Source organism: Rhizophagus irregularis, chromosome 17 (assembly GCF_026210795.1).
Source record: "Rhizophagus irregularis chromosome 17, complete sequence".
Taxonomy (NCBI): domain Eukaryota; kingdom Fungi; phylum Glomeromycota; class Glomeromycetes; order Glomerales; family Glomeraceae; genus Rhizophagus; species Rhizophagus irregularis.
The window spans coordinates 1,615,716-1,687,804 of NC_089445.1; the positions used below are offsets into that span (position 1 = coordinate 1,615,716).

Genomic DNA, 72,089 nt, shown 5'->3' on the forward strand with positions numbered 1-72,089 from the left:
TAAATTTAGCTTGGCCGAATTATATTCAATTCTTTTAACTAAACGAAGCATATTATCGACATTTATTATTTAATCGATTAGAATATCGAGATCATGCGGAAAATTCCAGATGTCGAGGAATTCGACCCAGCCCTACACAATCGGAAGATATCTATTTTTACAATCATAATTTTCGCTTTTTTAATTTGTTTAACGTCACTATCTATTAAAAATCATAGAATGAAATAAGTCCATGTCATTATTACTTTTAGTTAAAGCAACGGATTTTTTTTCATATAAGTTTTTGCTCAAAATACATATCTTTCTAATACTTTATTAGGTTTATCTTATCACAATCTTTCGTACAGATGAAAAATGATGGTATGAAGAGAAAGAAAAGTAAGCTTAAACAAACTCCTTAAATTGGAGTTTAAAAACATGTCACGTGTGTTATTGTACTAAATCACAAAATTAAAATAAATTTCAATCAAAGTTGACATTCTTATTTTATACTTTATTGTACTTACCACATACAATAACTTGTTTATGAATATATACTGTAATAGGACCCAGAAATATATATATAGGGGTCAGGTGGCGAAAAATTTTTTTACTATGAGCTGTACGCAGAGACTTTTTATATGAGTAGTACGCATAATTGACACCTGATATTGAAAATCCTGCAAAAATACGCAAATAAAATTTCAGACATTAAGTTATTAATTATTTTATCATGGCTTCTATATTATAAATACTAATGTGAAAAATAGAATTTACCATTTTTTTAATAATATTTTTCTAAAATTTCACTTTTTAACCCTTAGAAATTTCTTACAATTCGGTTAATTAAATAAGTACGTACAGTAAATATATTATATATATAAGATTAGCCAAATTTAGGTCAAAAATACGCAAACTAATTTTTTACATATAAAAAATTTGATAAAAAATACGCAATCTTGATGACCTAACTATAGATGAAAAATTCTAAAATTGTACGCAAATCAAAACTTTACTCCGTCTAATTCCACTATGATGGCGACGCATCTGTGTACCCTACCCCTGTATATATATTTCTGGGTCCTACTGTAATACTTTTAAATTAATTTGTAAATTTTTTAAGCTTGCTTTATTTAAATATTAATAAATTTATTTCCTTTATATAATTTATATAATATTCAACTAAATTAATATTTTATAACTAATATTATTAAAAAAGAAAAAATATAAATATTGGACTCTAATAAGTTTTGAAAAATACCGACATTTAAATATCAAAATCAATTTCATGTTTAATATAACCTATATTCGTAATTTAAAGAAATTAGGTTATTTAGAACATAGTTTTTAAAGATATAATATTTTACTTACTTTCTTCAATGTTACATTGTTCAGAATTTACCAATTCAAATTCTTGCGTATTATAATCTAAATAAATGAAAACGAAAATAATTAAATTAAACATAAATTATATTTATTGAAAATACACAAAATATTTTACAATTATTTTCATTTTTGATTAATTTAATCTTTTTAACAATTTTGTCTGGAAATATTTTATTATTTAATTAGTAAATATTGAATGATTTTATATATAAAAATTTTGACTTTTATCATACCTTCATTAAATCTGTTTTCAAATTGATTGTCGTCAAACTTTCTTTTATCTTAAAGAATAAACTTATTAATATTACTTAAAATTTTTTAGCTAATAACTTAAACCATTAAAAGATATATCGTTTTTTTGATGACGATGAAATAGATCTAAATAGTAATGAAGTACTTCATTACTATTTTTTTTTTAATTAAAGTGAAATATTTAATACTATATTTACCAACTCCTGCAGTTATAGACTCGCTAATTTCTGATGATTTCTTAATTTCACAATTATTACTTCTCATTCTAACAATTCTTTTATATATATCAGTAGCATTTGGTCTTTTATTAGGATCTGAATTCCAGCATTCTTTCATTAATTCAATATATCCTTCGGGCGCATTTGTAACAATTGGTGGTCTTAAACCATCATATATTTCTATTATAAGTTCTGCATCATGACTTCTATTCCAAAAAGGTCTTCTACCTGTCATAAATTCCCACATAATCATTCCAAAACTATATATGTCTGATTATTTGGTATATTTTTGTCCTTTAAAAATCTCTGGGGCCATATAAGGAATTATGCCATAATTCTCTTTGTTATTATCATCATCTATAAATTCAATTGCAGATTTATTTAATCCCAAATCACCTAAATATACATTACGCTTATCACGAAAAAAGATATTTCCACTATGAAAATCTCTATGTAAAATATTTACACTATGTATATTAACAAGTCCATTTATTATATCTTTTAACATATACAACTTATAAGACCAACGAATATTATAGAAATCATTAGTTAAGTAGTTTATCAAATCACCTGATTTATAATATGGCATAATAATCATGATATCTTTGGTAACGGGTTCTTGAGTAATTCCAAAATAATTACTAACATAATTGAATAGTTCATATGAATTTTTATAATTTTTCTTTTTTTTCCAATTTAAAGAAAATTCATGAAATATCTTGAGCTAAATAATAAAAAGTTTATTAATTACTTAACTCAAAGTTAAGTTAATAAATAATTGTAATACCTCATTTAACTCCTTAGTTGTGATTTCTTTAGAATTATTAAGCTTTTTAAGAACAACTTCATAATTTTTTTTATAAGTAGGTTTGCAAAAACTTTGTTTTTTCTTACACCAATTATTTATTACTGGACCATCAATCCAAATAGCCTTATAAATTTCACTAAAGCCTCCCTCAGCAATAAATTTTACATCTTTAAATTGGTCATAGGGCACGAACACCATTTTTCCAGCTAATTTACTACTACTAGTTAGTGTATGCATAATAAAATCATCAATAACTTTGTTTCCACTTGGTATATATACTGATTTCGCTTTATAACAAACGCAGCAAATATGATGATTTTCTTCTAAAAGTTCTCTTCTTTGATTACATTCGCTGCATAATATTTTCGTTTTACGTTTACGATTGTGTTTAATTGTGGTTTGTGTTGGCATGCCTAAAGATGTGTTGTCTGATAATAAAAAATCAATTTTGTGTTTATGATTTATTAATTGATCCATCGTTAATTTTTTTTTAAAAAAAAAAAATTTAGCTCTTTTTGCTTGAGACAAAAAAGCCTAAATATATATGTTTTCTTTTAAGCAAGTTTTTAATCCGAACTCAGAAAGAAAATTAGAAGTTTATATTATAAGAATCGTGCTAAGAAATTCTAAATGATCAATCTAGAACTGTAACATGGAAAAGATTTTCGAATAGACTTTTAACAAAAACTCCAACAAAGAATTCTATAGAAGCGCCACATGCTGTGAAACAAGCACAACGTGAAAAAATGATTGGTATAATAAGAAAATATACAGTAAGTTACGCAAATTTCATAGAGAAACGACAGAAACGTGTGAAATAATTATACTGCGATTTGAACACGTAAATTGAACTAACCTGCTATTGTTACACCGATCAAAATTTGAGATTTTTTTCGTAGTTGAAAATAATGTAAATGATTTCGAAACCAAAATACTTATGTTCAGATTGCCTCCCGTATAAAAATAATTTGAATGTGTCTGTTGTAGAACTTGTGCCCGTCATAAATACGTTTACCACCACAAGCTACAATATAACAGTTCCCAAGTTCGTAAAAATAATTAATAAACTAAAAAAAATTAATTTTAAAAATTCTAAATCCTATATTTTTGTTGAAGAACCAATTACAATAATAATTTCCTATTTCAAAATCACCAAGATAAAACCAATAAATTATTCGTCACCATTATGTAGATCACTTCACGGGTAACACGCCACTATCCAAAATAAAATATTTACCGTCATTCTGGACGCAGTACATTTAAAAACACATACACTTAAATTAAATATAATACTGCGCCCCAAAATTAATAATTTCACTGGGAAATTTCGTCCTCTACACTGTGGCACACTGTGAATAACTTGATCGGATGTCAGAGTCATGAGAAGCCCAATCTGTTGTCACATACTCACATTTTTTTCTTTTGCTAATTAACCGAAAAAAAGTTCAATCATATTTCATTTTCATGCAGCAGAAACTATTGGTTAAGGTATGACAGGCTTTTTTTTAAACTATTGATACTAGTATTTGATAGTAAAAGTAATATACGTGTCATTAGACTTTTTAAACTTATTATCGTGATCTTTTGTAGCTAAATTTCCTTAAAAGTTATATAGAAAGTCGAAATTATCAAATTTTTAAATCAGAAATTTTATTTTAGCGACAAAAAATTTTAATCGTTTATACATGTATATAATATGATGTATTATGACTTATGAAACCCGTTAAATAATTCATTCTTTTATGTTATATATTATATAATTATAGACGATAAAATAATGTAATTTTGTAATTTAGTAATTATTTCATTTAAATATCATTCAAAGTTTATAAACTTATTTTTATCTAAAATTCGATTAAAAAAAAAAGACTCTATCATTTATCATGTATAGTTTCCACAAAATAGAAATATTATTAACTATAATTTACGATCACTTGCCAATTTTTATACTAATTTAGCGAGTATAACCTTTCACAATTGAGTCTACAGAGGATGCAGAGCATAATTTACTGGCTAATACTATATAATTATGCTAATTTTATGCAATACTACAAAACTCTATAGTATAGTAACAAAATATAGTATTTTAATTATTTTATGATTTGCGCAGAGTTTACTTCATCCATAATTGAATTTAAGTCATCCGAAATTTGACCACTAACATTACAGTATTAATGTGCTGATATGTGTTACATGAAAAAATTTAAAAAAATTTTCAAGTATTTCAAGAATATTTTAATATTTGTTATACTGTATAGTACGATGTAATATTTATCTGAGTATTCAAAAATTTGTATACTCAGCAAAAAATACAGGGTTTTGCAGTTCATAATTTTGCGGAATCAAACCAAAATCACGCTATACTGAACTCAGCTAGGCAAGTAGACTCAATTGTAAAAGGAATTACCGTAATTTAGCTCCACAATTTGTCTCACCAATAATTAACTATGAGAAGGTTATCTCGTAAACTAGTTAGCTGACGATATAAGAAGATTAACTATTAATTATCACTAAGAATTACACTGGCTCTTTCATCTGTCTATAAATAAATATATTAATTAATTAATTAATTCAAAGATTATTTTACATTATCTTAATCATTCAAAACTGGAGTACAGCAGCCGCGGAGCCGCCCGTTGCTCTGCGCCTTCGCAACGTTGTGACGACTCTATAATTTGTTGGATTAGCGCGGTTGCTCCTGGCATAATTGGCGTTTAATTTTACTTTCTTCTTCTGGAACACATAGAAAAAACCAAAAATGAGGCCTAACGACTGGTAGCTATTGCCTACTGGTCACAATTGGATTTGTAACGAGACGATGAATCTGAAGTAGTAGTATCCTATAAGTAACTTAAGTTGACTTACTGAATTTTTTGCATATATATACAATTAACACAGGCGTTTTATATCAGTTATCTCTGTTATCCTGCAGAAATTGATAACGAGATAAAAATTGCATGAACTGACCTGTCAAACTAGTAATATTATTGTCTAATGCAAAACTTCGTTTCCAATAATAAATATTTATTTATTTACAGCTGTTTTCATAAGTTAGTTACGGGACACTCGGCATTTTTGTTGTAAGACTCTGTAAAGGATAAAATAAAATGAAAACCATACCGCTGTACTCGGGAATCTAACGATTTGATTTTTACCTTATTCTGGATTTACCGAGTATTGCCGAACGTCCCAAGTGTCTCTTGGAATGTGATATTGTGTAATAGACCAATATCAATAATTTTATTGGGCACCGAAGTGAGCGTGTCATGCATGATCACATGATCAATAATCTTGTATTTTTTACTCTGACTATAGCAAACTCCATGGGAAAAAATCTTTTGTATGACATAATTTTTAAAAATTCCATCCGATCTTTCCCTGTTCCTTCTCTTCCTCTTTCTTATCATTTCCAGCGAAGTAACCTATTTTCTCTTTTTTTTATTTCTACTTCGTAGTTTCTTATCCATTCCTTTTGGTGTTTCAAGGATATTTTTTCAAAAAGTTTTTTTTAAAAATTATTTTACATTTTATTTAACTTTATTTTATATATTTTGCTGGTTAAGATACTTCTCTCACACACTTTTGGTGCGGTATAATGGTTGGGGTATAGGCCCTTGCTCTAAGTAGCTCTAAGTAAACTCGTCTTTAGTATGATTTACAGGCGGAAGTAAAAAGAGGTAAGAGACCTGTTCCTTACTGATAACACACTCGTCTCAGGATACCGAATCATTATAATTTAATGGCTAAATTATAATGAGGGTGCCACAAAATCTTCTCTTACATGGCAGGACCATGATAAGGATCCTCATACGCATACTTTATTGGAGGTTAGAGTTAAGTGGGGTGGTTAGTATCTGATTGGCGGCCCCTAATAAGGATTCCTTAATTCCTATTCGTTTTCTTGATGACAACTATTTATAAATTACCTTTTTACTAATTATTCGTTACAGTGACCCGTGTTACTCATACATCGGTGCTTATTGATTTTATAGGTATTTTTCTGATAATCAGTAGATCCCGAGTCTATAATTATTTTATTGTATTTAATTTTATCTACTGCTTCTGAAAGCGCACACTACGTAAAAAATAAATAATAATTTTTGAACTTGTTAAAGAATATTTATATTCTGATACGTTAATTTACAAACACAATATGGTGTAACTTGAGATACGCCACTAACAAATGTCTGAACTCCTAATCGTCTAAATTGTTAAGAATATATACTCGTTTTAATTATTTTTACTAAGAATATAATGATTACTATATACTGTATTTAAACTTAATACCGTCCCGTACAATCAATGTAATAATTTACAAAAACATTTAACTCGAACTCAGTAATAGTAATGTGTTTAATGTAACTTCGATAATAAAATTTTAACTGAATAATAAGTGATTATTTAAGGAAATGTGTGATTGGTAATACGACAATGATTTATCTTTTATGTATTGCTTATTAAGGATCTCTAGTTTTACAATAAAACATGATCACCATAGGAACATCTGTTCAGTTCTATCATTTTTTTCCAGATGCTTCAAAGGAAAACGCAAGGCCAAAAAAAGAGTACAAGCTTAAATTGCATTTTGAGTTATTTTGTAGCTTGTTTATTTTTTTCTTTAGATTTTAATTATTTTCTTTTTCTTCGCTTTATTTGAAAGGGTGAAAAGCAATTTTCTGAAGGTTAAAATGGATTGTTTAAACTTGTCGCGAACATATAACGATATATAATAAACACTGCCTCACATTAATTTAAATCTCTGATTAGTTCGGTTTAATACACAAAGACTTTGCAGATAAAAATAAAAGTAGTTCGATCTAAATGTAATTTATTTTAAACTAACTTATCAATAATTTTCGATAAAAAGTAAAATATAAACAATATAAACTTTATGAACACATAAAGGTTTCTATTCCCGATAATTTATTTTGCGTTAAGCCTTATTAAACATAATTTCGTGGTCATGCGGGAAACGGAAAATAAAAAATTTATTCGTATTAAATTGTAATTTTGTTCAGTCGCATCTCCAAAAAATTTTCATATTTTTTAGTCAATTTATTTACTTTTATTACGTACATTATGATCTTTAACTTTATTTAATAATTTAATACCAAATATACAATAAGTACTTATTGAGCTAAGAAAGCTTTGAAAAAGTACTTACGTTATTAAGTTTATTCATTATTTGGTCGACAATCTCTTTAAGTAATTTTTGTTCACGTTCACGTTCATCTTTTTTTGCTTCTCGGTTATTCTCAAGCCATGCCATTGATCTTAGTGCTGCGTCATGAAGTTCATTCTTTATATTATCAATATTCTAAATTCAAGTCCATTTTAAAATGAGATTAACTTTGATCAAGTAAACAGAACTTTAACAACAAACTGAGAAACTTACTTGAGCTACGTTAAGCAGGTTGTATGCATAGGATTTCAGGCATCTTTCTGCACGTTCTGCATGATATATTTTGGCTTCGTTAACTGTAATTATTAAAATAATTAAACTTAGTTATATTATTGTATGATTATTAAATGTAAATATTTAAATTTAATTCGAACCCATGCGCATGATTTTTCCCTTCGATAATCGTCCTTTGTCATTAGTGACGGTAATCTTATTTGGTCTTCCTGTTGTTTTATCAACAGCAGAAACCTATAATTGAATGGAAAGTTAAAATACAATTAATTTAATAAAATTATAATTCATACATAAATACAAACGTTCAAGATGCCGTTTGCATCAATATCAAAGGTAAACTTTTATTTGCGGAACACCTCTTGGAGCAGGAGAAATTTCAGATAATTCGAGTTCTCCGAGTAAGTTGTAATCTCTTGTTCGAGTACGTTCACCTTCATATATTTTAATTAATATGCTAGACTGATTATCAAAATTTGTAGATATAATTTCAGATTTCTTAGTAGGTATTTTAGTATTGCACTTAATAATTGGTGTCATGATGATATCACCAGTAATATCGATACTCAGAGATAAAGGTGCGACATCAAGTAAAAGTAGATCTTGAGTCTTTTCAGAAGTATCACCAGATAAAATAGCAGCTTGTACGGCAGCGCCATAGGCTGCGGCTTCAGAAGGATTGTTGGATTTGTCTGTTTTTTTACCATCAAAGAATTCAGATACCATTTTTTGAATCTTAGGAATATACGTTGAACAACCAACTAAGACAATTTTATGGACTTGACTTTTGTCAATTTTACTATCCCGAAGTATTTTCTTAACAGGTTCCATAGTAGAATTAAATAGATCTTGATTTAATTCTTCAAATCTGGTTCGCGTCAAAGAGGTACAGAAGTTAATACCTTCATAGAGAGAATCAATTTTAATGGAAGCCTGTGTTGATGTTGAAAGTGTACGTTTCGCATGTTCACATGCTGCTCTTAAACGACAGACAGCACGTGCATTCGATGAAATATCTTTGTTAAATTTTCTTTTGAATTCTTGTACAAAATGATTTACAAGACGATTATCAAAATCTTCACCACCAAGGTATGTGCCACCAGCAACGACTTTTACTTCAATAATCTTCTCTTTAATCATGGTTAAAAAAGAGACGTTACAAGTACTACCACCCAAATCAAAAACAAGAATATTTAATTCTCCAGTAGTTTTCTCATTCGATCCATAGTATTCAAAAGGAATGCCACTAATTGCTACAATCATTGGAATAAAGAAAGCATCAAATATACTACTTCGTTCATAAAATAGAGAATTATAAAAAGGTACATTCAAACTGTAAGTAATAGCCACTGCAGTTGGTCCAGTAATGATGCGAAGTACATCCAAACTGGCAATCAAACCAGCATCTTTTATAGCTTGTCGTTGAGAGTTATTAAAATAAGTTGGTACCGTAATTACAGCATTTCTAACTTGTGTGCCAAGAAATGCTTCTGCGGTCTCTTTCATTTTTACTAATATCATGGATAAAATTTCTTCGGGTGTGAAATCTTTTCTTTTTCCTTTGTATTCTACATTGATAACTGGTTTGCCATTCTTGTTTATAACTTTGAACGGCCAATGCTAAACATTTAATATTTGTATAGTAAAGATTATTGTCTTATAAACACTAATTTTCAATAAATAATTTTATTAAATTTTTTTTTTTATTGAGAACATACCTTCATATCAGATTGAACGTCCTGATCATTGAAATTACGACCAATGAGACGATGAACACTAAATACAGTATTATGTGGATTCATAACAGCTTGATTTTTGGCCGCTTCTCCAATAAGAATTGTATCAGTAAAAGCTACATATGATGGTGTTGTACGATTACCCTGGTCATTGGCAATAATTTCAACTTTATCATTTTGCCAAACACCAACACAGGAATATGACGTTCCTAAATCAATACCGACTGCACTCATGTATTTTTTTTTCTTTCGTTTCTATTGTATAGTAAAACAAGTAGATGAATTATTCCTAGTAAATTGGGTAAAAAAATTTCAGAGAAATAGAATATGGCTAGTTGTTAGTTAAAAAAATTCCCATCCAATTACCGGTTTAAATGTAAATCAAAAATTTTCACGTGTTACAAATATTTTTAATAAATTCACAATAACTGATAAGAATTGCTTTCTGATGGGCGTTTCAATTAGTAATACTTTGTTTATCCTTCTTGTCTTTTTCCCGCTAAACTAGTGGATTGCTTTTAACCGATGTTTTTTTGTTCCAGTTTCACAGTTAAAAAAATCCGATATACTGATCTTTTATATTATTTCACGATATAACGTATACCGATACAATCTTTCCGTCCCCTTTATAGTAACGTATATGAAAATCCGATATCTTAATATAGTTCGGGCTTTTCTTGCAAAAATAAATCACACAATTTCTTGTACTGAATTTTGTTTAGCATAATGTAGGTCGAAATTAGATGATTGACCAGCATTACAATCTACTATACCGATAATTTGAAATACCGATAGTCCGATATTTTTCCCCAAAACACCGGTATATATATAGAGGTTTGGCTGTACCTTCATAAAGAGAATCGATTTCAATGGAAGCTTTTATTGATGTTGAAAGTGTATGCACGACGGACAGCACGTGCATTGGAAAAAACCATCTTTATTAATTTGCTTTTGATTTTCTTGTACAAAATAATTTACAAGAAATCTTCATCACCAAAGTAGTGAGTGTAGCAATGGCTTTTACTTCAAAAAATTCCACTTCAATGGTTAAGAGAGATACATCAAAAGCTCCATCACCCAAATCAAAGACAAGAACATTTCGTTCTCCCCGCAATCAAACCAGCATCTTTTATAACTTGGCGTTGAGACGGAATCATTAAAATAAGCTGGTACCGTACTAGTTAGTAGTTACAGCATTTTTAACTTGTGTACCAAGGAATGATTCTGCGGTCTCTTTCATTTTTACCAATATCATGGATAAAATTTCTTCGGGTATGAAATCTTTTCTTTTTCCTTTGTATTCTACATTCATTAATATTAACTGGTTTGTCATCCTTGCTTATTACTTTGAACGGCTAATGCCAATATAAATTTCTTATTGTATCAATCAACAATTTTTTTAAAAAATTCTTTTTTTTTATTTAGAACATATCTTCATATAAGATTGAACGTCTTGATCATCGAAATTACGACCAATGAGATGAGGATTCATAGTAGCTTGATTTTTTGCCGCTTCAATCTCTGTACAGTACACGTTTCAAAACTTATATATAATATAATAGCTACTAGTACATATCATATCAATTTTTTGTACGACATAAAAATATAATATATTAAGATACGACATGTAATTGTTGAATTATTAATATATACTCGTTGTTCAAAGTTAAAATAATCAAAGAGTCACAGATAAAAGTTTATTAAGTAGTAAGGCTCGAAACATAAAAAACTTCTTTGTAATATTCGATTTTGTATTGTTGCGGTTTATCGTCATAAGGTACTCAAATGAGTTTATCACACTCTTAATCCTTGCGTCAGCAATTTTGGATGTAATGTAAACTCAAAAAAGGGTCGAATAATGAAGATTTTGCTTGCATAAATTGTAAGCTTATCAGATATTCTCAAAAAAAAAGATCTTGTTTCAATAAGGTAATCATTGTTGCCGCAAATACCTGACATCTTTTCTGTTAATAATAACAAATAATGCTTTTCAGATCATTAAGTACGTTCATACTAGACTTATTTAAAAGTTCCCATCAAAACCCTGTCTTTTTGTTTTAGAAAAAAAAATAAATTTTTTTCTTGTAAAATTTGTAGATAATTATTATTATTATTTTTTTTTAAAAAAAAAATCCTTTATTACGCTCTTCATTTGTGCCTTGCCCTCTTAGCTCAATTTCTTTTCTACTGAACAATAATCATTACGAAAAATCAAAACGTTGAAAGAAAATAATTTGAAAAGAGAAAGAATAGCCTCTGAAATAAACCAACTCTCATATAGATAAAACATATAAAAAAAATCACGATTTTAGTTATATACTAGTAAAATGGTTAGTACCTATGTAGTCTGTAATTAGTTTTTGTATATCACTTTTTTATATAATAAAAAGAATTTTCAGTAAAATATATAAATTAATGGAAAAGATTATTGGTATTTCTTACTAACATGCACATATTTATATATTAATGCAAAATATTTCAATATATTAATGTTTAAAGTGCAATACAATGAATTAAAACATAATTTTAGTAAGAAATTTTTAAATATTAATAAACGTGTTTATTAAATATATACATTTAATTTTAATATCTAATTAAAAAGTAAAATAAAAGATATTGTACTTTAATAGAAATAATAATAGTAATAGTCACATTATATATTTTGCAAATTTTTTGATTTACCACATTTTGAAATCTTAATTACTTACGGCCCTACCACAAGGGACTTCCGAAGAAGCGCACTATGCTCCTCCCATGTAAATTACGCATAGCACCATGCCGTACCACAACCAACTGGTCCTATCGTAAGACTGCAGCAGAAACTGGTACCTACGAGCTTACTAAAAGTAAGCGCCTATGCTCCAACCCTCGCATAGTACTATACCGCTCCAAAAAATTTCCAACCAGCCCTACTGTGAGACTGCAGCAAAGCTGGTGCTCACAGGCTTACAAAGTAAGCACGCTATGCTCCCACCCATGCATAGCATCATGCTGCTCCAACTTAAAGTACCCAATAAACTTACCTTTGACCCTACTTACCCACGCATAGAACTATACTGCTCCTAATTAAGAAAATTATGAGTTCTGAAAACAGAAAGTTGCATTCATTTTGTTATTCAAGCCTGGGACGAGGTTAATGCTAAAATGATTCATTCATAATCACACAAAAATTTTTCCCGATGTAACTGTTTATTTGAGAAATATTTCACGCCTAAAAAAAGACTGAAAAAAAGAGAGAGAAGTCCTAAAAAAAAGACTGAAAAAAAAAGAAAAAAAAAAAAAAAAAAAAAAAAAAAAAAAAAAAAAAAAAAAAAAAAAGAGAGAGAAGCCCTAAAAAGTCTTAAAAAGAGAGACCAAAAAAAAGGAGAAAACCTAAAAAAAAAGACCAAAAAAAAGAGAAAAGTTCTACCGAAAAAGAGAAATAGTTTTAAATTTTTTCCGATGTAACTGTTGATTTGAGAAATATTTCAGAGGATATTTGTCAATATGAAAACATGGTGCTTAGTGATCTTACAAATGCACTTCAAGCCCTTAATCTCCACTGAAAAAAAAGAATACCTAGAAAAAAAAGAAGATGGTGTCCTAAAAAAAGAGAAGACCGAAAGAAAGAGAAGACCTAAAAAAAGACTGAAAAAAAATAGAGAGAAGTCCTAAAAAGAAAGACCAAAAAAAGGAGAAACCTTAAAAAAAAAAGACCAAAAAAAAGAGAGAAGTTCTTGAAAAAGTGTAGAAATAATAAAAAGGAAGCAGGGTCTTTTATATATTTTTTTGTTATCTAAATACCAAAAATTCAAATCGGAATGACTCATGACTTATTTGGAATGACTCATGTATTTTTAGATTTTCTGATTAAAAAAATCAAAAATCAATATAAGCTCAGTAGTACGTGTAAATCACATGACTACTTTGCCCAATGTACGTAATACGAAATAAAATACATTCAGTTACTTTTTTTTTAAAAAAAAAAGACTTATGAAATACACAAAGTTGCCTTTACAAATAGAATATCCGTGACGGTTTGAAAAGAGATAATTTTATATTTTTTATACTGTATTTATATTATATCACAATTTTAATTAGTTAATTAGAACGCGTACAAATTGAATATCATATTACGTAATGGTCGAATTACTCTAAATGATACAAAATTTAATGTCGAAGTTCAAATTTTAGAAGTGGATAACGTTAAAGCGAACCTGCATGGAATCATATTATTGATGATCATGGTTAAAAATAATATTTCAATTGAAATAAATATAGAAAAATCATTAATCAACATAATAATAGGATATTTAGAAGAAGATAGTGATAGGAAAATGTTGAATAATAGATATTATGTTGAATTAAATTTTATGTGCCAGTTGATACGTGACAAAACTATACAAATAGAATGGAGTGAGTTTATGAATGATAAACCTGTTGATGATGATAATACAACATGTAACCAAGACACAATATCATTTTCGCTTGTAGATTTAGCTTATAATATTTATACGCTAAGGTGGAAAAAGAATATATTATATGGTGATTATAGGAATTATGTTAAGAAAATTAATCATATTAAATATAAGGCGAATATTCTGACATGTCACTATCTTGAGGATATATTTTATCGTAATGAACTACAAGAAATTAATTGGAAGAATACGTTTAATTTCGTTCAAAAAGGAATGTCATCAAGCAAGAGATTCACGAGTGGAGATGATAACGCTTTAAAATCAAAAATCTATTAAAAATTTTACCGACTTATACAATTTTATTTGAGAGAAATTGTGGACATATATTAACAGACATTTGTATGAGATGCGAATCAGTGGCAGAAGATTGGGAACATATATGGTCATGTGATGATAATGAAAAGTCGGAATATGAAATTCTAATAGATACATTAGTTGCTACTGAAGAAAAGTTCAAGGATTTAGACGAAGAAAGACATAAAATCGTCAGGACTTTAGCGAAAGAAATAGTTGATTTTATGATTACTCCATCCAATATATTAATTATAGGAAGTCAGTTACGAATTAGAGAATTAACTAGAGGAATTTTTAATAATGAGCTATACAAACTTGTAATTAAAAACCAGAACGACAAATGTTGGAAGAAATTTGGGAAAGTTGCTATTTAAATATACGTTCGGGTATATGGATACAAAGGTGTGAAAAGATTAATGAAATAGAAAAAGGAAAAGGCGTCACCAAAGGTGATAAAAAACGTAAACGAACACTATGAAGTTGAGGGGGACATATTAGATGGGGATCACGGAAAAAATATGAATAATTCAAAAAAACATCAATATAATATAAAAAGAATAAAAAAAGAAATTATAATGGAAAATATAGTTAGTAATAGTTGTTATTAATAGACCATATAGAGAAACGTGGGATTACGCCCATAGACAGATTTATATAATTTATAATGTTTAGTTTTATTAATTTTTACATAGTATATAATTTTAGTTTAGAGTTAGAATAGTCATTAGTCAGTGTTAAGCTTTGTTAATACATCCATAATTGATATGGAGTTAGTAGGTAGTATTTATACTATGATTTGCTTCTAACTTATAAATTGTATTACGCAATAAATAAATAAAGAATGCATATTGCTAACAAAAAAAAAAGTTAATTAGAACGCGTATTTCCAGAGAGGATATAAAATATGTACGAGGTATTCCTTAATTCTATAATGTAATCAGTACAACCACTTAAAATCATACAATTTATTGCGTAATCGTCAATAGTATATTTTACTATGATGGTGTCGTACAATTACCCTGGTCATTGGCAATAATTTCAACTCTATCATTTTGCCAAACGCCAACACAGGAATATGACGTTCCTAAATCAATATATACCGACTGTTTTTTCACTCATTTATTTATTTATTTTTTTTCTTTCGTTTCTATTGTATCATAGTAAACAAATGAATGAATATTCTTAGGAAAAAACTGGGTAAAAAAATTACAGAGAAATAGAATATGGAATTTATTAAATTAAATTAATTAAATTATTTGTAACATGTGAAAGTTTTTTGATTTACTGCACATCTCATTCCCAAACCAATAATTGAATGGATTTTTTGTATCAATTTAATAAAAACGTTTTAAAATGATTAAATGAAAACAAATGTTTTAATAAAATTTTTACGACATGAAATTTGATGAAGATGACTTAGTATTATTCGCAAGCTAAAAATAACAAGTCATACCTTTCTTAAATTCCTTAAAATGAAGTAACTGAAGTTGTGGAATGTCGGGTGGACTTACAACAAGCTTCTTTCAATATTTTAGTTTTTTTTAAAAAAAAAAATATTATATCGTAATCACGTCATAAGGTAAATTTCTAAGAAACCGAAACACTAACACTTTTGTCATGTAATCTTTAATCATAATAAATAATACGCCAATTGTAAGTACAAGATTTATTTTTATTTCTTCGTTAATTTCTTTTTTATTCCCTATCGCTACTATAACGACAAAATAGTTTATTTAGTACAAGATTTAAATGCAGGAATTACAATTTAACTCTTAACACAAATTATTAAAATCTTATGTATCATGAATTTGAAGATAATATAGATATTGAGTATTATGTTATTTTATTTAAATTTCACTTTTTTTCTTTGATATCGAAAATTTTTTCCTTAATTAAAAAATGCATAAATAAATAATAAATTTAGTTAGGAAAATTTTTTAAAATAGGTTACGCGCTTAAAAATTTATTGGTTAAAGATGTAGATCATCACGTGTTCCAGTAAATCTCCTTTTACTATTATATTCCGTCAAATCAATATATGTGATTTGGTTCCGGAAAAAAGTTCCGATATAAGGCCAGTTCCGGTTTATTGAGGTTCCGTTATATCGAATTTCACTGTGTCGAATTTACGCGTCAAAAATTTTGTATTATATTACATACAGTAATTACAGTATGATATTTGACTTCATTTAATAATTCAATATAAAACGTACTTGTTGGATGAGGGAAGTTATGAAGAAACATCTACATTATAAAGTTTGTTCATTATTTGATCGGCAATCCCTTCAAGTAATTTTTGTTCACGTTCGTATTCATCTTTACTTGCTTCTTGGTTATTCTCAAGCCATGTAATCGATTTTTGTGCTGCATCTTGAAGTCTATTCTTTATATTATCAATATCCTGAATACAAATACATTTTAAAAACGAGACTAAAATTTGATCAGGTAAACAAAACTTTAATAACAAATTGAGAAGCTTACTTGAACTACGTTAAATAAGTTGTGTGTATATGATTCAAAGCATTCTTCTGCATGATATTCTTCAGCTTCGGAAACTGTCAATATTAAAAATTAAATTACATATTACTGTATGACTATTAAAATATGAATACTGAAAATTAATTCAAACCCATCCGTTCGATTTCTTCCTTCAATAATATTCCTTTTTCATTAGTGGGATCACCACCAGATAAAATATAAGCTTGTACGGCGACACCATAGGCTGCGGCTTCAGCAGGATTGATAGATTTGTTTGGTTTTTTACCATTAAAGAATTCAGATACTAGTCTTTGAATCTCAGGAATATAAGTTGAACAACCAACTAAAACAATTTCATGGACTTGACTTTTGTCAATTTTACTATCCCGAAGTGCTTTCTCAACAGGTTCCATTATAGAACGAAATAGATCTTGATTTAATTCTTCAAATCTGGAACGCGTCAAAGAGGTATAGAAGTCAATACCTTCATAAAGAGAATCAATTTCAATGGAAGCTTTTATTGATGTTGAAAGTGTACGTTTCGCACGTTCACATGCTGTTCTTAAACGACGGACAGCACGTGCATTCGATGAAATATCTTTTTTAAATTTTCTTTTGAATTCTTGTACAAAATGATTTACAAGACGATTGTCAAAATCTTCACCACCAAGATGATTATCACCAGCAACGGCTTTTACTTTAAAAACTCCCTCTTCAATAGTTAAAAGAGAGACATTGTAAGTACCACCACCCAAATCAAAGACGAGAACATTTCGTTCTCCAGTAGTTTTCTTATCCAATCCGTAAGCCATAGCTGCTGCAGTTGATCCAATAATAATACGGAGTACATTCAAACCCGCAATCAAACCAGCATCTTTTACAGCTCGACGCTGAGAATCATTAAAGCAAGCTGGAACTGTAATTACAGCATTTTTTACTTGTGTACCAAGAAATGCTTCTGCGATTTCTTTCATTTTTATTAATATCATAGATAAAATTTCTTCTGGTGTAAAATATTTTCTTTTCCCTTTGTATTCTACATTGATAACCGGTTTACCATTCTTGTTTAGGACTTTGAACGGCCAATACTAACATAATTAAGATTGTAAAAACTTTTTTAATTATCTTTTCTGATGAGTTTAAATTTTCATTTATTATGTAGAACATACCTTCATATCAGATTGGACATCTTGATCATTGAAATTACGACCAATGAGACGATGAACACTAAACACAGTATTTTGTGGATTCATCGAAGCTTGATTTTTGGCCGCATCTCCAATAAGAATTACTGTATTAGTGAAAGCGACATATGATGGTGTAGTACGATTACCCTGGTCATTTGCAATAATTTTAACTCTATCATTTTGCCAAACGCCAACACAAGAGTATGACGTTCCCAAATCAATTCCGACTATAATTTAATCATTATTATTATTTGTTAAATTCTTTGAGCAAAAAAAATTTTTAATTTAGGAAAATAAACATACCGCTCATTAAGTTTCTTTTTGGGTTTTTTCTTATCGTATTGTGAATAAATAAATGAATATTCTTGAGAAAATTGAAAGATTAGGGGGAGCAAAAATGTAACAGGGACAAATCGATAAATTGAAAAAGAAATTTAAAGTTGAATAAGAATCTTAACATGTGAAAATGTTTTGATCTACATATTCCAAATCATTGGATTTAATAAAAACGGTTAATAAAGAAAAATGATTAACGATTTACACTAACCGATAAGTTTTACATAATCTTTAATCTTTCTATTTCACATGAAAAAACCTATAAAGTATAAACCCATTAGGACGTCACGTGTATATATAAATACACACGGGACCAGTCGGGACCTCCGATAAAGCATTAAAACTTGATTTGCTTGTTTATTTCTTTTGAAACTAAATCTCGGTAATTCCAGGAAAAATTTAAAATAAAAAAAAGGTTCGAGCAATATATCTTTTATTTCAGAAAAAATATAAAAGTATCAATAAATCAAAGACCAATGTCTTTCTTAACTAAGCAATAGCCGATACAGTTTGTCCAATAATGATACGAAGTACAGTACATACTGAAAATCGAGCCTGCATCTTTTACAGCATTGACGTTAGAATCATAATCAACTTTTCAGAGATTGATTGAAATTATAAAAATTTCTTTTAAAACAACGTAAAAGGAATAATTAAAATAAGCCGTACTGTAATTACAGCATATAGTTATTACTATTGCAAACATTATTTAAAAATTAGTGAAATCTGTGCGGTAAATGGGAGCAACTAGAGTAATAGAGTTACTTGGGCTGCTTGGTGTCGTGCGAAAGACTGCTGCCACCTGATTTCCCGACAAGGGTTTTGATAACGTAAAAAAGTATAAAGACTTTATTAAAAATAGAATGCATTCTTGGTTTAGTTATTACATATAACTGTGAGACACGAGTCAAGGAATTTAAAGACAGGCAATCATTGTCAGTAGTTTAAAAGTTCACTTTTAGAAAGGAATATAAGCCAGATCACACCCTCATTTTCTAAAAACACATCGAACTTGATCGCAACTACTAAGTCTACAAACCTATTATGTCTGTGATCGGCAGCCGTAAATAAGTGATTTGCAAACAATTTACGTAGCAATAATTTATGGAATAATCTCTGAATCTAATAATAATCGAAGATGGAACTATAACCCACTGGACAATTAGTTTAACCGCCAGAACAAACAACTAAAATAAACGAATCTTCGAATGGGATTAAGCGAAAATCCGACAGAAAAAAAGATTCGAATTGGGAACAATTGTTTCATATAACCTTTAGTTGTTATTGAAAAACACAACATTTCCGTTCCCTCGTATGAAGATTTTGAAATTTTCAAACGGGAAAGAGTTTTTAAATCATTCAGACGTATTTTTACGACATTCACTTCCCTTATCCGATGAAGATGAGAATAAATTACCGTAGCCGCCGTCGGCCTACATTTATGCTCATTATTAATCCAAATCACGTGACTTCGTTAAAAATTTTCTTCTTTTTCACTAATCTAGATTAATTAATACATTGACTTAGTTTGTTCTTTAGTTTGCGATTTTGCGTTGTTCAAGCGGTTACGTTATTCTTACAGTTCATGAGTTTCACTTAGTCATAAACAATAAATAATGCATAGAGAAACATAAGTAGAGAAAGTAGCTTTAAACTGTTTAAATAAAACAAACCACTAACTGTATACAATAAATACTAAGGTTGGATAAAATTACGCATCTTGTCTTTCAATATACTGTATGTTAACTCTTTACGTGATATATATGGACAGGGTGGTATCGATGCAGTAAAATGCTGAATTATTGAACGTGTAGTTCGTACCAGTATAATGCTGAATTATTGAACGTGTAGTTCGTACCAGTATAATAAGTGGATTGGATAGGTTGCTGTGAAGATTATGATTTCTCGTCTAATTACTCATGGGTATTGTTGAATTCATCTGTGGAGATTTTCGCTTCCTGTGCGATTGCCGGAAATTAAATAATGACGCGTCCGTGAAATGGGCTGCGTCTTAATTGTTGGCGAATTTGAAATAGGGACTGCTTCTGCATTAGATGTGCTCGGAGAGCGAATATCTCCTTTTGTTTCTAGAAGGTAGAAACATATATATGCTGATAAATGTTTATACAAATTTCGGTGTTTATTTTGCGAAGTCGCTTATTGTAAGTTTTTCTGCGTCTTGCTCAAGTTCTTGATCTTCGTATTCACCCTCCACCTTTTCTATGGTAGCTTCTTGATATCGCCGGGAGAGGGCGTAGTCCCACTTGCTCTACTAGTTAATAATATTGAGTGGATTTTTATCAACTGGCGTAGTTCCAGAATCATATCGCTTTTTGTTTTTTAGAGTAGAATATATATGCTGATAAATTATATAGTGACTCAAATATTTTTAATTTTTTTAACGAAGTCGCTTTATAGGGTGTTTATTCCCATTTGCTTTTTTAATATATTTATAGTTACTAATTATATTGAGTAGATAATTCGACTGGCGTAGCTCCTTTAAATATATTGGAGTACGAATATCACCTTTTGTTTCTTAGAGTGAAATATATATGCTGATAAATGTTTATACATCATCGACGAGATATTTCGGTATTTTAATGGACACGTTCTAACTTTTCTTTTGGATTCAAAATAAATTATTTGATAACTATAATAACTATATCATTATCCGTTCTTTAACGGAGTAAATCAAAAACAGAATTGTTTATGGATTTTGTAAATATATCATATCCAAATCCAAATATACTATCCTGTTTTGTATGAAATAACTCAGACGCATCGATTTTTTACAAGTAAACTTTAATTAATACAACTTTATTAATATAAAACGCAAAAGTACCAGACTCGAAAAATTACCTTTTTGACCCGCATTACATATAAGAGGGTCAAAAAAAAGGATGTCGTACAGGGGGTATTGATTGATCTTAATAAATAAAATACACAATATTTTTTCTATCCAGATATATTTCAGATTTTTATTTAGACTGAATAATCCAGATAAAAAAATTGGATAATTTTTAATTTATTTAAATAATATTTCTATTTTGAATCAAATACTAGTAATAGGTATATCCAAATCATTCATATCATTATATAAATGATTTGAATGTTTTGAATGTCTTAAATGGATCGTTGCTTGATATAATCTACCTATTATATTTATTGTTAAATTTACAACTGAAGAAATTAATGTAAGTAAGGGAATAATATCATAAGATACAGTATAAAGTTTATATAAAATCTATAATTAATATAAAGAGAAAAAAAAGAATATATTATTATTAGTAAGACTTATTAAAATAATATTAATATTGATTAAAAAAAAAATTCCTACCTGAATGATTACTTGAGGAATATCTTCAATAAAAATGTTTAAACAAGTACCCCAAAATATTTTTGATTTAGCATCATCAGAAAAAGGAGCATTAAAAAATGAAAACCCAGCTAAATTTGAATGTAAAATACTTAATGTTTCAATATCAGCACTAGCTAATATAGTAAATATGCTTGCCACTTTTTTATGAGCCATAAACCATTCAAGAAATTTTGGTCTTGTATTTTCTTGTGTTATAAGATAAAAAGCTAATATGGTATTTATTCCTATTGGTACTGTTACAAATACAATACTTTTTTAAAAAAAAGAAAAAAAAGGAAACAAATAAAATCAGTAATTATACAATTACATAAATTAATGAATAAAGAGTAAATGAAAATTACAAAATTATCATACCTTGGAAAATAAAGAACAGGAATGTCTTTAGCATTATTATTTACAAAAGTAATATCAATAACCAAATCAAAAATAATTAAACCAAGTTGTAAAATAGCAATATTATTACCCTAAAAAAGAAAAATTATATCAATATATTTATATGATTTAATGTGATTATAAAAATCAAAGACTTTAAGATAGTTTACATTACTATTCCTACTTCGAGCAAAAAAGAATAAAACAATCAAAAGTCCAATAATTAATAATATGCCTAATAAATTGTACTTATATTTTTCCCATAAATTCACTATAAACATATGTATAATTATAAAATTAGCGTATATAAACTGATTAAAAGATATAAAACTTTTCTCATATGATACTTACGTGTAGGAATGAAACCATATGATTGGTCCAAGTACTTAGATGCCTGACCATTATTAATTAGAGTTAGATCTTTACTTTTAACCATAGTATTAATATTATTAACAACGGTCTCAACACTTATATCATTATTAACTCTAGTTTCTTCAACACCAATAGAAATTAAATACTGGTTTTCATTTACACTAGGATCTAATTGAGTTTTTTCATTACTAGTAAGACATGAACGAGATACAGGAATAGCATTAGATAAATCATCTAATAAAATATTAAAGAAATTGGATTGTTGTTCCTGAGGTAAACTATCAAAATATTTTGTACCATCGGGAGTCAAACGTAATAAACCATTCATTGAAAGAGCAAAAGGAACTTCTTTTTGTTTTACATTAAAACTCCAAATATTATCTCTTATACCCAATAGAGATTCTTTATATGTCTTATCTCTAACAAAATTATTATCCATCTTAATATAATAAATTCCACCAGATACACTAAAAGTACTATCTAATATTTTTGCATTAACGGTTTTACCATTATTATTTACCGTACATGATGATTCAGTAATGTATTGACGTAAATTAGGTTGATTATCAATTAATTGATAAATAGTTAATTTACCATCAGATAATTCTACTGGATCATAAAAATTAATTGTAATATTTTGTATATCCGGACTTATTGTAGAATTAATGGCGGGATAAGTTGATTCCACATTGAAATTAAAATAACCTTTATCCTTATTTCCATCAAATTTTGGTAAATCAATTACTTGAAATCGCCAAGAATTATCTGTTTCCAATTGAGAAACTAAAAGAGTATTATTACGTAATATTTGATATACACCTTTTATTCCTATAGGTTCAGGTTCGAGAAATTCCCAAGGAATAGGAGCAGAATTATGTTCATCAATTAAATATCCATAAATAGAAAATTGATTTGGACCAGTAGGAGCAGTATTTGTTAAAAGGTAACCACCAAATGCTAAACTATTTACAACCCAATCCATATTTGCATTTCCGACAGGTAAAGTTAAACTATTAGCAACTTGAGATTGAAAAGATAAAACAGAACCAGAAGATAAGAATTTAATTTTAATATAAAAAGATTCAGATGGCAAAGTTCCAGTAGGATCTGTTTGTAAAATAGTTAAAATACAAACATTGCCAACTTCAACAAATGTTATATCGCAAAACAAAGCAGTAAAAGCTAAATTTGGAGCAGTAGTTTGATAAATTAATGAAGAGGGACTAGGATTTTGATTATACCCAATAGGTGAAATGTATAATTGACCTTTTGGTAATAATGGATTAGTTGCATTTAAAGTAACTGTACTATTTGTGAAAACAATAGCGTAACCTTCATCAACTGTACGTATAACTATAGCTGATTCTACTTTATCTAGTACATCAAGAACAAGTTCTCCAGAAGTTAACCCTATAATTGCTCCATCAGGTTCAATTCTAAATTGTTTCCAATCTATATTGTTATTTTGATTTATAGCATATCTCATAAATCCTTTTTCTCTATTAATATTAACTACAAATTGATCACTTGGTACAACTATTTGCAAAGCATTGTTAATAAATGGTAATCCGATAGGTGTTCGACTTGATACATTACCATCATAATCAATTACCATTCCCCATTCAATATATGTAGAAGGATCTTTAACATCCGTTGCATTATAATAAGTAATTAAAATTTGATTTCTTCCTGATTAAAACATATTTCAAAAATTCAATCCATATACCACCACTGACCATTTGAAAAACACAATAATTAAATGATTGAATATCTAATTTTAAATTCTTTTCTACCACTGTTCCGTCGAAATCAATAATTCTTAATGAAAACACTTCATAGAAACAAAGATAATTATCAATCGTCGTTGTTGGATTTTTTCTAACTATTCTTATTACCATTGTACCATCATCATATGCTTTTGAATCCCATATACGAGGTAATACTTTTCCATGATCTATTTCTTCTTTATGTGAAAATTCCCTTATTACTGCTGTTGTATATAGTGTATATGAACATAATATGATCACAAAAATTGATAAAAAGTTTGTTTTCGCTGAATTGAGTATCCGCATTTTTATAAAGATGGTTTTTTTTTAAAAAAAAAAAAAAATTTGTGCGCAATTCACTTATATTTATAATATTAAACTTGTATAAATAAGTAATCGTTAGTGGCGTAAGGCTTCACTTGATGATCGGAATGTTGAGATCATTTTGGCCAAAATTAACGTTAATTTTGGCCAAAATGATCTACATTCCGATCATATGATTTGTTAATAACTAATTTCAGTAAATTCGTAAATTCTCAATTTAACTGTTAAAACTAAGATTAATAACGATATTGCTATCACCAACATTATTATTTATTACTACTACTATCAGAAGAGTTTAATGAAATTTGACGGGAATTACCAAATTTAGAAAATTCCTAAAATGATTATGTTATTGAAAAACTTTATTAAATAATAAATATTAGGTTTCAGAAATTATTTATTACAATTTTTAATTAATAAAAAATTTTCAAAAACTTTATTTCACGAATCTTTTTAATTGAATCAATAAATGCAATATAAACTAAAAGAATAAATTGTATTATAAATTCATATGCAAAATATATGGGACCTCTTATGCACTAATACGTAATGTTTTTAGGTGGATAAATTCCAGATGAATGCTTATCTACAATGCTTGTCTGGATCACTAGATGATAATTTCTGAAACTAAGTTACTTGTTGGAATCCGAAATTCCGAATAGATCCGAAATTTTCTCTAAATCGGATAATCCGGATTGCTATCTGGCTTGATTAAATTACGGGATAAAATCATTGATTTCTTAGTGTAACTGCATAGAAATTCTTAAAAATTTTACGTTCCCATTTAAAAAGGATGATAATTGATTTATATCCGTGTGCATTTCAATCAACTAATCCAATTTCGGTTAATGCAATTTTACCCTTAATCGGAATTTTCTAGATCTTTTTTTTCGATCTTTTTTTTAGACCGGTATTGTTGTTTTTAAAAAATTTTTTTTCACTCTTTTTATCGTCAGAATTTTTTTCGGTACTTATTTTTTTTTTCGGATATCCTTTTTTTTCATTATCCTTTTTCTTCCCCCCAAATTTTTTTTAATTTTTTTTCATTATTAAATAAAGAAATAAAATTTTTACAATTATATTTTTTTAAAAAAAATCAATATAACATGTAGGAAAATTGACCGACGTTGATAGAAAGATGATTAACGCCGGATAAATAGTTTGATTTTCAAATTAAAAAAAAATTGATATTTTTACAATATTTTATAATTAATTAATTGATTTAATAATAGGTTATTATAACCAAATCCATATCCGAAATTCTCTAAATAATCACCAGATTTTTGAATAAAGATTTTAATTCAAATGGCTTAGTTAAATTAATAATTTATCGAGTAAAATGAATAGATTCTAATACACTTAATTGTTCAAATATATTTCCTAAGTTGGTTATAAGTTTAAGATTAACGTAATATAAATAATATTATTTTATTCTTTTTTGTTTACTAATTATTACCATATTAAATTCCTAATTATAAACAAAAAACTACTGCAACCATCTTTAATTTACTTAGTATTACATTATGATACTAAATTTTTCTATTTAAACAAACTCATTGGTCCCGATGCAACGGGTGACTGCTAGTTTATTACTAGTGTGATGTTAATGATCTTCATGGATTCATCGGTTCTTAAAAAATTATATCAATATTCTGAACGGAACCGAGCTGCTCGAGTCGAACGACTCAGTTCCAAAGAACCAAACCAGGTTTCGGTTTCGGTTCCGTTCTCAGTTCCAAACTGTGCTCGAGTCGCTAAGTCGTGGAACGCCCCCATCCCTAAATATATGTGCCTTTTCTAAAAAAACATAGATGTTTGATATCATGTACAATTAAGCGAAAAAGTGGATAAATTTGGAAAATCCGATGCTACCAAACAAAGATTCATAACAGCTTGATTTTTGGCCGCTTCTCCAATAAGAATTTCTAGTGAAAGCGACATATGACGGTGTTGTACGATTACCATGATCATTGGCAATAATTTCAACCCTATCATTTTGCCAAACACCAACACAGGAATATGACGTTCCTAAATCAATACCGACTGCTTTTTCACCCATTTATTTTTTTTTCTTCTTTCGTTTCCATTGCAAGATATCACATGATACTCTACGCCATGAACAGAAAGTAACGTGACTAATAATTCCTTCTAGAATTTTTTTATTCGATTTGTACACTCTTTTCCATAGCAGGAATATTCAACAAGGACACGTAACATTCTTTTCGAAGTGAAAATATTAGAATTTCTATGTTCTAAAACCATTACAAATGAGATCATATAAGCTGATGATATTTTTTAGAATAGTATATTGGGATCGTTAATTAAACTGTAAACGAATAAACTTTCACTTTATTTTTTTCATTCCTTGGAGAAATTGTATTATAACAAGGCTAGTGAAATATCAAATGTACAAAGTGGCTTTAACCAGTTTTATTAAATAACCTGTATGGTGATGTAGATTCTTGGGTGTATTGTGATGTTAATGACGAAAATCGACTTCCTTGGATCAAATAGATGTGAGTAGACTGCTTTTGGCATATTATTTGAACTTTTTGATACACAGTCAAACCTTAAAAAAAAGCGTGTATTCTGTTGGATTGAGTCAGTCATAAGAGGTCTAGTATTGGCGTTTAATAATAAATGATTGTCAGGATATATGTATATATATATCTGATTGATATGACCTTGTTAACCTTTTATAGCTTTCTGGGCAGATTGGCAGATTGGAACCAAATAATCCAAATGAATTAACTGCTAGCTGTAAATGGGTATAAAATTCCCACATACACATTAGATGATTATTTTAACCACTAATATTTTTTTATATTCACTGTTATTTCATTGTTCACGCTCTTTAAGTGTCTTAATAATCCCAATTTGTTATGATAATCTTTAAATCTTTTTTTTTTTTAACTTATTCATGCATTAGAACATAAATAAATAAAATTTCAACATGTAATAATAGAAGAAAACTCGTAAATTGTTACAAAATTGAATGGCATAGATTAATAAATGTTAAATTGTTTGATTTTAACCTATTTTATTCTGCACAATCAAAAACAAAGACAAGTTCTCTCTGGCGCAATATTTTGTACCAAACATTATGCATGATGAAATATTATTTTTTACTTTTTTCAATTAAATGAAGTTAACTTTATCGTTAAAAAAAATTAATCTGCTTGGCGTGCAGCAGTGACATATATTAGCTAATATTTTTGTGCCACAGGTAAGATATTTTGGTCACGTGCAACCAATCATATTTTTTTAAAAGTTGTGTACTCCCCACCCCCTAAAATATTAGCTAATATATCACAGTCTCTAATAAAATAAATAAATTTTATAAATTCGTCAATTTTTATAAAAGGAGCGACAAAAAAAAAAAATTTTTCATAAATTTTTATAAATAAAATTCATTCACGTAATATGGATAAAATAGAAGTTGAAACTCAAAATAATACATCCGCATCAGAAACGAAGATTGATATTTCTGATAATATGAAAGAACATGGGGAAGAAATTGAAAAAACTCCATCAGAAACGAAAGATGATACTTTTGAAAAACATAGGAAATCAATTAGTCAAATTTTAGTTCCTCTATACATCAATGAAGAATATGGTTCAGATGGTTATGTTGTTACTTATAGTAGTGAAGATAGATCGGTTCTTGGATGGTCAGTTAACATTGAAAATAATGGTCCACAACAACCCGATGTTTATTTTAAGGTTGATCAAATCAAGTTATTTTCACTACAAACTCTAAGTAAAAAAATCTTGTTATTACGTAGTATAGAAGATAATTATTGTAGGTATTTATTTTGACTCAAAATAATAGTGATTCAATTTTATGTTTTAATTAATAATTTATATTGTAATTGTAGGGTTGGTTGATTTAAATGGTGATCGTACTAGTAGTGATCGATTTCTTAAACTGAAGCATCAAGTTTATCAAAAATATAATTTTTCTTTTGGTTATACTTATATTGGATCCCTTCCTAATGGTGATTTAATTCAAGTATCACCAGGAGATCACAAAATTTACAAGTACCATTTCACAGATAAACCAAAAAATACAGTTCCTTGGGAATATTCTCAAATTATTGATATAGAAATTCCCGAAAGTTTAAATGGTCAAGTTGAAGGATGTTCTATATATCAAACAAAGTTATTTCTAATTGTTAATGGTACTGAACGTAGAATGCTTCAATTTGATTTATTGACAATGAATTTAGAAAGAAAATACCCCGAATTTACTCCTTATCTGATTCCAGGGTTACAAATAACAATGAATAAAAATCAAACGTTATTGGCGACAAATGTTGTAGCACATATATATTCAATGGAAAATGGAATGTTGATTTATAAGAGTGAGTATTACTTTTACAATACATATAGTACACTTTTATATGATAGATTTTTTTATATATTCATATATTCTAATTATAATTTATTCGCAGATGAGGATAATGGGTATGCTGTGCAGTTTATAACTTTGAAAAATACTGAAAGATTATTCATTTATCATGAACATAGTGGTGGTAAACTTGTAGATCCTTATCAAGTTTATGATGAAATTGTCATTTCTGATGGATTTAATAGAAAAACAAGTGTGATAACTAAATTAAATAGAAAAATTTTCATTGAAAATGGTAATGTTTGTATCACAGATGGAATTGATGAAAACAAATTGCAACAATTATTAAACAAGACCTTATATATTTATACTTTACCTATTTTTAAAATTATACAAAGTATGCTTAATGAAATCATTGACCAAGTGGACATTAAAAAGGTTGTACCACGTGAGGAAGATGAAGTTGAAATTAATGAAAATATTCGGATTAAGAATTATTCTTCTTCAAAGGTTAATGCAATTTTTTTTAGACATGTTGGCAGTATTATTGTTCCTTATATACTCTCATTTAAACTACTAAATAACCAAGATTTGGTACTAATTAATATGAAAGGAATCGATATTTATACAATAAATGAAGATGGGACCAGACATCGATACTTTTGGAATAATAATGAATGGAATGATATTTATGAAAAATTCAGAGAAGAGCGTGGCGAAATTTATGATAATAATTTTACTAATGAACACTACAAACCACTTATTGGAAGAATTTTAAAAAATGAATTTGATGATTCAAAACACTCAATACCATTACCAAAATTTACAGATGAGATTTTCAAAAAACAAATAGTTGAAGATGTTATAAATGATAAATTTGTATCACCAAAATTTGAAGCTGAAATATTAAAAATAGCAATTAAAAAAAAATGCAATGATACTGTTAGACAAATTATTGAATCAAATCAAGGTTATTCTGAAAATTACATGACTGTTATTAGTTTAAACTTAGCAGAATTGTGTGATTATTATCCTGATTACATAATCACATATATCTTACGCACTTCTATTATGTTATCTCCTTATTGTAATAGAATTGAAAATTCAAAAAATACTTCACTTCATTCACACATATATATTTACATTAAAGAATCAAATATGAATAATATCATTTTTAAGTTTATTTCAAAATTATATAATGGATTAATTCAGTATTTAAGGATAAAAGAAGAAATTCAAACAGTCAGTTTTATTGTTCCATTTCCTCAAATTTGTGTATACCAAAATAACTCTGAAAATAATGACCATGAGAATCATAAGATTGAAAATAATAATCATGAGAACTATGACACCAAAAATAATGATGATGAGAATCATAATTCTCAAAATAATGATCATGAGAATGAGAATAATGATCATAAGAACCATGACTTCAAAAATAATAACTATGAAAACTGTGAGGCCAAAAAAAATCACGATATCAAATCAAAAATGATCACATTACTAAAAAATATAATCACTGGACTAAAAATAATCATGATGATACCAAAAAGTAATAGTATTTGGAATGAATTTTTATATAAACCAAAATCTATTCTATTTTGTAATTTAGATAGTAATAACTTTTATAATTGGTGGAATTTTGCTGCGATTATAGATTTTAAGTGGAAAACTTTTGGAAGAGTTTACTATTATCTGATCTGGTTATTCTATACAATTTTTTATGTTTGTTATTCATTAGCTTCTACTTTAGAACAAATGTTTATCCCTGATTTTTATTTTAAATTGCTTTTTATAATTTCCATTATATTTGGCTCAATATTTTTAATTTTTGAGATTCGTTGTTGTTTATGGAATTATAAAACTTATTTCAATGATGTATGGAATTTATTTGGTAAGTAACATGTATTAGTTATATCCTGGCTAATTAGGAATAAGTAAAATTTTACTAGGATCGGATAAATGATCAGCCGATAGGCTGATCATGTTCCGATTCTAAAGTAAAATTTTACTATTCCAATTAGCCAGGATATAATTGATTTATCCCCTGCCATTTACACAATATTAAAAATTTGTTTTATTGTAGTATATCACGTGTTAATCAGTAATTATAAAATATAGTTTATTGTTGCATCCTAATTTCTTTCACCCGCTATTTTCTATTTTTCCATTTTAAAAAATGAGTCAAAATTTTAAAAAAGCTTCAGAACTATTACACTCAAAAAATAATATTGACGTTACAGATAAATTAAAAGAAAATTTTACTCATTTGCAAAATGTAAATATTTCTAATATACACGAAATTTCAAAGCCATCTATTCCCAAAGAATCATATGAACGTCCTTCTTTAAAAACTCTACAAAGATATGTCACTAAAGCAAACCCTGAAAATACCAAGAAAAATACTAGATTATGGTTCTCCAGATTTGAGGAATTTGTGAATGACACATAACCAGATATTGATTTATTAACTCTTTATGATAAGAAGGTTATTGCAATGTTGTTATGCGAATTTATTGTAATTATTAAAACAAGAGAAAAAAAGGATTATAAAGCAAATTCTCTATACAATGGAATTTGTGCCATAAATAGATGTTACCAAGAATTGTTTAAAGATAAAGAGCCATTTAACATACATGAAGACTTTGAATTTGGGGCAGTTCGAGATACATTACATACTAGAATGATTGAGCTTGAAGATATTAACAATGGTAAATATAATGGTGCTGATGCTCTTACAGATGATGAAATGGTCAAGATCTTTGAGCATCCTAACATGTCAAATGAAACGCCAGATGGATTACTTAAAAGAGTTTTTCTATGGGTAGGATGTTGTACAGCGCAAAGAGGAGGGTCGTATTATAATCTTATGGCTGAACATTTTAAGGAACGTGATGATGGAGGCTTTGATATTATTACAATTCATAATAAAACCCATCAGGGGGGCTATTATCATCAACCAACCTCTAATCAAACACCTACACATATTATTCCTCCAGATGAATCTAAAGAATGTGGTGCATGTTATGATATTAAAAAATATCTTAATTTACGACCAAAAAATGCCGAAAAAAATTTTTTTCTTCATGTTAATAAAGATCCTGAAGGTAATATTATTTTTATTGAGATATGTTATTAATGTAATTAATTTTTAATTGCTTATTAATCTATACTATTAGATATTAAACTGGGAAAGTGGTATTCTTCACAGCATATGGGTCGAGATAAACTATCCAGAATGCTAAAAGAAATTTGCACCATTACTAGTATTGATTATACAAATAGAAGAGTCATAAATCATTCCTTACGAAAACGTACTGCCCAAAAATTAAATTATGAAGGGTTGGATCCTCAGGCTATTATGAATGTAACATTGCATAAATCTTTAGCAGGGTTAAATTCGTAAGTATCTTATTTTTCCAATTCATAATAATTTTTTATTTATTTAACTTTTATAATCACACTGTATTTTTAGGTATCGTTCACAAAATGAAATTCAAAAATTAGAAGTTGCGAAACTAACACTTCCAGGCGTACACAAGGTATTTTTCTTTTTCTAATATATTTATAATTTCTTTTTTAATTTACATAATATTTATTATATTAATAGGATACAGAAAAGGTTAGCGACAATATTGCAGGGTATGTGCACGAAGACAGTGATGAAGAAAATATAAATAAAGTTGACTCTAATAATGAATTTCACTCATCTTCAAGAAAAATACTCTCTGAAATTCAAAATATTTCAATTCCTCTGAAACGTAAAGATAAAAACTTAGAATTGGCTGAAAATTTTAAGCTTAAATTCATTAAATGTGCTAATATTACCATTAATATTACAAAAGAATAATTTTTATTATAATTTGTTATTTTAATAAATAACTTGTTATTGTAGCATAAATAATAGTATAATCAATAGTATAATCAATAGTATAAAATAGTAGCTAATTTTAGTGCAAAATCTCCTAAGAATGGATAAATAAATACATATAAAATTTGCTACCCAGTAGGTATAACTATATTTGCATAAACGTGTAAATGGTGTCGATCAGGGGATAATAATGTTTATTTAATTACCTTATATTTACTTACATTTAAAATAAAATTAACTTGATTTAATCATCAATAGATGTAGGAGCATATCTTTTACCCATTATAGCATCCATTTTTTGGCTTATTAATAAAAGTCAACCACATTGGCTTACAGCGATATCTGTTATAATATTGAGTTTTAAATTTTTATTATTTTTTAGAGTATTTGAATCATTTGGAATTTATTTTGCTATAATAATTGGTGTTGCAAAAAAAGTTTTTCCATTTTTAGTGCTCTTATTTTTTATAGTACTTGGATATGCTCAAGCATTTTTCATTGTTTTAAGATCAAATAGTATTAATGATGATAATGATCCACAGAATCTTGCAGCTAAATATGATATTGTTAATCCAGATGGAACTACTACAACAATAATTCAAGATCCTGATTCAAATACAAATTTATTTAATTGGTTTCCCACTTCACTTTTAGCAGTATATAATCTTCTCACTGGTAACAATCTATTTTTTTTATTTATAAAGCATTTTTTTTTTAAAAAAAAAAAAATTTTAATAACTTTAATATAATTATAGGTGATTCTGGATCTTTATCATCATTTACTTATCGTGAACATTCTATTATGACCATTTTATTGGTTACTTTTACATTTTTCACAGTAATCTACCTTATGAATTTATTTATTGGACTACTCAATTTAGCAATTGATGATTTTAACAAAAAAGAAGAATTTTTACTACAAAAAGCACAGGTAACAATTTTTACATTATTGATTATGTCAATTTTATTTTACTAACTAATGCTTTACTTTCTTTTTAAAGATTATTATGGAGATTGAATTATTTTATATGTTGCCATGGCAACGTAATAACAAAAAATGGTTTCCAGATTGGATGTAAGTATTAATTATACTATACATAATCTGTTAATATTATTTTTACACATTTTATTAACATATTTAACTATTTTAAGTTATTATGATATACCTATTACTGAGATTCGTAAATTAATTAATGCAATTGATAAAGAACAGACTGTGTTTAATTATCCTCCATTTATCAGTGAGGAATTGAGAAAGTTAGTGGTACTTTCTGATGATGATAATAATAAACTAGAAAAGAAAATAGATCAGCTTACAAAACAAAATGTTGAGCTTAAAGAAGAGCTTATAAAACAAAATGTTGAGCTTAAACAACAAATGGAACGTATTATAAAGTATATTGGAGTAGAACAAGATAATAAGGAAGAAAAAGATAATGAAAAAGTACAAGATAATGAAAAAATACAAGATAATAAGGAAGAACAAGATAATAATAAAGAACAAGATAATAAGGAAGTACAAGATAATAAGGAAGAACAAGATAATAAACTAGAGATACAAAAAGAACAAATGAAAGAAGAGCTTTCAAAACAAAACATTGGACTTAAACAACAAATGGATAATCTTAATCAACGAATGGATAAACTTAATCAACAAATAGAAAATATTATGGAATTATTATTAAAAAGAAACTAGAACTTGCAGTTTGTGAAGGACTTCATTCCCATGCAAATTTTTTTTTGTACAATATCAAAAAGTGTTTTATTTGGTTTATAAATAATAAAATAATTTAAAGGAATTTATTTTTTTAAATAATATGTAATTTCTATTTATGACTGAGTTGTATTTAAAAGTTTTGCAAAATTGCAGTTCTATTAAAATGATCAGCTTTTTTTTATTTTAACATGATAATCATAACATAATTACCAAAAATAATTAAAATTTTGGTGATTTCTTTTCTGAAAGAAAACGATTCCAAAGGAATCCAAGCCAAAATCAAGAACTCATAAAAATATTTCAAATTAAAGTGAATTTTTCTAAGTTCGTCCTATTGTTATTACAAATTTTACATTTAATCAGATCTCTCTTTTTTTCTTTTTCATCTTCTCTATTATAATATACCATTTTACTTGTTACTTACTTTTGAATAAATTGTATGCTAAATGAATTCGTGATTTTTTTCTTTCATCAATCCAGAAACAAACAATGCATGATTTAAAATCTTATTCTGGATTCTTTCAGAAGCATGTATTTTCCCTATAAGAAACCCTAAGAAAACCCTCAAGAAAAGTTTTAAATCTGAAGTAATTGATCTTCATTTCCATTGCAAACTTTTTAAGACGCCAAATTTTTCTGCAATTACTAATTGGTGATAGAATTCGTGTAACCATAGTTGATTACTATAACGACATTATAAATACCGTATAGTCCCAAAAATAAGCACCCCCCTTTTTGCACGTAATGCAGGCCGAGAGTATCATAACGTAGGCCAAAATCATTATAATTCTGGTAAGGGGTGCTTATTTTCGGGACTATATGGTAATCATTAATTTGTGTTTGTGGCCCGCACTACTCTAGAACATGTTGGAAATTCTAAATATAATATATATATATATATAAAACATTATTCAGGTTTTATGGGTCGTCTAACGGTGCTATCAAATAACAACAGTTTCTGTAGGATTGGGTATCGATTTTAATAATGGGTGCACAATTCGTTGTTTGATTAGCATAGTTGCATCTACTGTGCTTGAAATATATCACGGGGGATGATCTGGAAAGTGATGTACTAATAATTATCTTTTGATTTTTACTTTACTATAACAGCTTTTTAGGAGACTATATAGCTTTATTTTTAGTTAGTTCATTTTTTCTATCATTTCTTTAATTGTACATTTTGTTTATTGTAAATGTTTCTTATAAATTTAATAAAGATAAAGGCACTATGCCATGTTTGCACTATATATATAAAAATTTTTTTAAGCGACATATGATGGTGTACGATTACCATGATCATTGGCAATAATTTCAACCCTATAATTTTGCCAAACACCAACACATGAATATGATGTTACTAAATCAATACCGACTGCTTTTTCACTCATTTATTTTTTTTTTCTTCTTTCGTTTCCATTGTATAGTAAACAAATGAATGAATATTCTTAGGAAAAAACTGGGTAAGGAAATAGAATATGGAATTTATTAAATTATTTGTAACACGTAAAAGTTTTTTGATTTACTGTACATCTCATTCCAAACCAGTAATTGAATGGAAATTCTTTGTATCAATTTAATAAAAAACGTTTTTAAATGAAGGAAAAAAAGAAGTAATTGGAAATTAGGAAAACAAACAATACGCTTGATTAATGATGACTCACAATCTTTTTTTATTTAACTTTGTGGACGTAATGTCATCATGATAGATCGGTTCATGTAATTCCACATCGGAAATATGATACATTCCCAAATATCTTACGTCGAATTTTATGGATCTATGCCGAAAATACTACAGGGTATTTGAACTATTCAGATTTTCAGATTTCCACAATATTCAATATGGAAAAAATTCCTGATGGTTTTGTTTATCCTCTTCTTTTGTTATAATTCTTCTTCATACAACTACTAATGGACGATATTAAGAAGTATAAAACAAATGATTTAATCAAATTTTTACATGAAATTCGCAAGCTAAAATAACAAGTCATACCTTTCTTAAATTCAATTTCTATTCAATATTTTAGTTTTTTTTTAAAAAGAAGCTCTTTTATCGAAATCACGTCATAAGGTCAATTTCTAAGAAACTGAAACACTAACACTTTTTGTCATGTAATCTTTAATCATAATAAATAATACGCCAATTGTGACTTTAAAAGAACCTTAAATACAAGATTTATTTTTATTTTTTCATTAATTTTTTTTTATTCCCTATCGCTATTATAACGACAAAATAGTTTATTTAAGTGTACAGTACAAGATTTAAATGCAGGAATTACAATTTAACTTTACACAAATTTTATTAATAAAAAAGATACTATTAAAATCTTATTTATCGTGAATTTGAAGATAACATAGATATTGAGTATTATGTTATTTATATAGCGTATAGAATGTCGATAAGTGATACTAAGGGGATGGCCAGAAATGACGTAATTTAAATTTTAGGATTTTTGCCCCCCCCTCCCCATGTCATCATTCATTTTAGGAAATGTAAAATTAAAACATAATTCTGGCTAGAATTATATTAACTACAAGTGTCTAAAAATGGAAGATGTGTAACATCATCATGGTCTTAACCCCCCTCCCCCTTAGGAAATGACGTCATTTCTGGCAGTCCCCTAACTATACTTGGTATAGAGAAATGCACGTAAAAAAAAAAATCGTTTATAAATTTATGTAATAAACCGAAATCAATACTTAATTTACTCCTTATAAATAGAAACATCATTTATTCTGAAAAAGCTAGATTTAAAAAATTTATTTATTTTAACAAAGGTTGTTCTTTGACTATCAATAACGTAATTACGAAAGCAAAATTTACATTGAATAAATATATTAGCAAATATTTTTACCTTTCATAAAAGTAATAAAATCAAAAAAGTACCGCCAAAAATTCTGCCATCTAATGTTTTCGAATATCATAAATTTGATGGAACCTTTTTTTTTGTTCTTCTGAAACTTCTTGAAGGCTTGAGAAACGAAAGTAGTTTTTTATATTTATTTATTTATTTATTTATTTACTTTTCATTATGAGAATGTTTGTGAATTTATTTTAATTTGTTTTTCGTGATAGTGTTTCCAGAAAACCTGAAAATCGATTATACATTCAATGGATCTCACTGAACTCACCTACTCCTAGCTTCATGTATTTAAGATAACCGTGTGTCGTTAGCAATAATTTCTATCACTTTGACATAGGAGAATTTGTTAAGTTTTTAGAATCTTTGACAAAAAAGTACTTTTTGTCCGAAAATGCAAATATACCATCCATTAATTATTTTTTGTTTCGTTGTTACCATGTTGTAAACAAATAATGAATATTCTAGAAAGAGTTAAATAAAAAATAAATTCAGGAAGGAGGACATTACTCCCCGAAAACATCATTTCTAAAATGGTTTGTAATACAAAATCAGCATGGAAAATTGTTACATTCGTGCACTGGTTACATTGATTAGTAATATTAATTTGACATAAGTAGAAAAAAAACATTAAAAAGCATAAAAAGGTCGTATATAGCGCGAAATTCAAGAAATCAATAATTGTTATTGTATAGTTTTCAAACTATTCACAATTTGCCATTTATGTTCAAAAAGTTATTGCTTGTTGATTTATAATTTAATGTCCAGGAGCGGTGAAAATGATTTATTATTTAATGCGCCAGAAACAGCAAAAGATTCGCTGAAGGTAAAAAATTACTGACTGTTTAGACTTATTAGTCTTATCACTAGTTTTTTTTTAGATACAATAAAGAATATTTTATTACTTTTTAATGATCAGTAAATATTTACTTTGTTTAAATTAGAGGATTCATAAAGGAGTTTGTAGTTATTACTATTGTAAACATTATTTAAAAATTAGTGAAATCTGTGTGATAAATGGAGCAACTAGAGTTACTTGGGCTGGGACAGACGCTTGGTAATACAAATATTATGGCAAGCGGTAGTGGTCAAAAGTGCGTAGCAAAACATAACGTGTACACGCTATGTTTTGTAGCGAACACGTTATATTTCACGGCGGGTTACCCCTGTTCTGTTGGGTTAACCTGTCAATTTCAGGGGTAACCCGCCATAAAAAGCAACGTGTACCTTCAACACCATGTTATATTCCAAAACTAACAAATGGCCAAGTTCTATCAGTCATTGCTCATGTAACCTCCTAAGTCACTTTATTATGGTTAATAGCACCCTCTTCCAATATATAATACATTTGTAATGTTTATACGCTACATAATTTAACGTGTATGCGCTTTATATTATAACGGTTTATTAATTTATTTTTAAATTATTAAGGGATGCTGTTTCAAATATCAGACCCGCCGTTCTACATATCAGGTACCCGCCGGGTACCTACCACTTCACATATCGGGTACCCGCCATTTCAAAAAAAATTTTTTTTTTTATTGGCTTTTTTTTTATAAACAAATTTTGTAGAGAATTTTTATTTTTAATATAGGCAAAAGCTTTGTTTGATAGAATTTCTTTGGGAATTTTTTTAATAAGAAGATTTTTTTTGACAAAAAATTTCGTTAGAAAATTTTTTTCATTGATAGGGACATTTCTGAGTTTTTTTTTTGATGGATAATTTCGTTAAAAACTTTTATTTGATAGAAATTTCATTGGAGAATTTTTTTTTAATAAGATTTTTTTTTTTTGACATATACTTAATTTGTTGGAGCAATTTTTTTTAACAGGAGAGATTTTTTTGATAGAGAATTATTTGAGAATTTTTTTTTTTGTAGAAAATTATTTGAAGAATTTTTTTAATAGGGAAGATTTTTTTTTGATAGATAATTTCGTTAAGAATTTTTTTTTAATAGGAGGGAGTTTTCCTTGATAAAGAATTTCTTTTGGGAATTCTTTTTAATAGGTGAAAGTATTTTTTGACGGAGAATTTTATTAGAGAATTTTTTTTTAATAGGGGGATTGTTTTTGATAGAGAATTTCATAAAGAATTTTCTTTAATAGATTTCGCTGAGAATTTTTTTTTTTTTGATAGAAATTTCATCATAGAATTTTTTTTTTTGATAGATCATTTCGTTAGTGTAAATTTTTTTAACAGGGGAGATTTTTTTTTGATAGAGAATTTCGGTAAAGATTTTTTTTTTAATAGGAGAGGAGTTTTTTTTTTTGATATAGAAATTCTTTTGAGAATTTTTTTAATAGATGGTAAGAATCTTTGAATTTTTCTTTAATCGGTGATATTTTTTTGATTGAGAATTTCATTAGAGAATTGTTTGTTGAAAAATGTTTTTATTTTTTTGATGGAGAATTTTGTTCAGAAATCTTAATAGAAAATTTTATTGAAAATAGTTTTTTTTTAATAAGTGTATCGAGAATTTTGGCTTGAAATTTTTTTTTAATAAAGAATTTTATTAGAGATCTTTTTTTTTATAAAAAATTGATTGAAAATTTATTGGAAAATTTTTTATTAAATTTACAATTTTAATAAATTTTTACTCCTCTTCATCTTCCCATCACTTCCTTTCATCTCCCATCGCTCCTTTTCGTCTCCCATCACTCCTCTTCGTCTACCATCACTCCTTTTCGTCTCCCATCACTCCTCTTCATCTCCCATCACTCCTCTTCATCTCTCATTATGTCCTATTTCTCCTTTTTGGTTCCTATCACTTATCATTTCTCTTTTTTACTCCCTTTCATCTTCTATTACTTTCCATTACTCCATTGTTATTTCATTTTTTTATTAGCATCTTTCTCCTTGATCATTGTAATTTACTTATCTTTTTTATTTATTGTTATTGTTTCTTTATTTGTACACTTCAATAAAAATAAATATGGTGATTTTTTTCTTTAAAATCGTAAATGTGTGACTTAAATTTTAATATTTGCAAATAAATAAATAATTATCATTATTGATGTTTATCAAAAGTTAATATACTGATTTTATTTGATAATTATCCATAATGTTATTTATCAAAAATTAACATGTGGATTTTTAATAATAATCAATATCGTTAAATAACTAGCAGATTTTTTAATTATTAATATGAAGTGATAAATATTGATATTTATTCTCTAAAAATTTTCCTGATGAAGTAAATGTAAAAATTACAATAATTTCATATAATAGGTACCACCAGTTCTTATAACGGGTACTTGCCGTTTCTTATAATGGGTACCCGCTGTTTCTTATAGCAGGTACCCGCCATTTCTTATAACAATGAAATATAGCGTATTAAATATGGCAAGTGGTAGTGGTCAAAAGTGCGTAGCAAAACATAGCGTGTACACGCTACAAAACATAGCGTATACACGTTATCTTTTACGGCGAGTTACCCCTGTTCTGTTGGATTAACCTGTCAATTTCAGGGGTAACCCGCCATAAAAAACAGCGTGTATACACTACATAATTTAACATGTATACGCTTTATATTATAACGGTTTATTAATTTATTTTGGACCAAATTTTAAAATTTTCAAGGGATTGAATACCCGCCGCTTCACATATCAGGTACCCGCCGCTTCACAAATCGGGTACCCGCCACTTCACATATCAGGTACCCGCCGCTTTACATATCGGATACCCGCCGCTTCACATAGTGGCTATTTCACATATCGGGTACCCGCCATTTAATTTTTTTTTAAAAAAATTTTTTTTTTTCTTGGCTTTTTTTTATAAACAAATTTTGTAGAGAATTTTTATTTTTAATATAGGCAAAGGCTTTGTTTGATAGAATTTCATTGGGAATTTTTTTAATAAGAAGATTTTTTTTGATAAAAAATTTCGTTAGAAAATTTTTTTCATTGATAGGGACATTTCTGAGTTTTTTTTTTTGATGGATAATTTCGTTAAAAACTTTTATTTGATAGAAATTTCATTGGAGAATTTTTTTTAATAAGATTTTTTTTTTTTGACATATACTTAATTTGTTGGAGCAATTTTTTTTAACAGGAGAGATTTTTTTGATAGAGAATTATTTGAGATTTTTTTTTTGTTTGTAGAAAATTATTTGAAGAATTTTTTTAATAGAGAAGATTTTTTTTTTGATAGATAATTTCGTTAGAAAATTTTTTAACAAGTGAAATTTTTTTTGATAGAGAATTTTGTTATGAATTTTTTTTTAATTGAAGGAGTTTTCCTTAATAAAGAATTTCTTTTGGGAATTTTTTTAATAAGTGAAAGTATTTTTTGACGGAGAATTTTATTAGAGAATTTTTTTTTAATAGGGGGATTGTTTTTGATAGAGAATTTTATTAAAGAATTTTCTTAAATAGATTTCGCTGAGTATATTTTTTTTTGATAGAAATTTCATCATAGAATTTTTTTTTGATAGATAATTTCGTTAGTGTAAATTTTTTTAACAGGGAGATTTTTTTTGATAGAGAATTTCGGTAAAGATTTTTTTTTTAATAGGAGGAGTTTTTTTTTTGGTATAGAAATTCTTTTGAGAATTTTTTTTAATAGGTGGTAAGAATCTTTGAATTTTTCTTTAATCGGGATATTTTTTTTGATTGAGAATTCATTAGAGAATTGTTTGTTGAAAAATTTTTTTATTTTTTTGATGGAGAATTTTGTTTAGAAATCTTAATAGAAAATTTTATTGAAAATAGTTTTTTTTAATAAGTGTATTGAGAATTTTGGCTTGAAAATTTTTTTTAATAAAGAATTTCATTAGAGATCTTTTTTTTTATAAAAAATTGATTGAAAATTTATTGGAAAATTTTTTATTAAATTTACAATTTTAATAAATTTTTACTTCTCTTCATCTTCCTTTCATCTCCTATCGCTCTTTTTCGTCTCCCATCACTCCTCTTCGTCTACTATCACTCCTTTTCATCTCTCATTATGTCCTATTTCTCCTTTTTGTTTCCTATCACTTCTCATTTACTCTTTTTTACTCCCTTTCATCTTCTATTACTTTCCATTACTCCACTGTTATTTCATTTTTTTATTAGCATCTTTCTCCTTGATCATTGTAATTTACTTATCTTTTTTATTTATTGTTATTGTTAATTTTATTTGTACACTTCAATAAAAATAAATATGGTGATTTTTTTCTTTAAAATCATAAATGTGTGACTTAAATTTTAATATTTGTCAAATAAAATTTCATTAAATAAATAATTATCATTATTGATGTTTATCAAAAGTTAATATGCTGACTGCCAGTTCTTATAATGGGTACCCACCGTTTCTTATAACAGGTACCCGCCATTTCTTATAGCGGGTACCTGCCGTTTCTTATAACAGGTACCCACCGTTTCTTATAGCGGGTACCTGCCGTTCCTTATAACAGGTACCTGCCGTTTCTTATAATGGGTACCCGTCATAACATATAACGTATATAACGCTATGAAATATAGCGTATTAAACGCTATTTTTTGCAACAGGTTACCCCTGAAACAGACAGAACAGGGGTAACCCGCCGTGAAATATAACGTATACGTACTACAAAACATAGCGTATACACGCTATGTTTTGCTACGCACTTTTGACCATGGCGGCTTTCCATAATTAAACGCTATTTTTTGCAACAGGTTACCCCTGAAATTGCATGTTAACAGACAGAACAGGGGTAACCCGCCGTGAAATATAGCATGTACACGCTATGTTTTGCTACGCACTTTTGACCATGGTGGCTTTCCATAAAATATTGCACGAGTATCAAAATTTTTGTGATGAAATTCATTTTAACAATGCATATGCGACAAACTATAAAAAGAAAATTTTTTTGATACTGTAGTAAACCACCAGGCTGAGTGTTTGTAATATAAAAATTATAAATGTAAAATAATTTAAAATTATTTATATAGCAATCATTTATTTACCTAAATATATATTATTATTCTGTATTTAATAAAAACTTTATAAAACATTTGAATTAGAGAAAATATTTAAGCTATAAAGTTTATTTATTATTAGGTCAGTATTCTCTTCAAGTAATTTTTGTTCATTTTCATATTCATCCTTCCTTGCTTCTGGGTTATTCTCAAGCCATGTAATTGATTTTTGTGCTGCATCGTGAAGTTTATACTTTATATCATCAATATCCTAAATTCAAGTTAATTTTTTAAAAGTAAGGTTATACACTTAATCAAGTATACAGGACTTTAACAACAATCTGAGTAACTTACTTTAACTACGTCAAGTAATTTGTATGCATAAGATTCCAAGCAATTTTGTGCTTCTATTTTTTGTGCATATTGTTTTCTTTCTACATGATATTTTTCAGCTTCACAAACTGTAATTATGTAAATAATTAAACTTAGTATTTACTGGATGATTATTAAAATGTGAATATTGAAAATTGATTCAAACCCATGCGTTCGATTTCTTCCTTCGATAATCGTTCTTTGTCATTAGTGACAATAATCTTATTTGATCTTCCGGTTGTTTCATCAACAGCAGAAACCTTTAATTGATTAAGAAAGTTAATTTAATAAACTTACATTAAAAAGAAAAAAAATTATCTTTATATCTAAATATTGCATGAATACAAACGTTCAAGTTGTCATTTAAGTCAATATCAAAGGTAACTTCAATTTGTGGAACACCTTTTGGCGCTGAATAAATTCCAGATAATTCGAATTTTCCGAGAAAGTTGTTATCTCTTGTTTGAGTACTTTCACCTTCATATATTTTAATTGATACACTAGACTGATTATCAAAATCTGTAGATATAATTTCAGATTTCTTAATGGGTACTGTAGTATTACGTTTAATAACTGGTGTCATAACACCACCAGCAGTTTCGATACCCAGAGGTAAAGGAGCGACATCAAGTAAAAGTAGATCTTGAGTCTTTTCAGAAGTATCACCAGATAAAATAGCAGCTTGTACGGCAGCACCGTAGGCTGCAGCTTCAGCAGGATTAACAAACTTGTTTAGTTTTTTGTTATTAAAGAATATAGATATCATCCTTTGAATCTTGGGAACATACGTTGAACAACCAACCAAGATAATTTCATGGACTTGACTTTTGTCAATTCTATAAATTCTATCGTCCTGAAATACTACCTTCTCAACATGTTTCATGACAGAACGAAACAGATCTTTATTCAATTCTTCAAATCTGGTACGTGTCAAAGAGGTATAGAAGTCAATACCTTCGTAAAGAGAATCAATTACAATGGAAGTTTGTGTTGATGTTGAAAGTATACATTTTGCATGTTCACATGCCGTTCTTAAACGATGAATAGCGCGAATGTTAGAAGAAATATCTTTCTTAAATTTGCTTTTGAATTCTTGTATATAATGATTTACAAGACGATTGTCAAAATCTTCACCACCAAGATGAGTATCACCAGCAACAGAATATACTTCAAAAATTCCATCTTTAATAATTAATAGAGAGACGTTACAAGTGCCACCACCCAAATCAAAGATAAGAACATTTCGTTCCCCAGGAGCTTTGTTATCCAATCCGTAAGCAATAGCCGCTGCAGTTGGTCCAGTAATGATACGAAGTACATTTAAACCCGCAATCAAACCAGCATCTTTTATAGCTTGACGTTGAGATTTGTTAAAGTAAGCTGGAACTGTAATTACAGTATTTTTAACTGTTATACCAAGATAATCTTCTGCGGTTTCTTTCATTTTAACCAATAACATGGATAAAATTTCTACGGGTGTGAAATCTCTCTTTTCGCCTTTGTATTCGACGTTAATAAATGGTTTGTCATTTTTGTTGATGACTTTGAACGGCCAATACTTATATATTTAACATTTTTGTTTTGAAAAGATTTCTTAATTGTTTTTATAACACAATTTTTAAGAAGCAATAAATTTTTTTTTTCATTTTTGAATTAAAATTTCATTTTTTTTATCCATAGAACATACCTTCATATCAGATTGGACGTCCTGATCATTGAAATTACGACCAATGAGACGATGAACACTAAATACAGTATTATGTGGATTCATAACAGCTTGATTTTTAGCCGCTTCTCCAATAAGAATCTCTGTATCAGTGAAAGCTACATATGATGGTGTTGTACGATTACCCTGGTCATTTGTAATAATTTCAACTCTATCATTTTGCCAAACACCAACACAGCAGTATGACGTTCCTAAATCAATACCGATTGCTCTACGATACATTAGGGATTTTTTTTTTCTATAAATGAATATATTTAATTGAATAAAAAAATTTCAGGGAATAGGTTGCATTTTATTAAGAATTTCCAGCAACATGTGAAAAAAGCAGTAATTGAATGGTAGTACATAACACAAAAACAGTAGCATGGGAAATTGTAACCAACAAGCTTAAGTTAGGTAGATATACTGTACATAACAAAAAAAAAAATGATTAGAAAGTACTAAAACACTCAATCAGTTGTTATACAGTTTTCAAGATGTTCACAATTTACCAACATTAACTATATCTTATTGATATTCTCGTTAACACAATGCTGAATACAGTCGGCCCTCGATATAACGAAGTAGGCGTCCGGGCCGATCAGGCCTTCGTTATGAGAAATGCTATAACGAATTATTCGTTATAGCGGAAAAATTTGGAATAATGCAGTAAAATAGAGGAAAATCAAAATATTTGTAGAACGTCATTCTCACGAAGGCAAAGAAAACATAAATCATCCATCTTTTTGATAAAATGAATTTAAAATGGTAAAATCGCTTATTTGAGAAAAATTCCATAAAAACCAGCATCAAACTGCCCTTTATATTAAAATTTATCTTGCAAAAATCTTTGTTATATTAAAAAAAAAATTCGTTTTAAAGAAATTCGTTATAAAAGGGGGTCACTTACATCTGTGAATTTAGAAGTTTTTCTTCGTCCAACGTTATACTGCATTCATTAGTAAAATTCGGTGTAACAATTTTTTTTTCATATGATTTAAATGCGTACCACACTAAAGATTCGTTATATCGTGAAATTCGTTATATTAAAATTCGCTATAGAAAGAGCTGACCGTACTGATTTAAACCCGAAACACATCATTAAATTTGTGGAAAAATATTATTTTATTTTATAAGATACACAAAACAAAGGTTTACAAAGAAAAGTTTTATCTTAGAATTCATAATTAACAGGCAAAAAAGTGATTATGTATGAACAAGAAATTACTACAATATAAAGGAAACTTTAATTGAAATTATCATCAAGTCATTTATTATTTCGGAATCTCTTTTAATTAAACGGAAACGTATTAGAATGAACAATTTTCAAAAGCAAAATTTCGATTTTCATTATGATTTACAAATGAAAAATTCAGAAATTTCGGTGACTACGTTAAATAACGAAAATTTTAAGGAAATTTCGATCAATTATTACATAATTATTTGATGAAAATTTATGTCATTATAAATTTTCGGGTTAATTATATTCATTCAAATTTTTCTCATTAAAACATCATTATGAAATGTACTATTTAGTATTTACCTTTTAAGTCAATTGATTATACTGTAAGTAACGCGTTAATTGGTAACAGTTTCTCACACTACTAAATTTTGTGTAACCATTATGATTGGATTAACCATAATACCATAATATGACGACTTTAACTACGTTAAATACTTAAACAAGGCCAACCCTCCAGTTAATATATACACTGCGCTATCATAAACTATTCAAATAACATTTAGAATATAGTTGTGTAATACACGATTCATTATAGATTAATTGATGAAAGTAGCACAAAAGAAATTCCTCATTCTATTTCCTATAAAATGGAATGCCTTATTCCCAAATTATTTTTTTATTAAAATTTCCTAAAAACATTCATTTATTTACTTAAAACTCGATAGAAAAATTTTGATGAGCGGTATATTTACATTCCTAGACTAAATAATTCTTTTTTTCAAAATTTTTAATATGTTAATTTATAGTCGGTATTGACTTGGGGACTTCATACTCTTGTGTTGGTGTTTGGAAAAATGGCGGAGTTAAAATTATTGCCAAAATACCATCATATGTCGCTTTCACTGATACGAAAATTCTTATTGGAGATGTGGCCAAAAATAAAGCTGTTATAAATCCTCATAATACCGTTTTCGATGTTCACCGTCTCATTGGTCGTAATTTCAATGATCAGGACGTCCAATCTGATATGAAGGTATGGCTTCTATAAAGAACAATAAATAATCGTCTCTATTCATCGCTCAAAAAAATTTAGCATTTAAAAGATTAAATAAGTTCTTTCTTTAATACACATATTAGCATTGGCCATTCAAAGTTATCAACAAGAGTGGTAAACCATACATTAGTGTCCGTTACAAATGTAAAAAGACTGATTTCACACCCGAAGAAATTATATCCATGATATTGAAAAAAATGAAAGAAACCGCAGAGGATTACCTTGGTAAACAAATTAGAAATGCTGTAATTACAGTGCCAGTATATTTTAATGATTCTCAACGTCAAGCTATAAAGGATGCAGTTTTGATTGCGGGTTTGAATATATTTCGTATCATAAATACATCATCCGCAGCGGCTATTGCTTATGGGTTGGACAAGAAAACTTCTAGAGAACAAAATGTTCTTATCTTTGATTTGGGCGGTGGTACTTGTAATGTTTCTCTCATAACTATTGATGATGAAATTTTTGAAGTAAAAGCTGTTGCTGGTAACAATCATCTCGGTGGTGAAGATTTTGACAATCGTCTTGTAAATCATTTTGTACAAGAATTCAAAAGTAAATTTAACAAAGATATTTCATCCAATGCACGTGCTATCCGTCGTTTAAGATCGGCATGTGAACATGCAAAACGAATACTTTCAACTTCAACACAAACTTTTATTGAAATCGATTCTCTTTTCGATGGTATTGATTTCTATACCTCATTGACACGTACCAGATTTGAAGAATTGAATCAAGATCTGTTCCGTTCTATAATAGAACCTGTTGAGAAAGTACTTCGAGATGCTAACATTGACAAAAGTCACGTTGATAAAATTGTTCTGGTTGGTGGCTCAACAATTATTCCCAAAATTCAAATGATAATATCTGAGTTCTTTAATAACAAAGAACTAAATAAATCTATTCCTGATGAGGCCGCAGTATACGGTGCCGTAGTATACGGTGATGTATTACAAGCTGCCAAGCTTTCATCTGGTGATACTCCCGAAAAAATTCAAAATTTACTTTTACTTGATGTCACCCCTTTATCTCTAGGTATTGAAACTGCTAGCGGTATTATGACACCACTTATTAAACGTAATACCACAATACCTGCTAAGAGATCTAAATTTTTTTCCACGTATTCTGATAATCAGTCTAATATGTTAATAAAAGTATATGAAGGTGAATGTATCCGAACAATAGATAACCATTTAATAGGAATATTTGAATTTACTGGTATTCTACCAGAACCAAGAGGAGTTCCGCAAATTGAAGTTACCTTTGATATTGATGTAAACGGTAACTTAAACGTATGTATTTATATAAGTATTATATAATATTATTAAATTGATTGTCTCATTTTAAATTTAATCAATTATAGGTTTCTGCTGTTGATAAAGCAACTGGTAAATCAAATAAGATTACCATCAATAACAAACTACGATTATCGAAGGAAGAATCAGAAAGAAAGCAAATGACTACTATTTTGAGTGCCCGTGACAAATTAATTAGTCAGTTAGCGTCAAGTAGCATAGGATCAATAATCCTGTTTCCAGTTTTTTCTAAAAAATGGATAAATGATTATCAATCCGATAATGATGATACAATTGGTGCACTTGAATCAATTAAAAGGTTTGTCTTTTAACCAGAAATACAATCAAAATGTAAGGTTAACCTTACCGAAATTATTTGCCAATTTCTTAGCAGAGTCGGAATCAAGATTTTATGATGAGCGTGATCTTTATCAATATATAAATACCGAATAAGATGGGAACTTTATCTATATATATATTTTGTTATTTTTATATATGTTTATTTTTTCATCAATTAGTAATAATACATTAGAAATAATTTCAATGTTACGCAAATGGAAGAAAATTATTACAACTTTATATCTAAATGGAATGAGTTGATTTTGTCATTTACATTTACATAATGAAAAGGACCAAAAATAAGCAGAAGCTACCTGAAACCCTTTAAAATTATTAAAACTTCAAATTCCTCCTTCCTAAGATAGATCGTTAATCATCAGCAAGAAGATCAATGTCATAAAAAACGCAAGGTGCTTTGAAAACTTAAACCATCCAGATATTTTAAGGACTCATAGAGATGTTTTCAGGACATACAAAAATTTTTAGAGAATTTTTTTTTATAGGTATGTCCGTCCAGAATATACAAAATACTTGACGTATGTACTGTACGGTGTACCATTTTACGACAATTCCCATACAAAATAAATAACATCACGTTCAAGTAACAATAAGTAAGTATCAATATACTGAAGAAAAGTGACTAAACTCGTGCATTAATTTTTAAAGAACAATAAAAAATAATTGTGAAACAATTATATGTGCGCTTAAATAATTGTGTGTAAATCATGTATTATGTTGAACGTTATAGGGAATAATCAGTCACCAATCGGTCAAATAAATGAATCATAGTAATATATATGTACAATCCAATCAACAGCGGTAGCGAAGTCACCGCGAAGCGAGATTGTAGGTCACGTGATACACTAGAATTATTTTTTGACTTCTTTCATTAACTCTATCCCATATATTATCTTTTTTCTTAAAAAAAATTAGACTCAAATGTATTATTTAATAAACTGTTAAGAATTTAATTCCATGATTTAACTGCAAAGGATCGGATCTGCGGAGAATGAGAATCTGGCGTGACGTCAAATAAAAGTACAGTAAAATATTACGGGAGAATTTTAAAATAAACTATTTGAAACTCTGGGATAAATATGATATCATGTATTATTGATGAATGAGTTTACATAAAGGGGACAGAAAATCGGGTATCAGAAAAAATTACGTGATTGATCAGTATTTGGCTTTATAAAATGTTATTTTTACACTATATACCGTATATACAGTATGTATTAGCCCAGTAGAACCTTATACGATAAATACGTCTGGAGAAAGCGAGGTAAATAAGGTAAATAAAGAAATTTTTTTTAAATTAAGATGTAGTACATTATTATACACATGACAGTCGTGACAAGAACATAAATTGTTGGCAACAACCAACACAAAAAATTACAAGACCAAGCGATCCTAATAAAGAATTTCAAAATTGCCATTTCATGTTTAATATAATTACATATAATTACTAAATATCGGATTATTTGTGCCGATATAAAAGTAGTCTGTTGGAGTCTTTAAATTGAGTTTACAGTACATTGTAAAAATAAACGTGACAATTATATTTCCGCGAAGATAGTTTCGCAGTAAAATATAATCCTTTAATGTAATTATCATAAATCATAATATTTTTGAAAATAATATTTTCGAAATTTCAAAAATCTCAATTTACATAACATTGATTTGTAAAATTCAATTGAGAATAACATTTAATTTTAATCTAAACCTAAAGTTACATAAAAATTAATTTATTCGAATATGAATTAAATTAATGTTTAAGTTTTTTTTTTGAAAAAACATTCTTAACACGATATTCATTCATTAGATTTATTTACGAGCGTAACTTGTTCAACAAACTTATATTCGGGAACTTTTAAAAAGAGCAATTTGAAGTCAGTTGAGAAAATTGTAATAATAATAAGAGAACTTTATTTTGTCATACCCCTTTTATTATAACCTGTTTATATTCGATTAAATCATTATCATGTGTACGATATTAACGTACGCACCGGGGAGTTAAGTTTAACGCTATCACGTGCAAGTGCATAACTCCTAAACTCTGGCAGGATGTACGTACACACGGTGCGTACGTTAAGGAACCTTTAATTGAATAATTAAAAAAAAATCCGAAAATAGCGATAAATGAATATGTCAATCTTGATGTACAATAATCAATGCGGAAATAGCTTATGATTCACAAAAAATATGGAGGTGCTTTCTTTATCGAGATAATTGTGCAATGATCTATCAACACATGATGCGAACGGAATTATAATCTAGGAATTATAATTATTATATATTTATACAATATGTGTTTTATTATAGACTCAAAAATTTTAATGGTTTGTTTTATTGTATGAAAATCTAATTACATTAATATATTTGTAATGAATGATTTATATGTAATAAGGCGACGACATTCATTTTTATATATACTGTATAATCAATAAAGTCATTCAATAAAAGATACACATTGCTTTTTCAATTTTTAACGCCACAAAATAACAATCATATGTTCTTAAAGGAACTTCTCTATTCCAATCTGTTACTATTTATTATGTTATAAAGTACAGTATATATTATGATGACAGATAATGATTCCACACGTATTCTCGGGGTTTGAATTGCACAGATTTTCGCTGGATGTCATCTGATACTGAGCCCTCCGGGATCACTATCATATGATTCTCTCGACCCGCACATATTCTGATAACGATGTAACTTCGTCATCCTCAAAATTTTCTATTTTTTTTAGGAAAATGTCACAAACCAAAACGTAAAAAGGATATATAAGAAATGTAATGAATGTAATACTGTATAAGAGTATGGAATTCACGTATTTGTTACAAAAAAAAGAAATATTTCTATCGATGATTTTGATGGATATATACAAATTAATATTGTTTCGTAAAAATGGTTCAAATTCAAAAATATAAAATCTATTGCTAAAAGAGAACTTAGTAAAATATAAAGAAATAATAACTGAATGGAATTAAAGTTTAAGTAATAATGCAGTTGTTCAAAAAGAGCTTAATAATTCTAAGTTCAAGAAGCTATAAATATAATTATTTAGCTCAGAGCTAACTTTATATATATAATTCAAAGAATTTATATGGACTTGTAGTGCAGAATTACGTTAGCGGAAATATTTTATCTAATGGAGAAAAATATAAATATGTAAGTGTAGTCAATAAAGTTGAATTGGGTATAAATAAAATCTACTATTGAATCTACGGATAAAAATAATGAGATTTCTCAGGGACAAAATAAAGATATAGTTTTGGAATATTACTTGGGAGTTTGAAATAAACTTCATTGATAGAACTTATATACTTGCTTTGACGTTTGTAATCACATATAAATAATTACAGTACATATAAGAATATATCTCATAAGCCAACATAACTAATAAGATAAATATAAAAGATATAAACAAATAAAATTAACATAAATGAAACTAATAAATCAAATAACCGTTATAACAAATATAACAAAAAATAACCGATCAGGCTAAATTGGCTTTTCTATTACATCAGATTATTACGCCAACAATTCTTCCTCTTTAATTTTAAGCTCCGTCGAAACAATTTTCCTTTTTTCCTATCACATGACCCATACGTGTGACGACGATTCTAGCTAGAGTAATTTATAGAAAAATTACAAATTATGGGATTGGGAAGATCATCGAGACAATTGTTACAAGTGTCCCTGAGACTATATTGGATTGATAAAAGAACGTTGGCATTCCTAAAAGCAACAGCCACTGATATTGAAAATAAAAACAATTGGGAATTTAACTAAAATTACTAATTCATTGGATATTTGACCTGTACACTTTTAAGAAATAATAATTGCATTGTCTTTTTTTTAATAGCAATTTGAATTCATTTTACTTATAAATAAAATAGTATATTTTTTTTTAGAGATAAAAGAAGATAATAATAATGGTATGATATCAGCTAATATTTATTGATGATTGGTTAAAAGAAATTAATTTTTAATATAAAACATTATAAATTGAATTTTACATAAATTATTTTTTTATTATATTAAGTTATAGCAAAGTAGCTTTGTTGTCTCTTCGATGCTTTAGGATATTTAATTTCTTAATAAATATGATAAATTTAATGGACCAATATTGTGATATAAAGAAAAACATGATATAAGAAAGGTCATTTTCTACTATATATTGCGTATTGACCAATAGTGTCGTAATTATTTGAGAGAAAGAAGACATAATTATTTTATTTAATTGCTGCAAAGTAAAGAAAAATGGAAAAAAAAAATTTTTAAACTACAAAAGTCTATCCATAATAGATTAAGAAATAATAGTTTGTCATTTTGATTACAAATTGAGATTCAAAGTTTTTAATATACAGGTAAAAATTCAATCAAATTTAATATTTTCCGTGGTTTAGTAGTATTCGTCTTTATACAAAAAATGTAATTTGTTAAATTAATAAAATTTAATTAAAATTATTTAAATTAAATAAGAGAGATTACGACTACCGACTAAATTATCACTACGATAGCGTATTCCTAAATTATTTTGTTCTTACTTACGTGACACAGTACATCGATAATTTTTAGCTAATCTATTCTCTACTAAAAGTTTTAGTCAAGGTGAAATGCCCTAATAATTTATTGTGTACAATTTTATCATTTTTTTATTTTCCTTATTATCACATATTAATATCATCATGAAATTTTTAGGCCATGTAATTCCACATGGATTAGCTCGGAAATATGTGGAATTCCATAAATTCCCAAATATCCTACGCAAAAAATTCCCTGATGATCTTTAGTGTTATTTTACAAATTTATTATCTTCATAAATATAAATTCTTTCCATTATCAGATAAATTGATGATATACGTACTTACTCGGTTTCTAAATGGCCAATACATCAAATAATAGAGTTTCATCCGTGATATTAAGTTTCTTCATTATTGGACTGACAATTTCTTTGAGTAATTTTTGCTTATGTTCATATTCATCCTTCTCTGCCTCTTCGTTATTATTGAACCATGTAATTGACTCTTGTATTGCATCATAAACTTTATCCATATTATCGACACACTAAATCCAATTTTATTTTTTATATAGAACGAAAATTTATAAACACGATCAAGCATATAAGACTTTAGTAATCAATAATCCAATAATCTGAAACTTACTCGAACTAAGTTACATAAGATGTACGTGTAACTTTCAAAGTCATTTCGTGCTTGCATTTTTTGTACAATTTTTTCTTTTTCTGCACGATATTTCTTAGCTTCGGCGACTGTCATTATTAAAATAATATACTAAAAAAAATAATAATACAATATTTAAACGTAAATATTTTAAGATTCATTACAAACCCATGAATTTGATTTCCTCCTTTGACAATCCAATAGTGATGATTATTTTTTTTTTATGTGATTTACCCATTGATTTATCAACAGCAGAAACCTATAATTAAATAAATAATTTAATGAAAATTTGTTGATGTAATTGTACTACATAGTACATACTTTTAATATATAGTTGAGATCAAGTTTGAAAGTGACTTCAATTTGTGGTACTGAAGAAATTGTCAATTCAAACTTTCCGAGTAATTTGTTATTTCCTATTTTGGAACGTTCACCTTCATATACTTGAATCAATACACTAGATTTATTTTCAGGATTAGTATCAATATATAAAGATTCTGTAAAAGAAAATAAATTTTTAGCAAAAATTTTGAATATTTCAGCTTTCTTGGAAGGTAACTTGGTATTACGCTTAATAATCGGAGTAATGACACTGCCAGAAGTCTCAATACCAAGAGATAAAGAGGTAACATCAAGTAAAAGAATATTTCGAACTTTTTCAAAAGTATCACTAGATAAAATAGCAGCTTGCACTGCGGCACCACGAGCAGATGCTTCATCGGGATTAATAAGTTTTAGTTCTTTGCCATTGAAGTAATTAGATATCATTTTTTGAATCTTGGGAATACGTGATGAGCCACCAACTAAACATATTTCATGAACTTGATATTTTTCAATTTTAGCATCTCGAAGTACTTTCTCAATAGGTTTCATTGCAGATTGAAACAAATCTTGATTCAATTCTTCGAATTCGCCACGTGTTAAAGAAATATAAAAGTCGATATAATCGAGAAGACAATCAATTTCAATGTTTACACTAATTGATGCTGAAAGTGAACGTTTTGCATATTCACAATTATTCCTTAAACGACAGAGAGCACGCTTATCGGAAGTAAGATCCTTATTAAATTTTTTTCTGAATTCTTGTACAAAATGATTTATAAGACGATCATCAAAATCTTCACCACCAAGATGATTGTTACCAGCAACGGCTTTTACTTCAAAAATTTCATCATCAATGGTTAAAATAGAGACGCTACAAGTACCACCTCCCAAATCAAAGACAAGAACATTTCTTTCTTTATTAGTTTTCGTGTTCAACCCGTAAGTAATAGCCGCCGTAGTTGGAGAATTAACGATACGAATTATATCCAAATCGGCTATTAAACCAGCATCCTTTATAGCTTGATATTGTGAAATATTAAAATAAGTTGGTACAGTAATTACAACATTTCTAACTTCTCCGCCAAGGTAATACTCTGCGGTTTCTTTCATTTTTACCAATAACATTGATACAATTTCCTCAGGTGTAAAATCTTTCTTTTCGCCTTTATACGTGACACGAATATACGGTTTTTCATTCTTTTCGATGACTGTAAATGGCCAGTACTAATATAATAATATTTGTATAAAAAATAACTTTACAATAGATTTTAAATTTAAAAATTTGAAGATTAAAACACTATTAATATTTTTTTTTTTGGATAGAACATGCCTTCATGACAGATTGGGCTTCAAGATTGTGGAAACTACGACCAATAAGACGACAAATATCAAAAACGGTATTATGAGGGTTTAAAGAAATTTGATTTTTGGCAGCATCTCCAATAAGAATTTCCGAATTAGTGAAAGCGACATATGATGGTGTTATACGATAACCATAATCGTTAGCAATAATTTCGGCTCTATCATTATGCCAAACACTGACACATGAGTATGACGTTCCCAAATCAATACCGACTATAATAAAGAATTATTAGAACTTATTGGATTATTGATTTGAATTTAATCAGAAGGAATAATTATATACATACCAGCATATTCTATCATTTTTGTTTTTCTCTATTAATTATAATGAGTTTTACTTTCGTTTATAATAAGTCGTAAATAAATGAAATATAGGTGTGAAAGAAAAATAAGAAAAATTAGAGAAATATTATTTATAGATATTGGGCCAAACCAATAACCGGTTCATTGACTGGTAAATTAACCGGTTAGTAACCGGTATTGCCTAAATCTTCTGACGAAATTTTATTAAAGTAATTACCAATTAATCAATTTTTAAATTTTTATTAAGGAAAAAACTGGGATGGAACGGTATTTAACTGGTTAGGTTAACTAAATAATTAATTATCGATTACAAATTCATCTTTATCAAAAAAAAAAAAAAATGTAGTCTATAAACTGATAATATAAACTGATAATTTTCGATCTAACAAAGCGCGATTACGAAAAAGGAGAAGGTTAAAGGTAAATGTCGCCTAAAAAAAAAATTGCTCTGCTTATATAAATTGAACTTTATACATATATGGTAGGATATGCATGCTTTTGTTGCTTTTGTTCAATGAAGCTTTTGTTATCTCAAAAAGCAAAGTAACAAAAGCTCAACACACGTACATGATAGGAATCTACCTAGACAATAGAAATAATAAATGAGTCGATATTTGGAATATTGGAATATTAATTCTCAAACTTTAAAGCATTTTTAGACCGATGAATATCACTTTCTATTATAAGTTTTGTTTTATACATAGGATAATTTTATTAATGTAAATAAATACCGAATAAAGTAATAAAAAAATAAATAAATATAAAAGTATCCGATAATCCGACATAATAAAATGTGACCAAAATTAATTGGTTGTGAATAAAAAAATTATTAAACAATAAATAGCATATAACGGTTCACTTGGATGATTGGAATGTTGATCATTTTTGCTAAATTGATAGAGACATGCCATAACCTGAGCAAGTCATATGCCACCTAAATACTATACAAATAAATATCCAGAATTTACAATGTGATGTTACTAAATCAATTAGTTCGAAACAGAACGTTATTTTGATAAAAATAAATAAACGTTTAAATAAATTTTTTTATTCAGTTATGTAAATGCAGCAAACATCTTTTCTCTATTTTCTTCTTGTTTATTTGTAAAAATTTCTCACTCTAAAACGAATATCGTTCGGAGTTCGGACAACCTTCATTATAAATTACTAATTTGCCCATTATTCTATACATCAAAATAACTTAACACTATTATTTAGAATTTAAAAATGGTTAGTACGTTTACTTTCTACAGTTTCTATTCGTTAACGATCAACAGATAAGCAGGCAAAACATGGTTTAACATATTCATCTCATTGTGTATATACTCAAAATATATCATTTACAACTTTTCTTTGTAATATTTCCATATATTAATTAGCAGTATAGATCATAAATATTATACCCCTTTGTAGTTCCCGTATCTGTGGTTATCAGTATTGTAGTAATTCGAATCGTGTATATATACTGTATGTGTCTACATTACTTGAAATAAAATCTCGCTTTTTCCAAGAAGAATTTTATAATAACATTGACAAAATGTCATGCAGAATTAATGACGAAGGATTAAACCTTGTCAAATCATTTGAAGGATTTATGAGTAATTTTTACAATTGCCCAGCGGCAAGTTCGTTATTATTTTATATTAATGATTGTACGTCGGTATGACTGAAATAATACATCAGGGCAAGAAAACTATTGGATATGGTCATAACTGCGAAGCTAATAATGACGGCGATAAAATTAATGCTCCTATTTCCATTGCTCAAGCTGAAGATTTACTTAGAAGGGATTTATCTATGTACGAAAATTACGTTAATAGTCAAGTTCCAGGACTTAATTCAAATCAATTTTCCGCTTTGGTTTCCTTCACATTCAACGTTGGCTGTGGCAATCTTGGGTCATCTACGTTGCTCAAAAAGCTAAAAGCAGGTGATACTCAAGGTGCTGCAAATGAGTTTGGCAGGTGGGTATATGCTAATAAAAAAAAATTGCCTGGCTTGATAAGACGTCGCGAAGCAGAGAAACGGCTATTTTTGAAATGATGGCTTTTAACTATTGAATATTTTAATATTTTAAATTATATCTTGACTCGCTGTTTAAATTTGTTATTATTATTAGTTATAAATCGATATTAGTGTTTCATTAAAAGTTTTTATTTCACTTATCTGTAGTTAACGTATGTACATATAAACATACAAAACAAATTAAGAATAAATACTGAATACTCGTTTTTTATATTATTTATGTTTATGAATTCGCAACTAGCAACTAGCATAATTTAACATTATATAAAAAAAAGTAATTTTAAAAAAGCACCCTCAGTTTGTATTCTCGCCGTGACTCGAAGAAATTACAGTTTGTTTTTACTGCGACAATAATGAAATGAATGTTGAAATTATTACGAAAGAAATTTATCTTATTTCTAAGCGTTTAATTGTAAAACTATTACTAAATGCTTCTAGGATCGACTGGTTCTAACTTCTAACCCTTTAAAGTGAAAGTGAAACATTCAAAACCCCGACACTCACTATCCCGACACATTTATTTTTTTTTTTAATTTTATAATAATTTTATAAAAGCTAATTTATATTTATTATTAATATGTAATAATTTCTGTAGTATTATGCAAAAATGGTCACAACAATTAATATTCTTTATCCATATGTAATGATTTTTATAATACTTCGCAAAAGACCAATCTTTTATGATTATTATAATATTTTACAGATAATTTGTCGGAATAATGAGTATCAAGATAATGAATATTGGAATTGGAATTATCGGGATTATGATTTTGAATGACGAGTTTGTGTTATAACGGGATTCGGATCGCTCAATTGTACGAGAATTTCATATGATCGGTATGAACATTCTTATTGAACTAACATGATTGAGATGAATGTCGTTAATTTGATGGTTTTTATAATTAGTAAGATCAATCCTACTTTAGCTAAATTTTTAATTTCGCCTGGAAAGTCATAAGAGTACCCATAACCATAAAATTTATTCTAATTGGATCGGATCTTCAAATTTAATGATCACCGCGGAGAATATTCCGATACTATTCTAATTATAAAATCTGGAAGATTCTTAAAATTCTTCCATGATTATGGGAATAAACAACAACACATTTGATTTGTGTATGATAGTACATATTAAGAAATTCTCCGGAATTATAGATTTTTTTTTTTAAATGTATATACTGTAAAATTATTTGATACCTATTGATGGAAATAATTAACATTCCGTTATGACAATTGAGCTTATTCCGCAAAAATTTTTTTAATTAGAACCTATTAATAGAATGAAAGATCATGCGCGCGTGACTTTGTATCCTGGAAATTTTTTTTTTTAATTATTTTTAGATCAATACAAATTCGTTATGAAGTTTCTTGCAAATATAAACAAAGGAATATGGCCTGGGTAACGACGAAAAAGGGATATTTACAAAGTTATTTTAGCTCTTCTTGAACTTTAAATATATAATAAAATATGTAAATTTTAATGATATCGTTTAGAGTTTTCTGCGCCAAATATAATGTAAAATTCAGCCAATTTAAGGTGATACAAAGTCGATCTAAGTATTTTTTGCTTTGTTAAAATCTTCTCATTGAATAATTACCTATATTGGATTAAAATAAAGAATTATAATATATAAACCGCTATTCTCGGAATTTTGATTTCGGATAAAAAATTTTTTTAAATAATATCGATATACTTCATACTTCGGAGATTAATATTACCAAATTCAGAATTTTCAATTTGAACGATAACGATATTTGACGTTTAACCCGTGATTTTTTATAGAGGCGAAAAAGGTTATTTAATTAAATCATAACACTCCCCTCCTTAAGTACAGTATAAAATAAGTTAAATAATAGATTCGTTGAATTTATTTTACTTATAAATGATTGGTTTTTTTTAACTTGTAAAACTTCTGCTTGTAGTGCACGACACTGATGCCAATTCTCGTTTTTAAGCATTTTTATATTAATAAGCCATATTTTTTTTTTGATTATATCTGATAAAACCTTCTTTTTGGCAGGTCAGAATTATCGGTTTAAAACAGGTATGGTGCAAAATGCCGATCACCCAATTGAATTAAAAATTCCCCTATCCTATGATGATCCTAAGCCATTTTTCCCCGAGTCAAAATAAATAAAGAAAAAATAAAAAAAAAAAACTTCAGGAATTATAAATGTCCTTTTTTAAAAAAAAGAATTATTCTTAATTTATTCAACCCATTTTTATAGTATCCCGCGCCAACCCTGAGTTAAAGATATTTGATTTATAAATAGAGTGGAAATACGTTTTTATTTCTCTAAATTTTCTCAAATTCTTATAATCTCAAAGTGCGCAGTCTTTGGAAATTATTAAAGTAACCTTTAACTCCAAAAAAAATCCAATAAATTTTTTAATCTATTTATCCACTGTAATACTGTAGATAAATTTAGATTATTTTTTCTCGTTACCCATAAGGCTGTAAAACCTGTAACAATATTCTACTTTCGTTAACCTCATTAACTCAAACCGATAAATTTTTTATCTTGTATCTCACTTCAGAGAAACATCAAATATGAATAATTTTACCCCTGGAAATCAAGTTCCGGCCCAAGTTTTACGTTTCTTTTCTCAATTTGACAATAATATAATTCACGTGACTTGTAAAATGATTATTTTACAAGGCAGTTTTATAAATCCTGCTTCCTGGAACGATGATGATTACGATCATGATTTCTTTTTTTATAATACAAATGGTTTAGTTACGGTATATCACGTTATGTGCAAATTCTTATCAAATCCTTTGATCATGAATATGTTAAATAAAGAAATTTATGGTATGAATTTTGATATCAACAATTTAACCCATAGATATTTATTAACCTCCTATCAAAAATATAATTTAGAACTAAATTTAAGCCAACTTCTTTCTTCATGTCTTTAATAAAATTTGTTATTATTAATGATTTCAATCATCTAGCATTTAGGTTCTTTATTCATAAATACTTTTTTATTAAAAAACTTTATGCCATATTATAAAAGAAATAGAAGTTCATATTTTTTCCAAAGCTATACTATAGAATTTATTAGTATAAATAATATATAATATTTGAACTTCTAATGTTTCATAATAGTTATACAAAATTTTTTTTTTTAACAATAAACTCATTGTAAAATATGCAAAAAACCAAAATGATTTCTAATACTAATAGTATTTGAAATTAATTGTTAAATAAAAACAAAGATTTGAAATTTTAAAATTACAAAATTACAAAATTAATTTCTATAGATTCATATTATATAAATATAACTCACAAATTTTTTGTATTCTAATAACTGAATATTTCTCTTTTATATTTATAAGTTGAATAATATATCAATCATCAAGTTTTTTAGCTAACTTAATAAAATTTAATTACTATAATTATAATTCTAATATAATATAATTTTTTTATTAAAATATTATGAATCTTAATAAACTTTTATCTTTTAAGCCTTAATCAATATTTTTTTAATAATATAATAATATAATATTTATTCATTAATCTAACTTTTCCTATTTTTTTAATTATAACCTTTAGATACAACTTATTAATGAAAAATAAATATTATTTTAATTTAGGATTCTAAACAATATATAAGTATGCTAATTTAAAAATTAATCTAGTAATTGAATTATAATAAAAATTTATATTATTAAATTTACACAGGTTAAAAAGTGAAAAATCAGGCATCAATCAGTTACCAATCAGTCACCAATCAGATAACTGATTGGTGACTGATTGGCATTTTTGCCAAATACCATCACCAATCAGGCAGTTTGCTAACTTTTGATCCAGTGATCAGAAAAGGATGAAATATAGCTCATTGGAATCATCTCAATAAAACGAATCTAATGGTAGTAAAATCGCATTTTTAGGATTAATAGTTTTAATAAAAAATTAAATAAAATATAAATGATACATTTTTATTTTTATATTTTACTTAATTTCTTATCAAGTATTAATCCTAGAAATGCGATTTTACTACCATTAGATTCGTCTTGTTGAGACAATTCCAATGAGCTATATTTTATCCTTTTCTGATCACTGGATCAAAAGTTAGCAAATTGTCTAATTGGTAATGGTATTTGGCAAAAATGCTAATCAGTCACCAATTAGTTACCAATCAGCTACCTGATTGGTGACCGATTGGTGACTGATTGATGCCTGATTTTTTACTTTTCGACCTGTGTTATTTTATTAAAATAAATTAAATAGTAATAAAATTATTTTTGCATAATTAAATTACAATTTAAAAAATATTTAATAATTGGGTAATTTTAATGCTGTTATTGGCATCTGTCATATACTGATAGATGAAATCCTAACATTTACAAATATATATATCCTTACTTAGTTTAGATTTTATCATTTATAATTTATTCAAAATTTCAAACTGCGATAATTCTCCTTAATGTATCTTTTATTCATTGATATTTTATAACATTATTTTATTTTATGAATTTTATTTTAAATATTAATTTTATTAATTATCAATCATTTTCTAATATGAAACCATATTAGTAACTCTTTATTAACAACTAATATAATCATTAATTATCATTATATTTTCCTAAATCTCCAATATTATTTCCAATTCCAAGTTGAAACTTGGTAAAGTTCAATCAACTCCAAAATCCCAATCTTAAGTATCTTTTTAGATTACATTAATGAATTGATTATCTCTTGATTATCCATCTAAAACTGAAATTTAGTATTGCCCATCGCAATTTAACATTGTTCAAAGCTTGTCCAAACTGTTCAAAACTGTTCAAAATTATTATTTGTCTAAAAGTTAAATTGCTAAAAGTTAAATTGCCAAAAGTTAAATTGCCAAAGTTCTAAATTGCCAGAGTTCTTCTAACATTGTGTCATTTTATTAACATGATAATAATCTATTTATACTAAACTAATAATAATTAATCTAATAATATAAATAATTATAAATAACTAAACTATAAATAAATATTACTATAAATAACTATTGTACAATTATAATAATATATTTTCTTATTATTTCAGATAAATATTTTTTCTTCAGTTAAATGTTTATCTATGTTCCATTCGGTATATTATTCATCCTTTGGGTAATTATTCTTCTGATCACGTAATTATCTCAATATCTAGGATTACAACACTTATCTTGGATGAAAATCACCTGGTCATATGATTTTTAAAATTTATAAACTGATTTTTTAATAAATTATATTAACTAAAATTGCCAATAAATTGCAAATTTTCCTCTTTACTTTATTAAAGCATTATAATATTTAATAGCTAATATGTTAACCAAAATGGTGAAATTATATTAAATTAGTACCATTATAAAAAATACGGATATCTTTGCAAATATTATACCTACACTTATGAAAATTAAAATGTAAGTATTTTCCATCTTGCTAAACAATTTTTACTTAATAAAGAAAGTCAATTTCATTTGAGCAAAATAGTAAAATTACGCTTTAAATTTAATAAACAAAAAATGAAAAATTTGAAAATTATTGCCATTATATAAACATAAATATTTCTACAAGTATTATACTTATGCTTATTTTCGATATTAATGAATAACTTTCATTTAATAAAAAAAGTCAGACTAAAGTAATAAAATTACGCTCTAAAGTTAATAAACAGAAAAATAAAAATTTTTAAAATTATTATTATTATAAAAAATACAAATATTTCTACAAGTATTATATCTACGCTAATGATATTCAAGATATACCATATAACATATACATGAAGTCGAAATTAAAGCCCAAAAGTAGAAATATTTCGACTTGAAAAGGTCAAAAGTCGAAATTAAAGTCGAAATGGTCAAAATTACATCATAGTCATGTGATTTTTATAATTATAATTTAATATAAAATTTTAAACATGAATAACTCCGTCAATATTGATGCTACAGATATGAAATACATATCATTGGAATCCTCTCGATGAGCTGAATCCAACCGCATAAAAATCATAAAAATCGAATTACTGGATGCGGAGATCGTTAACTTTGAATTTTAAAATTATTGTTTACTATAAAAATTATAAGACTATTTAATACCAAATTTTAAACGTGAATAACTCCGTCAATATTGATGCTACAAATATGAAATACATATCATTGGAATCCTCTCGATGAGCTGAACCCAACCATGTAAAGATCATAAAAATCGAATCACTGGATGCGAAGTTCGTTAACTTTGAATTTTAATATTATTGTTTACTATAAAATCATATGACTATGACGTAATTTTGACAGTATTTTGACCATTTCGACCATTTCGGAGGTCAAAATTAACCAATTTCGATTTCATGTATAATATAACAGGAGCTACAGTACCCTGGGTATGATGCAGATTTTAGTGAGTTGAAGGAGGACCCTGAACAATATATATATAGGTCAGATGAAAAATTCAAAATTTACTAAGGTCAATAAGCAAATATTTTTCATGTCTGCTAAGCAAACTTTTATCTAACCTATAAATTTTTTACACTGCTAAGCAACTTATTTTATGATATATATATATATTTATATATAATTTTTTTTATAAAATATGTATATAAAAAAAAACTAAAAAAACAAAAATTTTTGAAATAATATATGAATAAAGCTATTATTATTTTTTTGTAATATTACAACTTATAAATGTTACTTATTAATATTTCGTATATCTGTTCTGTAACTTTAGAGCGTAATTTAAGCACTTTAGTCAAAGGAAACATCCAAAACCTTCTTAAGTAAAGTTGTTCAGCAGGTTCGAATCTACTTATATATAAATTTTTATCATGATTGAATAGATATTTATGGATTTATTCATGTTTTTTGTAACGCCACCAATACGCGGAATTTTTATTTTTAAAATTTACTGTAAAATTTGTCAAAAAAAAAATTTAAAAAAAATTTTCTAAGTAAAAATGAAATAACTTTTATTGATTATTATTACAAAAATTATAGTGTAAAATTATAAAAAAACAGAAAACCACTTATTTTTCTTGCTCTCATTTTTAATATATATTTTTTAAATGTTACACGGACGCGTATATAATTTATAATTTTAATGTTACACGGATGCGTATTTGTTTTATCAAAACATGTTACACAATCACGTCTAAAATGATTCCTGTACTACGTATACAATTAACTTAATCTTTGTATTAAAAATAGTAAATTTTTTTTACACAAACATGTTTATAACTTTGTTTACATATTTTATTAGATTTTTTTAATGTGAAAAATGTAAAATATATATTATATTAGAAAATTTCTAAGTTTACACGGGGTGTTTGTACATGGGTCATATAAATATAATTTTTAATAGACTAATTTTTTGTTTTTTAATTTGAAATTGAATGCTACCGACATTATACTCTTTTACTTTTTATTCATATTATATTACAGATAAATATATGTATTTTCATCTGCTCTGCAAGTTTACTTAAGGCATTAAAGGAGGTTTTGAATGCTGTTTTTAATCTACTAATATGACCCGTGTTTAAACACCCCATGTACAAATAGAAATTGCCATTATATTATATATATATTAAAAAAATCTATCCTGCTACGCAAATATATATCTGACTATTAATAATTTAATACTCTGCTACGCATAATTATATCTGACTATTTTAAAATTATGTTATCAAATAAGCAATAATAAATTTCATATAGGAAAAATTTTTAAATGTTGGTTAAGTAAACTCAAACCCTATCTTTATATATATTGTTCGGGGTCCTGATGAAACTACTGATGACTGTGTTGTTAACACCATTTTTTGTTATCATAATAAAACAAAACTAATTTCAGTTGACTTTCTTGAATATGTGAATAATACCATAATGGGGCAAGTTCTCACTACTATTCTTGCTTATTTTAATATATCCTTCAACTTGCCTTGCCTATTTCTTACGGACTCAGCAGCATACATGAAAAAATGCCATCGTAAAGTCCTATTTCCACTAATGCCTCAATTAACGCATGTACCATATTGCGCACATATTATAAATCTTATCGGGTATGTATAATTTATTTCTATTTATAAAGAGGTGGCAAATTTTATGGCATAGCATTTAACATTTTTGTATTTTAATTTTCATGTTCCAAGTATTTATATAATCTAATATGAAAAAGTTTTAATTAATAAAAACAAATTAGTTTTCCTTTACTATATATTAAAAATTAAAGGGATATGTGGAGAACATTACCTCAGTTTAATATTTTAAAGTCTTTTTTGGATAAAATTAAATAGGTTTTCGTTAATTCTCCTACCTGAAGAAGTAGATATTTGGCTTATTTGAAAATGCATGGAATTTTCTCACCATGCAAAATTCCTTTGTATAACAAAACACGATAAAACTTTTAGTTTCAGATGGTTTTATATGCAAAGGATCATATTATCTATTGGCCCTTTTTTTTTAAAGAAGAATTCAATAATGATAAAAAACACAACACTTTGGCTGCTATTAATTCTTGCTTGGAAAATAAACAAGAATTAGGAATAATCACAATCTACCTTAATTTTATTTCTTCCTATGCTAAAGAATTTGTTCAGAATCTTGATTTTTTCCAACAATTAAAAAAACCAGTTTTTTCTTTTGTAAAATTACGCTTTCAACAGCTTACTGCATATATTGAAACATATAGGAATTCAGATGATTTTGGTCTTTTTTTAGAAAACTTGATTAATAGTCTCTGATTTAATACACATAAATTCTATTCTATTTTTCGAGCAGCATTTGAGGCAGCTTATGCCAAGTTTGCTGCACATATTCCTAATCATCCAGCTCAGCCACTTTTCCATGCATGCCAAGTATTTGACCTCAAATTTATTCATTCTGGAAATGTTTTATGAAAAATATTTGGCAATATAACAAAATTAAAGAATTTGATAATCCATCAGATAAATTAATATGAGAATAGGAAATTTATTGTGAATTAGAAAATGAACTTTTGGGCAAAATGGAATTGGATTAATATTGGGTAAATAAGGCAACACAACTGCCAATTCTTTCTAATATCACAATGGATTACATCTGGTTGCCGATTTCAAGTTGTACTGTTAAATGAAGCTTTTCTATGTATAATTCTCTATTAGACAGTAATTGTCAAAACTTGTCTCAAGATTCTCTTAAAAGATTAAATATGATATATTTTAATGGTGTTAAAATTTAGGAATTAAGACTTAGGGAACAGGAATTTAGATTTATGCAATATCATTTTTAAATAAAATAAATGAAATTTTAATTTAATTAACTAATATTTTTATTTATAATAACTTAATTTACATGATTTATTTTCAGTTTTTACTATAATAAAACTGCGCATAATTTTATATAATTACAAATTTTGGCGCATAATTTATGTATAATTGTAAAAAATACGCATTCTTTAAAATGCATATTTGGCTTTTGTTGCATACATAATTTATAATTTATTGCCGCATAAAATCATCGTTCCTGGTTTAGGGTTCTGATAGCAAAATATTATTAAATTACTATAATTATTCAAATTTTATCATAATGTTTATCAAAGCATTTACTAAATATATATAAATAGCACTTATTGAATACAAGATGCATTGAAAAAGTATCTATAAATGTTAATTTAAAAGTATTGAAAAAATGCTTAAACAATTAAATAATTAATAAATAATAAAATATTGCAAATTTAAGTATTTTATTTTTTTATTACTTAATAAATGCAAATTTTTAATACTTATCAAATATTGTTATTTGATAAATATAAAACTTCCATTTGATTAAACTTCGTGATGTTAAAGAGCGTAAATTTTTTGTAATATTACATTTTTAGTGTAATATTTCAAAATTTTACATCACCTCCGAAATATTACATTAAATTATGCTTAAACAAATTTCCTGATGTTATTTTTATTAAAATGTAAAAGTTAACTAATTAAAAAATATCATAAAATGCTTACTAAATAAAATAAAAATATATAAAAATTACTTATAAATTTAAAATATTAAAGTTTTTTTATTTATTATAAAAAAAAAAATGATATTTTGTGACAGATAAGGTATAAATTATAGTATCTAATTATTATTATATAAATTTAAAATTGAAAAAAAAAAATGATATGGATATCTTTTAAAATTTTATTACTAGTATTTAAAGATAATATTTTGACGACTTTTCTTTGATTATTAAATAAGAACCTCAGACTAAGGTTGCTAGAGAAACTAGGGGGTTTTGGCAAGTTGGCGAAATGCTGAAATGGCAAAAGTTTGCTGAAATTATATGAAAGTCTTATTAAAAAGTTAGCGAAACTCTGGAGAAAAGTGAAACCTAACGAAACTTATTATAAATGCCAAAACTGCCAAAACTTTGCCAAAACTCACTGGTTAAAATAGTCCAAATCGGCCAAAATTCAGCCAGCCGATTTTAGGCTAATTTATGGTCTAATGCTGGTCGAACTTTAGCAGATTTTTTGGCTGCAATTCGCTGCCACTCGCCTAAAGTTCGGCTTGAAATTTTGGCCAAAATTCAGTTAACATTCGGAATAATTTCAGATAGCAAATTTTGGTAAATAGTTTTCCGAATGTTACTTAATTTATATTGCAAATTTGTACTAAATTTATTTACTAATATTCAGCCACAACTCATTTTATTTGATATTCGCAATAAAATCACAACTTTATTTATAAATGCATATTACAAATAAGTATTGCTAATCTACAATTCCACAATCACATTATTCATGTATTCGTATATACTTACGAATCTTGATCTTTTGGAAACTCACCAAAACTATAAAAAAAAGAAAAGAACGGTTAGTAACCGTTCCATAATATTAAAAAAAAGCAAAAAAACCAAAATTCTACTTACGAATCTTTGGTTTTTTCTGTTTATCAGAATCCACTTGAGACATCAAACCTATAAAAAGAAAAAAAAGAGCGGTTATTAATAACCGTTCATAATAATATTAAAAAAATAAAAAATAAACTAAGATTCGTACTCATACTTACGAATTTTGGTTCCACTTTTTCTAAAGATCCCGAAACCTACAAAAAGAAAAGAACGGTTATTAGTAAACCGTTCGTAGTAATAAAAAATAAAAATAAAAAATAAAAAAAAAACTAAGATTCGTACTTACTTACGAATCTTGGTTTTCCGTTATTCTTCGAAAGCCCACTGAACTAAAAAAATAAAATAAGAACGGTTATCAGTAACCGTTCGTTAATATTATAAAAAAAAAATAAAAATAAAACTGAGATTCGTATTTACGAATCTTGGTTTTTTCCATTCTTCGGAAGACACTGACCTAAAAAAAAAGAAAATGAACGGTTAGAAACCGTTTGTAATAATAAACAAAAATAAAAAAATAAAGATTCATACTGAATCTTTAGTTTTTTCCGTTCCTTGGAAAGATGGAAATCCACCCGAACCTATAAAAAAAAATCAAAGGAACGGTTAGCAACCGTTCCATAACATTAAAAAAAAGATTCGTAAGTATATTACTTACGAATCTTAAAGGTTCTCCTTTTTCCGTTCTTCGGAAGTCCACCTGAACCTATAAAAAAAAGAAAAGAACGGTTATTAGTAACTGTTCATTAATAAAATTAAAAAAAAATTATAAAGTAAAGATTTGTACTTACGAATCTTTACCTTTGGGTTTTCATTCTTCAGAAGCCCACCCGAATCTAAAAAAATAAAGAAAAAACGGTTATTAGTAACCGTTCGTAATAAAGAAAAAACAAAAAAAAAATTATAAAGTAATAAAGATTCGTATTTACGAATCTTTACTTTTGGGTTTTCGTTCTTCAGAAGCCCACCCGAACCTAAAAAATAAAGAAAAGAACGGTTATTACACTGGTAAAAAAATGGTCTATCCTACACATATCCTACACATATCTTATATATATCGGGTACTCAAAATGTAGAAAATCATACACAAATAATACACATATCATACACATATCGGGTACTTATATATATAGTATACCTATCAGGTACCTGATATATGTATGATATATATATTAGTACCCGATATGTGTATGATATGTGTATTATTTGTGTATGATTTTCTACATTTTGAGTACTCAATATGTGTAAGATATGTATAGGATAAATCATTTTTTTACCAGTGTATTAGTAATACATTCGTAATAAGAAAAAAACAAAAAAAAAATTATAAAGAAAAGATTGATAACTTACGAATCTTTATCTTGGGTTTTCGTTCCCCAACGGAAGTTCCCCCCCCGAACAACAAAAAATAAAGAAAGGAATGGTTATTAGTAACCGTTCATTAATAAAATTAAAAAAACAAAAAAAATTAAAACCAAGAAGATTACTTACGAATGCTTGGTTTTTTTCCGTTCTTCGAAACTCGAAAGCCCTCGAGACGCTGAAGCATATAAAAAATAAAAAGAAAAAGAACGGTTAATAATATTATGCCAATATTAAAAAAATAAACCAAGTTTCGTGTTTATAAAACTTGGTTTTTTCCATTCTTCGGAAGTTACCCAAACGGCCAAACCTAAAAAAAGAAAGAAAAAAGAACGGTTAATAACCATTCATAATATTAAAAAAAAATAAACCAAGTTTCGTACTTACGAAACTTGGTTTTTTCCATTCTTCCGGAAGTCACCCGAACGGCTGAACCTAAAAAAAAAGAAAAAAAAAGAACGGTTAGTAACCGTTCATATTAAAAAAAAATAAAATAAACTCTAAAGTATTCGTACTTACGAATCTTTAGAGTTTCTGTACTCAAAGACGCGAACGGCCGAACCTAAAAAAAAAGAAAAAAAATGGTTAGTAACCGTTCGTATTAAAAAAAATAAAATAAACTCCAAAGTATTCGTACTTACGAATCTTTGGAATTCTCATAAGCCCACCCAGAAAACAGTGACATCAAAAAAAAAGAAAGAAAAAAGAACGATTAGTAACGTTCGTATTAAAAAAAAATAAAATAAGCTCCAAAGTATTCGTACTTACGAATCTTTGGAGTTTACGGAGCTTCGGAAGCCCACCTGAAAGCTGAACCTATAAAAAAAAAGTAAAAAAAGTGAAAGGGAGGGGAAGGGAAGAAGGGAAAAAGGAAGGGAAGGGAAGGAAGAAGGGAAGAAGGGGAAGGGGAAGGGGAACGAAGGAAAGGAAAGGGGAAGGGAAGAAAAAAATTAAAAAAAGTTTAACTTTTAATACGCATAATGCGTAATGCGTAACGTTTGATTAAATAATTCAATAAATCGACCATAAATCATATATGTCGAAATTTGGCCGATTTTTAATAATTTCTGAAATTTGGCCAAAATGTGTGACAGATCAGCTGATTTGTCACATGACTGAAAGTTTTTATTTCGACCAGTGACTATAATAAAATTATAGTAAAATTTTGGAGAAACTAATCATAGAATTTTGGAGAGGTTTAGGCAGAAAACCTTATTCCGGACATTACATATACAACTCAGTGACAACTTTTTTGTAGATTGACCTAAATTTCACAAAAAAAAAATCAGTTTTTTGCAATT

The 72,089-nt window shown here is 27.3% G+C and overlaps 14 protein-coding genes across 15 annotated transcripts; 7 read left to right on the forward strand and 7 right to left on the reverse strand.

The window, feature by feature from the left end:
* Positions 1-1,246: 1,246 nt before the first annotated feature.
* On the reverse strand, positions 1,247-3,120 carry OCT59_009089 (uncharacterized protein; the record flags this gene model as incomplete). Its single annotated transcript, XM_066133302.1, has 7 exons — positions 1,247-1,281; positions 1,351-1,407; positions 1,481-1,525; positions 1,599-1,646; positions 1,815-1,931; positions 2,406-2,559; positions 2,623-3,120. The coding sequence occupies 7 exons, from the start codon at positions 3,118-3,120 to the stop codon at positions 1,247-1,249; spliced, it is 954 nt and encodes a 317-aa protein (XP_065999752.1).
* A 4,593-nt stretch (positions 3,121-7,713) lies between these two features.
* OCT59_009090 (Hsp70 ATPase ssa1) lies at positions 7,714-10,106 on the reverse strand. Its single transcript, XM_066133303.1, has 4 exons — positions 9,775-10,106; positions 8,200-9,676; positions 8,039-8,121; positions 7,714-7,960 (listed from the first exon to the last, which is right to left on the reverse strand). Exons 1-2 carry the CDS (start codon positions 10,024-10,026, stop codon positions 8,387-8,389), a joined length of 1,542 nt encoding a protein of 513 aa, XP_065999753.1. The 5' UTR covers positions 10,027-10,106; the 3' UTR covers positions 7,714-7,960; positions 8,039-8,121; positions 8,200-8,386.
* Positions 10,107-14,015: 3,909 nt separating this feature from the next.
* On the forward strand, positions 14,016-14,525 carry OCT59_009091 (uncharacterized protein; the record flags this gene model as incomplete). The annotated part of the gene is made up of 1 exon (XM_066133304.1): positions 14,016-14,525. One exon carries the CDS (start codon positions 14,016-14,018, stop codon positions 14,523-14,525), a length of 510 nt encoding a protein of 169 aa, XP_065999754.1.
* Positions 14,526-14,590: 65 nt separating this feature from the next.
* Positions 14,591-14,917, forward strand: OCT59_009092 (uncharacterized protein; the record flags this gene model as incomplete). Its single annotated transcript, XM_066133305.1, has 1 exon — positions 14,591-14,917. One exon carries the CDS (start codon positions 14,591-14,593, stop codon positions 14,915-14,917), a length of 327 nt encoding a protein of 108 aa, XP_065999755.1.
* Positions 14,918-16,341: 1,424 nt separating this feature from the next.
* On the reverse strand, positions 16,342-18,618 carry OCT59_009093 (uncharacterized protein). 2 transcript variants are annotated; one of them, XM_025317843.2, is made up of 6 exons: positions 18,512-18,618; positions 18,191-18,435; positions 17,173-18,109; positions 17,025-17,098; positions 16,757-16,944; positions 16,354-16,658 (listed from the first exon to the last, which is right to left on the reverse strand). In XM_025317843.2, exons 1-5 carry the CDS (start codon positions 18,516-18,518, stop codon positions 16,774-16,776), a joined length of 1,434 nt encoding a protein of 477 aa, XP_025177430.2. In that variant the 5' UTR covers positions 18,519-18,618; the 3' UTR covers positions 16,354-16,658; positions 16,757-16,773. The 2 variants fall into 2 exon arrangements, with proteins under 2 accessions (XP_065999756.1, XP_025177430.2); XM_066133306.1 differs by having other exon boundaries at positions 16,342-16,658; positions 17,025-18,109.
* Positions 18,619-21,596: 2,978 nt separating this feature from the next.
* Positions 21,597-24,739, reverse strand: OCT59_009094 (uncharacterized protein; the record flags this gene model as incomplete). The annotated part of the gene is made up of 6 exons (XM_066133307.1): positions 21,597-21,788; positions 21,882-22,173; positions 22,278-22,387; positions 22,466-22,566; positions 22,647-24,308; positions 24,394-24,739. 6 exons carry the CDS (start codon positions 24,737-24,739, stop codon positions 21,597-21,599), a joined length of 2,703 nt encoding a protein of 900 aa, XP_065999757.1.
* A 1,849-nt stretch (positions 24,740-26,588) lies between these two features.
* On the reverse strand, positions 26,589-26,816 carry OCT59_009095 (70-kilodalton heat shock protein; the record flags this gene model as incomplete). Its single annotated transcript, XM_066133308.1, has 1 exon — positions 26,589-26,816. One exon carries the CDS (start codon positions 26,814-26,816, stop codon positions 26,589-26,591), a length of 228 nt encoding a protein of 75 aa, XP_065999758.1.
* A 1,364-nt stretch (positions 26,817-28,180) lies between these two features.
* On the forward strand, positions 28,181-31,010 carry OCT59_009096 (uncharacterized protein; the record flags this gene model as incomplete). Its single annotated transcript, XM_066133309.1, has 3 exons — positions 28,181-28,559; positions 28,636-29,121; positions 29,212-31,010. The coding sequence occupies 3 exons, from the start codon at positions 28,181-28,183 to the stop codon at positions 31,008-31,010; spliced, it is 2,664 nt and encodes an 887-aa protein (XP_065999759.1).
* A 277-nt stretch (positions 31,011-31,287) lies between these two features.
* Positions 31,288-31,560, forward strand: OCT59_009097 (uncharacterized protein; the record flags this gene model as incomplete). The annotated part of the gene is made up of 1 exon (XM_066133310.1): positions 31,288-31,560. One exon carries the CDS (start codon positions 31,288-31,290, stop codon positions 31,558-31,560), a length of 273 nt encoding a protein of 90 aa, XP_065999760.1.
* A 2,426-nt stretch (positions 31,561-33,986) lies between these two features.
* Positions 33,987-34,675, forward strand: OCT59_009098 (uncharacterized protein; the record flags this gene model as incomplete). Its single annotated transcript, XM_066133311.1, has 2 exons — positions 33,987-34,054; positions 34,132-34,675. The coding sequence occupies 2 exons, from the start codon at positions 33,987-33,989 to the stop codon at positions 34,673-34,675; spliced, it is 612 nt and encodes a 203-aa protein (XP_065999761.1).
* An 8,744-nt stretch (positions 34,676-43,419) lies between these two features.
* Positions 43,420-45,754, reverse strand: OCT59_009099 (Homospermidine synthase 1; the record flags this gene model as incomplete). The annotated part of the gene is made up of 5 exons (XM_025323513.2): positions 43,420-43,705; positions 43,789-43,895; positions 43,973-44,066; positions 44,156-45,364; positions 45,494-45,754. 5 exons carry the CDS (start codon positions 45,752-45,754, stop codon positions 43,520-43,522), a joined length of 1,857 nt encoding a protein of 618 aa, XP_025177424.1. The 3' UTR covers positions 43,420-43,519.
* A 1,675-nt stretch (positions 45,755-47,429) lies between these two features.
* On the forward strand, positions 47,430-49,462 carry OCT59_009100 (Homospermidine synthase 1; the record flags this gene model as incomplete). Its single annotated transcript, XM_066133312.1, has 5 exons — positions 47,430-47,436; positions 47,501-47,727; positions 47,832-49,043; positions 49,115-49,365; positions 49,438-49,462. The coding sequence occupies 5 exons, from the start codon at positions 47,430-47,432 to the stop codon at positions 49,460-49,462; spliced, it is 1,722 nt and encodes a 573-aa protein (XP_065999762.1).
* Positions 49,463-53,796: 4,334 nt separating this feature from the next.
* OCT59_009101 (uncharacterized protein) lies at positions 53,797-56,566 on the reverse strand (the record flags this gene model as incomplete). The annotated part of the gene is made up of 10 exons (XM_066133313.1): positions 53,797-53,810; positions 53,946-53,987; positions 54,266-54,272; positions 54,342-54,461; positions 54,560-54,666; positions 54,746-54,836; positions 54,899-55,074; positions 55,147-56,125; positions 56,232-56,476; positions 56,551-56,566. The coding sequence occupies 10 exons, from the start codon at positions 56,564-56,566 to the stop codon at positions 53,797-53,799; spliced, it is 1,797 nt and encodes a 598-aa protein (XP_065999763.1).
* Positions 56,567-58,228: 1,662 nt separating this feature from the next.
* OCT59_009102 (uncharacterized protein) lies at positions 58,229-58,609 on the forward strand (the record flags this gene model as incomplete). The annotated part of the gene is made up of 1 exon (XM_025332084.1): positions 58,229-58,609. One exon carries the CDS (start codon positions 58,229-58,231, stop codon positions 58,607-58,609), a length of 381 nt encoding a protein of 126 aa, XP_025177421.1.
* Between the last annotated feature and the right edge of the window lie 13,480 nt (positions 58,610-72,089).

Excerpts from the sequence above, each read along its gene's own strand:
- OCT59_009090 (XM_066133303.1), bottom strand. The coding sequence starts at position 10,026 with ATGAGTGCAGTCGGTATTGATTTAGGAACGTCATATTCCTGTGTTGGT. Across the intron at positions 9,677-9,774 it reads ACGTTCAATCTGATATGAAG|CATTGGCCGTTCAAAGTTAT; the intron begins GTATGTTCTCAA and ends TTAAATGTTTAG.
- OCT59_009093 (XM_025317843.2), bottom strand. Across the intron at positions 18,110-18,190 it reads ATGTCCAATCTGATATGAAG|TATTGGCCGTTCAAAGTCCT; the intron begins GTATGTTCTACA and ends TAATTATGTTAG. Across the intron at positions 17,099-17,172 it reads GGAAGAAATCGAACGGATGG|TTTCCGAAGCTGAAGAATAT; the intron begins GTTTGAATTAAT and ends TAATATTGACAG.